Here is a 71,512-nt window from a genome sequence, read left to right on the forward strand (position 1 = left end):
AACTCCTTATGAGTTCTTACAGCTGCACTCTTGTGTTGATCTTGACCTTGAGGCCATATTTTACCTGTAATGCCCTAGATTCAGTCTTTCTTCTGAGGCCATTTCTTTTATTTATTTATTTGGCCGTGCTGGGTCTTAGTTGCGGCATGCGGGATCTTTAGCTGCGGCATGCCAACTCTTAGTTGCGGCATGTGGGATCTAGTTCCCTGACCAGGGATCGAACCCAGGCCCCCTACATTGGGAGCACGGAGTCTTAGCCACTGGACCACCAGGGAAGTCCCCCGCCATTTCTTATTTTGATGATATTTTGCTAGCTGGAGAGACTGTCCTGGACCCTTTATATTTTGTCTAATTTCTGCTTGAAAACAAAATCGTTCCTTCTTTAGCTTATTTCTCTTTTACAATACCTTATCACAGATGGTTAAAATAAATCGATAGGCACTTTTAGTATTCTTTCTGGAAATCCCCTAATCTAGGTCCACAAGTTCATTAAGTACATTTTCTGTCTTCTAAGTTAGTACAGGTGGCAGCACTGCCAAACATTTTGTCACTACATAACACTGGTTAGTCTTTTTCTAGCCTCCAATAACAATTTCTTGACTGCTCTTCCAGACTCCACTAACAGTTTCCTTGCTGTCTTTCCAGACCCCGCCTGCTGCCTGGTCCCAAAGCCAATGTTGTATGTTTTAGGTTTTAGTATTGGCAGTACTCCACTTCTAGATATTAATTGTGGAACAGATACCTATTGCTAAATAACAAAGCACCCCAAAATTTATTTACTTAAAACAAAAACCATTTATTTATTTGTGATTCTACAATTTGGGCTTAGTTAGGCAATTCTTCTGCCTGGGCTTGCTCATGAAGCTGCAGTCATCTAGCAACCTGGAGGATCTAAGATGGTTCCACTCACAAGTATGGGGCCTTGGTGCTGGCCATGGGGCCACTCTTTGCATGACTTTTCATCATTCAGTAGTTTAACCCATCTAACTTTGATATGTTGTAGGAATGTTCCAAGAAAGTAAAAGCAGAAGCTGTGGGACTTCCCTGGTGGCACAGTGATTAAGAATCCGCCTGCCAATGCAGGGGACACAGGTTTGAGCCCTGGTCCGGGAAGATCCCACATGCCGTGGAGCAACTAAATCCTTGTGCCACAACTACTGAGCCTGCGTTCTAGAGCCCACGAGCCACGACTACTGAGGCTGCGTGCCACAACTACTGAACCCGCGGGCCTAGAGCCTGTGCTCCACAACAAGAGAAGCCACCTCAATGAGAAGCCCGCACACCACAACAAAGAGTAGCTCCCACTTGCTGCAACTAGAGAAAGCTCATGTGCAGCAACAAAGACCCAACACAGCCAAAAAAAAAAAAAGCAGAAGCTGCAAGGACTATAAGGCCTATGCTTGAGAATTCACATGACATTGGTTCTGTAATATTCTATAAGTCAAGATAATTCACAAGGCCCAACCCAGAAACAAGGGGTAGGGAAATAGACTCCCTTCCTTGATGGGAAGAGTTGCAAACAATACAACATATTTAATCCCCCACAGGTGACTGCAAAAATTCTAAAGCAAATGTAGTATTTAATGATTTTATGTTGAAAGCAACATAGCAGGAAGAAGATACAGATGCCCAATGTCACTATTTCCATTTAACACATTGCTAGAGGTTTTAGCCAGCACAGTAAGGCAAGAAAATTAAATAAATAAAAGTCATCTGCTTGGAAAGGAAGAGATGATTTGTCATTATTCTCTACATAGTTGGAAAACTAAAAAAATTTTTTTAAATATATAGATAAACTGTTAGAATTAATAAATGAATTTAGCAACTGTGCTGGCTTCAAGACCAACATACAAAAGTCAATTGTAGTTCTACAATTGAAATGAACTATTAGAAAATGAAATTTTACCATTTAAAATGACATAAAATATCAAAGATCCAGAAAAAAATCTTAAAAGGATGTTAGCTCGCTATACTTAAAAACTATAAAACATTATTAAATTACAGGCATTTAAATAAATGGAGAGATATACCATTTTCATGGATTGGAGGAGTCAACCCTATATAATGCTGTCTTAGTTTCCTGGGCCTGCTGTCATAAAGTGCTACTAATAAAAATTTATTGTCTCATAGTTCGGGAGGCTTGAAGGCTAAAATCAAAGTTTCAGTAGGGCCATTCTCTCTTTGAAATCTGTATGGGAGGATCTTTCCTTACCTCTTCTAGCTTCTTGTGTTTAACACCAATCCTTGACATTCCTTGGCTTGCAGTTGCAGCACTTCAATCTCTGCCCCAATTGTCAACTGGTGTTCTCCCTTCATGTGTCTGTCTCTACATCTCCTCTTCTTATAAGGACACCAGTCATACTTGATTAAGGCCAACCCTACTCCAATATGACCTTGTCTTAAATAATTACATCTGCAACAACCGTATTCCCAAATAAGGTCACATTCTGAGGGTTAGGACTTCAACATATCTTTTTGGGGGAAACAATTCAACACAGTGTATAACAAATGGCAATTCTCCAAAACAGGTTTACAGCCTTAGTGTAATACTAAACAAAATCCTAGCTGATTCTAAAATTTATAAGGAAAATTTTGTCACATTTGGCAAGATGATTCTAAAATGTATATGAATATGCAAAGGACCAAGAAAAGCCAAGACAGTCTTGAAGAACATAATGGGACAAAGGACTTTTTCTACCAGATATCAAGATTTATTATAAAGCTACTACAGAAATAAAGACAGTGTGATATTTCCACAAAAAGAGACAAAAGGAATAGATTACATAGTCTTCAAACAAACCTGCATTTATAGACAACTTATATATATACAGGTGATGATAAAGAACAGTGGGGGAAAGCACAGACTTTTAAACAACAGCACTTAATCAGCTTAACATTCACATGGAAAAAATGAAACCTGACTTACTTCACACCATACAGAAGATACAACTTTAGATGGATTGTAGATCTAAATGAGAAAGACAACGCAATAACAATTCCATAAGTCAATCAGAACCTTTGGTAGGAAAATATTTCTTGACAGGACACAAGAAACACTAAGCATAAAGGTCTTTTATGTTCATCAAAGGACACCAGAATTTATATCCATAAGAAAATGGCAGACAATCCAATACAAAAATGAGTAAGAGACTTGAACAGGCACTTCATAAAATGGGCTATCCAGATATCAAAAAACATGAAAATGGGTTCAACCTCATTAGAAATCTGGGAAATCCAAATTAAAATCACAACAAGATACCACTATACCCCCACCAGAATGGTTAAAATTAAAAAGATGTACAGTAGTAATTACCGGCAAGGATGTGGGGTAAATGGAATTCTTATAAATGTCTGGTGGAAGTACAAACTGAAACAACCACTTTCTAAAGTTGTTTGAAATTATCCACTTAAGTTTCATATATACACAACAAGCAATTTCACTGCTAGGTATAAACCTAGCATATGTGTCACAAGAAGCAAGAATATTCACGGCACTATTATTCCTAATAGCCAAAAATTGGAAATAACTCAAATGTCCATCAGAAGTAGACAGTTAAACTGTAGCACATTCATAAAGTGGAATACTATACAGCAGTCAAAACAAATAAACGACAGCCTCACAGATCATAGATGTATCTCCAAAACAATGTTGAATGCAAACATCAAATTTTGACTTTGAACAAGTTAATGTCTTCATTTACAGCTCCCAGACAAAAATTTGTACCTCTTGGAGTTGTGGTGAGCATTAAGTGGAAAGATTCATATCAAGTGTTTACCAAACACTTGGCTTAATAAATATCAGCTATTATTTATTCATGTTCTCTTGGCAGGTCACCTTTCCAGACATGGGCAATAGAGAATGGTGCAGGGCACTGAACAGCGTCATCTTACGCCCCTTAGTTTCCTCCCAACCCCTTCCTCTATCTTCTCACCATTGGGTTCTGGTCTCTTTAAGAAGTCAACCATAACTGAGGAAAGAGGAATGCTGGGAAATCCACTCAGCTCAGGTCTGGAGCATAATGGGAAAGGGGGCGGAGACCAGGGTTGCGCACGCGCAGTTGTCTGGGTGTTGCGTTGCGATGGATGAGGCGGAAAAATTCCCGTAAGAGAAAATAATATTCGTCCCAGCGTGAGGGCCTTGGGTTCTACTCCCCCTTCCCCGGTCGGTGCTCCCCGGGAGCAGGGGAGCCACCAGAAGGTGAGCGCGGCCGGTAGCAGCGGGAGGGGCCGCGTGGGGCGGGGCGGCGGCCGCGCCACGTGACGAGGCGGGCGCTGGGCGGAAGCGGCGCCGTCGGGCGTTGCGGTTTCGCTGCAGGGATACGCTGACAGGCATTTGCGGGTCGCGTTCTCTCCAAAAGTTACAAAGTTGCAGCGTTTGTACCCTGTGACAGGCGTGGGAATTATTGGTGGGGACGAGATTTTGGGAGCGATTACGACACGAGAGGCCATAGGTTGTTGTAACTGTGGCCGGTGGTTCTAAGTTCTCATCGCTCGCACTGGTTATTAAGCCAGTTGTCCATTTCCATGTCTGGCTTGACTGGGTAAAGACAACTTTGGAGAGTTTCCTTTTTGCTTCAGGTGTATTACGTCCTGTTTAGGGGAAGGGAAGTCCGCTGAATGACTAATCTTGTTTACAAGAAGGCGTATTGGGAAGCGAATCTCAGAGGGGCTCGTTCCTGGGCATGGCTCCCCATGAGACCCTGCAGGTGGTCCACTTTAAGTAAGGGCATACCTGTTCATTTGTGGTGGCAACTTGCGCTTTCATCTATCTTTAAGCCGAGAGTTGGGGCCCTTATGGAGGCCTCTAGTGAAGGCTGAGTTAGAGGTGGGGGTGGGGAGCTTGGTGTGCCCCACTTTGAGAAATATAAGCTGAGGTGGGCCTCCAAGTACTAATTCTCATGGACTCAGAAACAGTATTTATGAGTCCTTTCTTCTAAGAGCTTGGTAACTTCCTCTCACGTGTTGGTCTGCCAGTCTAATTACCTCAGTAACTTTCAACATACAAAAGACCAGAGTATTTGTCTTTAAAGCTATCAGAGAAGTGGGAGCTATTGCTGTAAGACTTTTTTTATGTGAAGGCAGCTACTAAAGAAGCAGAAGGCAGGAAGAAAGGAGAAGAGTCATGGCCCCAGAAGAGTTGTTTTTTTCAAATGCTTAGCTCTAAAACCTTGTGCTCAACACAAAGCTTTTGATACAGATAAACATGGGAAAAAAAAAAAAAAAGCCTGAATACCAATCCTTTATGTTGTGTTTTAGGAATCCAGCTATCCATCACCAAGAAGAAATCTATTAGTTTTAGACCGGGGAATTCCTTTACCTAAAAAATTAGAATGAAAGAACCTTTGGATGGTGAATGTGGCAAAGCGATGGCACCGCAGCGGGGGCTTCTGGACAAAATTAAAGAAGAACCTGACAATGCTCAAGTAAGCATTTCATATTTATTAAAAAAATTTTTTTATTTCTTCTTTTCTACCTGGTGAATTCAAATTTTTAGTTTCTGACTTGTAAGGTAACCCAAACTGATTTTTTCCCCATTAGATGAGTAAATCACCTTTTCTGCTCTTTGAATGAAAAAAGATCTTGGTAACTCTATTATATTTCTTTTTGTGAGAAGAAAGTAATGTGTATTACCCTTTTTCCATTGGTACCTTTTTAAAAAATTCTCTTGTATCCGATAGTAGTTTCCGTTTATTCTGTAGGTATTTGTGGTCTACTGTATGCCAGGCTCTGGGGATCCAGGAGTGAGCAAAATCAGTTTAGTGCCTTCCCTCATAGAGCTTGCAGGTTAGTAGAGGAGATAGACATTACACAAGTAATTGATCACATGATATATATAATTACAAACTAAGACAAGTGCTGTGGAAGAAAAGCCTGAAATGGGGAATCTGACCTAGTTTTGATTGGGGGCAGGGGGCTAGAAAAGGATTTGTCAGCTGAATTATGAAGAATGAATTGACTAGGCGAAGGCATGGAGGAGAGTTCCAGGTAGAGTGATCTGCATACAGGAAAGCTCTAATTTGGGAAGATGCATGGTTCTTTTGAAGGACTGCGAGACCAGTGGGTCTGGAACAGAAGAGGTGCAAAAATGGTGATGACGATGATAGTGATGATCATAATAACAATACTAATAGTGGTATTAATATGTCAATATGTAGAGTATATTATATCATAATAACATGACCTTACAAATACTAACTTATTACTATTAATACTTATATGTACTTAGACTGTGCCAGGCACCATTCTCACAACCATATTATTATCCCCATTTTAGAGATGAGGAAACCAAGTACAAAGAGGTCACGCAGTTTACCACAGATCACAGCTCATAAATGGCAAAGATTGAATTCAAACCCAGGTATCAGACTTCAGAGCCTATGCTATCCTACTTCTAGGATGAGGCACTGTAGGTAGTTTGGGGCTACCAGATTATGCAGAACCTTGTGGACCTTGTTACGAATTTTGGTCTTCTCCTGAGAGCTTTGGGAAGCCATTGTAGGGTTTTACTTGGGAGAATAAGATAAACATGTTTGGAAAGATCATATGGCTACCTTTTAGGGACCCAGATTGGAAATCTGTGGAGATTAGTGTGGAGAGACCAGTTAGTTGTTTTGGCAAAAAACGATTTTTTTTTTCCTTCGTGGACAGTTCTTTTGCTTTATACTCTAGTTATTGGCTTCATTGCGTAAGCAAATCAATAATATTGAAAATATAAATAATAAAATAAGTAATAATGATAATACTCCATTTCTCATATTATCTCAAAGGCAGTGTCATTCCAGGACAGGGATGTCAAGTAGATGTTGTCTTGTTCATCCACTCCACGCCTTCCTAAAATGCTGTGCTGCGAAGGGTTCTGAGGTAGTGTCTCCAGGATGTGGGGTGGGGGATGGTGGTATCCATGACACTTATTTTCCCTCCATATGGTAAATTCTTTCTCTTCTTTTTGCCAGAAGTAACCATTTGTTTGTCAAGTTTTGTGGGTTCTACCTTTTAAGAATTTTTTTTACCCTGCTCTTTCCTCCCTGTTTTATTATTTCTCATCTGGACTTTTATAACAGTTTCCTATTCATCATCATGTCTTCAGTCACATATCTCACCAAAACTCTGTATAGTGATACTCTTTTTTTTTTTTTGAGGAACAAGAGCCAAGTTTTTAATTTGATCATTTCTTCTATTAGAAGTACTCCTTAATGACATCCTTGGCCTGAGACTCTTTGCTTAACCACCACACAACTGCAACCATCCGCTTTACAGGGTTTTTCCTCTCTGTCAGTTTTACAGAGGCCTACCCATTCCCCTAGTTTCTTGTTACCATCAACCTTAATTAGGTTGATTTGTCATTCAGCGCAAGGGCCTTTACCAACTTGACATAAGCTGATCAGAATTGGATGCAAGCACACAAAGATGGGCTTGGCACTTGTCTAAGGCTTTGGCAGCTTCGGAATCCCACATGCTAGACCGTCCTGGATGAGGGTGGTCTTCAGCACCTCTTGTAAAGCAGTATTAATGTCCATTACACCTCCAGTGGAAATGCTTTCCTCCACCAAGGCGGTGGGTTATGGCCACAGCAATGGGTTATGGGTGGAGCTGAATCTTGAATGCACCGGGGCCTCTACCTCCCACGCATTTCCCCAGCAACAGGGAAAGAGCACTATGGTACTCTTTATAGATCTGATGACACTGCTCTCTTTAAAGACCCTGTCTTCTCATGCGGGATAAAACAAAAACTTTTTAGTGTGACATCTGAACTATCCATGTTTAGGCCTTTGTTTTCCTCTTCAGTGTCATCACTCATCCTTCCCACCTTTTCTTTTCTTTCTTTTTTTTTTTAACACCTTTATTGGAGCATAATTGCTTTACAATGGTGTGTTAGTTTCTGCTGTATAACAAAGTGAATCAGCTATACATATACATATATCCCCATGTCTCCTCCCTCTTGCATCTCCATCCCACCCTCCCTAACCCACCCCTCTAGGTGGTCACAAAGCACCGAGCTGATCTCCCTGTGCTATGTGGCTGTTTCCCATTAGCTATCTGTTTTACATTTGGTAGTGTGTATATGTCAGTGCCACTCTCTCACTTCGTCCCAGCTTACCCTTCCCCCTCCCCATGTCCTCAAGTCCATTCTCTACGTCTGTGTCTTTATTCCTATCCTGCCCCTAGATTCTTCAGAACCTTTTTTTTTTAGATTCCATATATATGTGTTAGCATACTGTATTTGTTTTTCTCTTTCTGACTTCACTCTGTATGACGGACTCTAAGTCCATCCACCTCACTACAAATAACTCAATTTCGTTTCTTTTTATGGCTGAGTAATATTCCATTGTATATATGTGGCACATCTTCTTTATCCATTCATCTGTCGATGGACACTTAGGTAGCTTCCATGTCCTGGCTATTGTAAGTAGAGCTGCAATGAACATTGTGGTACATGACTCTTTGAATTATGGTTTTCTCAGGGTATATGCCCAGTAGTGCTTCCCACCTTTTCTAATCTATGCTCTTGCAAAGTATTTGCATTTCACAGAAAGGTATATTCTGTTGATTTTTATTTCCTTGCCTTTGCACATGCCATTTCTTCTGCCTGTGTATCCTAAACTGGGTAGCTTGGCAAAAAGTTCCTCCTCTTTTAAAATATAGTTTAACTGTCACTCAGGTAGAATTAGCCATTCTTTCTCTCTTTTTTTTTTTTTTTTTTAAATCGTGTAGTGCTTTTACATTTATTATGGCATCTGGAGGTCAATGAATTTTGTTTTCCCGGGTCTGGTTTTATTTGATCTCAATTCCTTGCACAATGACTGGCACATGCTCAATAATTAAAATAAAAGAGCCTGTGTTTCACAGATGAGGAAACTGAGCCTGACGGAATAAGTGACTTCACCAAGGTCTCATGGCACAGCTGGGATACAAAACCAGTTTTTTAAAATTCCAGATCCAATATTTCTTTCATCGTACCTTGCCTGTAGTATAAAAATTTAAGAAATATTGTACTGAGTTAATTGAGTATTCTTTCTGTATAAAAATTGTGATAATGAAAATCCCGTTAACAGCTTACATTAAGTGGATAGGGACCTACTTAGTTCCTTTTGGTTTATATTAATGCTTCAAGGTGAATAGGCTATAATTTTTCATGATTGAGAGTGTGGCCTATGATGGAAAAGCCAATTGAACAAATAGTGTGTGCAATTTTTCATGTCATATTTGAATATTGGAAAATAGGAGGCAAAAAATTGAAAAGTCGAGTATTTTATGATATACTAAGGGTCTGTTCTGGATATTAAAGCTATAGTTGAGCTGTCATTCAGTCGTTCCGTGACTTTTATTCCTGTTTATATAACCTAAAGCACTTGTTGAACACCATTGTAAGCAGTTTACACGTGACGCTTACAACCCTGCGAGTTAAGTACGTTATTATCCCCACTTTACATACAAGGAAACAGAGAGACAGATGGTAACTTGCTAAACTAAATGTAACACAACTAGTAAATGGGTGAGTTAGCATTTGAACCCAGGCAGTCTGGTTCAAGAGCCCAAATCCTTAACTAGGATGCTAAGCTTTGTTAGTTATTCTGTTTTCAGAGGAGCTACAAAGATGAAAAGATAGGGCCTCTGCTCTCAAGAGAATTGATAGTGTAAGGGGGAATAAAGGTATGGAAATGGGAGAGGTAATTATTTGCTGGGTGACTGCTCCCTGCCAGAAGGTATGCTAAGTATGTCTTACCTATTCTCATTTAAACTCTACAAACATAGGAGGGAAGTATCCTTACCTCATTTTACAAAGGAGGGAACTGAAGGAAGGACAGGTTAAGTAACTTACAAACTCAAAGGAAGCATCAGAGCTAAAGTAGGAACTTAGTTTTGACTGGCTTCAAACATATTCTTTCTGTTGCTTTGTGCCACTTCTGTACAGATATAAAATCACAGTATTATGTAATTACTGTAATTTTAAATATTGTGTAAGGTGCATTGGGAGCACAGGGAAAGGATCCCTTGTGTCTGTCTAGGGAGGAGAGGAAGGCTTCACAGGGTGGGTTGCGCTTGAGTTATAACAATTGATTAAGATCTTCAGACAGAGAGAAGAGCATGTGCCAAGTCATGGAGGGGTGAGAGAATGTGGTGTGTTTAGTGGTTGAGTATTTCAGTAGTAAAGTGGGAGAAGAGAATAGATTTTAGATGCTTAGGTAGAATTGATCCAACTTAGAGATAGCAAATGAAATATGAGGGTCAAGGAGGATCCAGGAATACTCAAGAGGTTTCTGGCTTCAGTAAGTTGAGTTTGTGATGATACCATTTACTGAGGGGCTAGGAACAGGATTCGGGGGGAAGTAATAAGTATTGGAATCTGTTGTGTTTAAGGGGCTTGTGGGACATTCAAGTGGTAATTTGCACTGGGAGGCATTTGCCCATATGGATGTGGTATTTAGAGATCAGAGAGTTATCTACCTGTAGGTATAGTGTTGCCAGATAAAAATGTAGAATGCTCAGTTAAATTTGATTACCAAATGAACAGTGAATATTTTTTTATATAAATATGTTGCATGCAGTGTTTAGGACTTACTTATACTAAAGAACTATTTGTTGTTTATATGAAATTCAGATTTAACTGGTCATTTTATATTTTTATTTGCTATATCTGATAACCCTATATAGGTGATAGTTGAAGTCATGAAAGTGGATGAGATTGTTCAGGGAACAAAAGTAGAGAAAAGAGAGTAGAGCTCAGGATAGAAAGCTGGGAACTAGATTAATTCAGTGCTTCAAAATGGCTTCAAAGTAGTCCCCCAAGCAGCAGCCTCATCATTACCTGGGAACTTGTTAGAAACGTATATTCTTGGGCCCTGCTCCAGACCTGCTGAATCAGAAATTCTGAGCCTGAAACCCAACACTCTATGTCTTAATAAGACTTCTGGGGCTTCTGATGCCACTGAATTTGGAACCATTGACTTCAGGGGTGAATATAAGATCAATGAAGGATACTAAGAAATAGTAATGATGAATAGAAGTAATAACATAATCTGAAGACAACCAGTGGAATCATTGGCAGTGTCAGATGTATCTGAGAAGCCAAGTAAGATAAAACCTAAAATTGTTTGTTGAATTACGCAATAGTGAGATGATTGGTTATCTTAAAACACCTTCAGTTGAAGCAGTAGCCTGATTGCATTGTGTTCAGGAGGGAATCAAAGTGAGGAAGTAGAGAAAGAATGGAATACTTTTTCTCTAAGTTCGGTTGTAAAGGGAGAGAGAAGAGAGGGCAGTAGTTCCTTAGGGAATAAGTTCCTTGTAAGCTGAAGGGAAGAAACCTATATGGAGGTTGTGAAAGGAACAAAGGCAAGAATGACTGAGACTGTCTTGAGGATCTCCACATTTGCTGTCCATGCTGAACTTTTGCTGAACTCTCTAACGTAAAACTGCTGAATAGTTGCTGAGTTGCCAAAAGGAAAGAACAATGCTGAGAACTGGACTCTTTCTGGACTCAGGAAGCCATACCTTTCCCTAGTAATGGATGAGACGTGCTTGATAACCCAATCGTATGAACAGAACAGATTTATCGTCCAATCCACATTCTTGGTAAACAGCTTGTGTAAGCCTTCGTGAACTTCCTCCTTTTCCCCACAGAAACCTCTACCCATTTTCCTCCAATGGGACACTATTCTGGCTTCTTCCAGAATCTGTGATCCCTGAATTACAATTCTAAGAGCCCAAATAAACTACCTTTTTGCCTCTTTACGGTTCCTGCTGCTTTTAGTTGACAAAGTGGAGAGAGGCTGAGGATACACAAAGACAGTATGAAGTGCTGTAAGAAGGGAGAGGGAAAGGGATCCTGAACATAAGCACTGTTTTAGTCATGGCTGAGAAGGTTGCCTTTTCCTGTAAGGTTCAAGGACAGTTTGCTGATCAATTTGTAGGCATGGTGGAGGGGGGGAATCAGGATGTTACAGGAATTCTTACTTAGCTGCTTCTATTTTCTTGGTGAAATAGAAACATTATTGAGCAGGAAGTATGTGGGGTTGGAACTTATGAGTGATGGAGGTGTGGAACAGTTACTTTATGAAGTAAAAGAAACTGACTAGGGAAATGTAACAGGCATATTAGAAAAATACTAGAGATTGAGTTGATGGTAAGATGATAATTTTTTATTGAGTCTTAAGTGTTCTTTTTGGTAAGTTGAAGGAGGTGTATATAGGTACTTTTAACTTCCTCCTTTTTTTGCAAGTGCCAATAAATAAATACTGTTATTTAAGTATAATGTTTAAGAACATTTGAATTGAATGAACTTGAATGTCCACTTTGAATTGAATGAACTTAGATTCATTCATTCAACAAATATTTATTCGATGTCATAATTATGAAAATAGTAAGAGCTAGCATTTTTGTTCCTAAATCATGTTTAACTTCTGGCTAACTGTAAGGCATCACACTACATACTTTATTTGTATTAAATCACTTATCCCCCATAAATCTAGTCCAGTGGGTTAGATAATATTATCTTTATAGATAAGGAAATTGAAACTGAGAAAGATTAAATAACTTGTTTAAGAACCGGGATCGCTAGTGTTCTGGCATTCCTGCGGCATACCCCTTTCCTTTTCTTCCCTTCTTGGGGCCTTGGGGTCATGGGCAGCATTCTGTATTCTGGCTGGTTGGCGCAACGCTTGAGTGGCCTGGCAGGGGAGTGGGCCACATGCGCGTGGAGGGCACTGTGGACCGGAGGGAGGCACACAGCATGGCTGAAAACCGAGAGCCCCGCGGGGCCGTCGAGGCTGAGCTGGACCCGGTTTAGTACACCCTGTGGATGCGGCCTCCCCACTGCCTGCGCCGGAAGCCCAATGACATTTCTGTCAACATGAAGACTGATGTTAAGGCCCAGCTGGCCCACTGCCAGAAACTGCTGGACGGACGGGCATGGGGTCAGAACTCATGCACTGAGATCTACATCCACGGCTTGGACCTGGCCATCAACTGCACCATCAACATTGCCCTACAGTTTCAGGCTGGCAGCTTCGGGTCCCTGCAGGTGGTGCCACTACCTCCACTGTGGAGCTTGTCGATGAGCTGGAACCAGAGACTTACACGTGAGAGCTGCTGACCCAGATCTACAACAGCTCAGCCATCCACATCTGTGTCTTCAGGGTCGCACCGAAGTAATTGAAATGAGGCTGGCCCGTCTTATCCACCCACCGCATACAACTAGGCTCAGATATGGCTCTACTGAGTACTGTCATGGATCTTCTACCAGAGGCATGTAGGAAAAAGCCTGTCCTCCTTGCAGCCCCGAGGACTATGAATTCAGAGGGCGAATATTGTCTATTGTTGGGCCCAAGCAGTGGGTCTTTCTGAATCTTTGTGTTCTGTAACCATTGTCCTATACAGTCAAACGTATCAAGTTGTGTCGGTGCCCGGCCACCCCACTGCAAAAAAAAAAAAAAAAAAAAGAACCAGGATCACACCTGTTTCTGTCTGCTCTCGGAACCCATAGTCTTCTTTGTTATGTTGACTGTGCTGGGTGTTGAATGTACAGAGGTGGAAAAACAGATATGGTCCCTGTCCCTAGTGGACATGGTCCTTTTGGTCTAGTGTATGTGTGGGGGAGGAGGAGGGGTGTTAGACATTAAACAGATTATCACCCAAATAAATATGATATGTTGTATTATGACAAGTGCTATGAGTGAAAGGAGATGGGAGAATCTACAACAGGGGAACTTAATTTCAATTGGGGACCTGGGTTGAATTCATTATAGTAATTATGTTATACTGTATTTGTACATTTAGGAGGGAGACAGCATGGGTTTTGAAACAGAGAGACCTGGGTTTGATTCCCATCTGTGCACTTAGTATCTTTGTGACCTTGGACAAGTTGATGAACATCTCTAAGCCTCACTTTCCTCATCCATAAAGAAGGTTCAATAACTCTTACCTTATAGGCAGCAGTTTGTTTGGTGCCATAACGTACATCGTGGGAAGTGATAAATTAATGCAGTGGTTCTTAATCTTTAGCATTTAATATTCCAAAGAAATTACAGAGTAACTTTGGGAACTGATACATTTGTCATTTATTTTGCTAAGTACAGGGAGATTAAAAATACAACTACCATTTATTATCACCATTGTTTCAAAAAAGTAAGACTATTTTTAAAAACTTTGAGGGCTTCCCTGGTGGCGCAGTGGTTAAGAATCTGCCTGCCAGTGCAGAGGACACGGGTTCGAGCCCTGGTCCGGGAAGATCCCACATGCCACGAAGCAACTAAGCCTGTGCACAACTACTGAGCCTGCGCTCTAGAGCCCGCGAGCCACAACTACTGAAGCCCGCGTGCCACAACTACTGAACCCATGCACCACAACTACTGAGCCCGCGAGCCACAACTACTGAAGCCCACGCGCCTAGAGCCCGTGCTCCGCAACAAGAGAAGCCACCGCAATGAGAAGCCCACGCACCGCAATGAAGAGTAGCCTCCACTCGCCACAACTAGAGAAAGCCTGCGCACAGCAACGAAGACCCAACGCAGTCACAAATAAAATAAAATACTATAACTAAAAAAAAAGAACACTGTCATTTAAAAAAATAAATAAACTTCATTTGAAGTAAGGCTGTTTTAACAACCCCCCCGCCCCCCGCCGCTCCAAAATGTAGGGTAGTTCTGATCTCAGAATAAAGGGCACTCTTTTTCAAGTTAGGTATATGTATTTTAATTTCTTTCATGATTACGTGTTATTTTAAAGCATTTTGAAGAATATATTAAAGATAAACCTGATTTAGGCTGTGTTGATTTTTTGTATAATGAGCAGATTGCATTGAAACTTGTGTCTTTTCTGACATTAAGAGATATGCCACTTGCACATCTGTTGGCTAAAATTACTAATTTGATCCAAACTCTAAATCATTCAGATTTAATTTCATTTATTGCTCCCTTATAAACACAGCCTATAAAAGGGGTAGTGCTCAGCATTGAAACAGCTGTGTATTACTCCCATATATCGAGATTACATTTGAGAAGTAGATATAGCTATCATAAAAGATTCTTCAATTCTGAAGATCCTTTTTGTAAAGATTAAATCTAGGGCTTCCCTGGTGGTGCAGTGGTTAAGAATCTGCCTGCCAATGCAGGGGACACAGGTTCGAGCCCTGGTCTGGGAAGATCCCACGTGCTGCGGAGCAACTAAGCCTGTGTGCCACAACTACTGAGCCTGCGCTCTACAGCCCGTGAGCCACAGCTACTGAGCCTGTGTACTACAACTACTGAAGCCTGTGCACCTAGAGCCTGTGCTCCACAACAAGAGAAGCCATCTCAATGAGAAGCCTGCCCACCGCAACGAAGAGTAGCCCCCACTCGCCGCAACTAGAAAAAGCCCGCACGTAGCAACGAAGACCCAACGCTGCCAAAAAAAAAAGAAAAAAAAAGATTAAATCTAGTCTAATAACTTGTAAATTTTGACTTTTGAGGTATTTGAAGGCGATTACGACTATAATGTAGAAGAGATGAATATGACAGTTATTTTTTGTTTGAATTTCTAGTTTCCTCAGTACTAACACTGTATTCATTTCTCTCTCTCTTCTTTTTTTCTTTAAGGAATATGTACATGCTTCAAAGCCGAAAACTCAAGAAAGTGAACTGAAAATTAGTGCTGTCTTTTCAGTCAGTGACAGTCCTCTTGGTAAGAAACAGAACTGTAAGTTAGTTAGAATCAGTATTTGTTATATTCTGACCAGTAGAATTGAGGGAAAGTACCTCATGTAAGTCTTTTTCTTCCTTTAGACAAAGCAGTGCTTTTCAAACTGGCTAGCTGGTCTTGACCAGTATTTTAAAAAGTGGAATATAATTACAGTTGATCCTTGAACAACATGGGTTTGAACTGCGCAGGTCCACTTACAGATGATTTTTTGCAATAAATATAGTACCTGTATTTTTATTCTACAGATCTGTAAATTAAGTGTGGGGACATTTTTATGTTCTATTGGAGATCACAGTATGTGGAATCAGAAGAACTAGCGTTTGAGTCCTGATTCTATCCAGACTGTTTGAGCTTCCTGCCCTTGGATGAGTCATTTCTTTTTTTCAGTTCTTTTGTTTTTGAGACAGAGATAGCAGGACACGGATTTTTGACTGTGTGGGGTCGGCGCCCCTAACCTCTGAGTTGTTTAAGGGTCAACTGTATATCAGAGTGTGGTGCATATAGTAAGGAAACAGTATTTCATGAAACTACTGTTTCAGTTATTAAATTTTATATACATATACACACACATGCATGCACACACATGCACATACAGATGTATGTGTGTGTCTCTTGGGTTATAATGTGAAATGTAGTTCTAACTATGTGTCATGGTTAAAAAGTTTGAAGCTGCCTGTTTTAGAGTGGTTATTGCCTCAATATTGGATTTCAAGACTGAGGGAATTTGTCCTAAAAAATAGAGAATGTATATATGTTCATGTTGATGTGAAAACAGTTTTTGTTGTTGTTGTTTTTTTTTCTTATTTTGTTTTTATAGCCCAACAGTTGACCCCAGGCTTTCAGCTTTCTCTTGCATCATCTGGCCCAAATATATCGCTTCCTTCAGTTCCAGCCGTAGCTATTCAGGTTTTTTGTTCTGGTTGCAAAAAAATGCTTTATAAGGGGCAAACTGCATTTCATAAGACAGGATCTACTCAGCTCTTTTGCTCCACAAGGTGCATCATCGGATATTCTTCACCTGTCTGCCTACCACCTCCTCCCAAGAAAACCTGTGCAAACTGCTCAAAGTATGAAATTCTTAATTATATCCCTTACTTAAGTGTTTTTAGTTCAAATATGCTATTGCTATTTTAAATCTCTTTAGCTCATTTCCCTGGAAATACTTTTTAGCTAATTGAGAAGTTTGCAAATTCTAAAGTTTTGTAAAGTTAAATAAGTGACTTGATGTAAAAAAGTATTGCTTAGACCAGTTTTCCTGTCTCTTTCAATTAGAAAGAAAGAAATTATTTGTGAGAAACTATAGGACCACTCATATATTGTGTGTCTACTGTAATTGTAGACAACAACTGTTCAAAATTATGTTATCTTGAAAGTTATTGAAGTATAGAATGAAATAATATCACCCTTATAATAGTATATGAAAGTTATTTAATTCTTTAGAAGGTAAATGGCCACAAAAATAATGCATTTATTCCTGAAAAGTCCTTGTGAGCTTTTGTTGGGGGTCATTGTTACTTTATAATAATGCATAGATGCAGAGAGAGGAAGAAATAGCAACGAAGTTACATAAACTTCTTTCTCTAGCTCAGTAAGTTTGAAGAATTTGGCACGTTTTACCTATTTGTGTGGTAGTGCAATTCTAGGAATACAGTGTGTTGTCAGTAGTCACTAATGTAGAGCAAGGAAAGTTAAGAGCTTGGTTTTAGATTGTAGCTCTATCACTTACTAGCTATATGACCTTGGGCCAGATATTTAACCTTTCTAAGCCTTAGTTTCTTCATTGGTAAATAGTATGTACTTCCTCAGGTTTTAATGAGACAGTGTTGGCACAGGACCTAGCACATAGCAAATGCTTAATAAGTGGGATCCTATTATTTTTAATAAGAAATTTGGTATTATGTATATTTAACATATAATTTATAGGCCTCTATTTTGTCTTTGGCGATATATGATAGTTTCTTTATCTGCTTGGTGTGTTGGCCTTAGGTATCTAAAAGTAGATCCTGTTAAAATGGAAATCCCCAACTAAAAGGAAAGAGGAATTTTAAAACATTTTACTTAAATATTCAAGTTTAGTTTTGTTCCAAAATGCCCTTCTAATACCTTACTTTAACTCTTTTATGTCATTCTCATGAAACTGATCTGGAAGAGTAAATTTAGTTTTTTGTTTTTAGATATTCAATCTCAACATATCAAATATCAAAAGGAAATTAATTAAATTTTAAAGAGCATAACACCGCCTGTACATCCAAATACATATTCTCTTAAAAGTAGTCACTCTTGTCCTTGGCTTTTTACCACAATGCTGTTGTTATTCAAAATTTTTTTTTGTCTCTTGATTTTGCATTGCCTTCAGAGGCTGTGAAACATTCCTTTAGACTAAGTTAGGTGATAAATCTACCTTTCAAGCTGGGGTTTGATTTTTGCACATTGCCAAAAGTTACTTGATGTCTTACCAGCTGACTACTGTAGATGATTAAACTGAGTCATACTGTTAAACATGGTCTCTGACTATAAAATTTAAAAGTTGTGCTTAGAGTTCTTATAAACTAAAAGAGAAATTAGAAAAAATGTTTGAGCCATGTTGTTGGGAGAGGTATGGTTTCTCTAAGATAAACGTTAAGATGTAACATATATTTGGATGTGTAAGGTTTAGAATGCATTTATATTTTTGTGCACAGATTTTCATTAAAAAGTCATTCTCATTGGTTTACTTATATATACATAGCACTGGCAGATTTACATTATTAAATAAAATTCTTAATTGCTTTGATTTTAGTAGAAAAATTACTTTTCAAAATTAATACTTCATCTGCATGTAGGCATATCCACTTGGTTTCCAAGATTCACTGTCGTATTATTAAGGCTTGGTGAGTTTTAGAACATTAAAGTAGTGCTCTGTTCCTGTTTTTTTATATTTTAAATTATTTTTTATTTTGGCCGTGTGGTGCGGCATGCAGGATCTTAGCATGCGGGATCTTAGTTCCCTGACCAGGGATCAAACCTGAGCCCCCTGCATTGGGAGCACGGAGTCTTAACCACTGGACCACCAGGGAAGTCCCTGTTGCTGTTGTTATTCTTTCGTAGTTTACCATGGAGTTCTGTATAATAAAGGTACAGGATGGAAGGCAGAATAGTGGAATGATGAAGTCCATGGACTATAGAATCAGACTGCCTCGATTTGTATTCTGGCTTCACTGCTTACCAGCTGAATGACTTTGGCAAGTCATTATTTAACCTTTCTGATTTGGTGTCCTAATAATACTTACCTTACAGAGTTTTTTGATAATTAAATTGGATAATTTGAGTAAAGAGAACAATGTCTGGCACATAGAAATTACCCAGTACGTTATTGTAGTACATAATATTATTGCCATTAATTTTCTTTACTTTGTGGTCATTAATTAGAAACTAGTGTTTCTAATTAATGACTATTTCCTTCAGTTTTTATACTTGTCAGAAGAATGGCAATAACTTAGTCTCTGTTTTTACTGGCAGTGCTTATTGTAACAATTAGCTCTTACAGAATAACTCTACAAGTCTCATAGAACAACTCAGTTATTTGTATTCTTTTTGTTTCATTCTTGTTTCCATCTGTCCTCTGATACCAAGCCTTAATAGCGCTTTTGTCTGTCATTTGTTTCTTTGGTCTCTTCAGTTATAGTGAAGATTTATATATCATGCTAATTTTTAATGCTAATCTTTGGTAGTTCATCTGTTTCCCAAATCTTACATTTAAATAAAAAGTTTTTTCATCCCTTGTTTCATTCATGTTTCTACTCTTGGCAGCTACTGGCTAGTAAGAGGACAAGTGTTTTGTGGTCTGGAGTTGTGGGATGGTCACTTGTTCTATTGGCTCCAGCGGATGAAACTTGGTTGGAGCTGGAAGCCTCAATGTTTTTTTCATGAGCATCTGGCTAGATATATTTTAAATGTAGTTCTCCTTCAACACATCTATGAATTCAGTATTATAAACTCCGTTTTATACATGAGGAAATTGAGACAGTAATTGCCTCACTCATTGTCACTCAGATGATAAGTAATAGAACTAATCATCAAACCCAGTTTTCCAGATGCCTTTTCCAGGGCCACCCATTTACTACTATACAATAGCTGCCCGTAGTGAATGTAGTTATTTTAGCTCACAAAGAGGAAGAAATTACAATTACGAAGAACACATTTCATTTTGCCTTTGTTATTTATTTTTAGAGACATTTTAAATCCAAAGGATGTGATCACAACCCGATTTGAAAATTCCTCTCCTAGCAAAGATTTCTGCAGCCAATCATGCCTTTCTTCTTATGAGCTAAAGAAAAAACCTGTTGTTACCATATATACCAATAGCATTTCAACTAGGTGCAGTATGTGTCAGAAGAATGCTGATGTAAGTTACATTTCACCTTTATTGGGATTCTCTTCACAGATTAGAGGTTTTTAACCGGCTTTGCTTATTTTGTATCTGTATGTGTTTTTTTATTTCCTAGATTCGATTTGAAGTTAAATATCAAAATGTGGTACATGGTCTTTGTAGTGATGCCTGTTTTTCAAAATTTCATTCTACCAACAACCTCACCATGAACTGTTGTGAGAACTGTGGGAGCTATTGCTATAGTAGCTCTGGTCCTTGCCAGTCCCAGAAGGTTTTTAGTTCAACAAGTATCACAGCATATAAACAGGTATGAATATCAGTCTGTTGTGTACAGTTGGGCTTACCCCTTCTGAGATGGCTGCACAGGGATGAAGTGCAGAATAAAAGAGTGAGCTCTTCCCATCAGTTGATCTTGGTGTGTGATTTCCCCTTCTGAAAAATGGGATAGATTCTGATGCTGTAAGGGTTGATTTTGATAGTGAGATGATATAGGTGAACTAGGTCATTTTTTAGGGTTTCCTTCATGGCCAAGAATTCACAAATATAATTTCATGATTTGCTATGAGTCTGAAATATTCTGTGACATATTGATAGTGGAGAAAACCCCATATTATTGTGAATAAACTATGACCAAAGTTAAAAGATGATACAATCAGCAAATATAAAACATATCTTTTTCCTTTTAGAAAATATATATTTTAAATGTGTTGTTTTTTTTTTTTAAAGGAATTCCTTTATTTTTATTTTTTATTTACTTATTTATTTATTTATTTTTGGCTGTGTTGGGTCTTCGTTTCTGTGCGAGGGCTTTCTCTAGTTGCGGCAAGCGGGGGCCACTCTTCATCGCGGTGCGCGGGCCTCTCACTGTCGCGGCCTCTCCCGTTGCGGAGCACAGGCTCCAGAGGCGCAGGCTCAGTAGCTGTGGCTCACGGGCCTAGTTGCTCCGCGGCATGTGGGATCTTCCCAGACCAGGGCTTGAACCCATGTCCCCTGCATTGGCAGGCAGATTCTCAACCACTGCGCCACCAGGGAAGCCCTAAATGTGTTTTGGAATGAATTGTAATTATTCTGGCAACATTGCCTTATTAGAATACTGTAGCTTTTTTTTTTTTTCTTTTTTCTATTTTCCAACTGCCTTTTTTAAAATTTTAGCTAATTTTTATTTATTAGTTTCATTACTAAATATATTAATTTGTGTCAATTTAATTATTGCTGAATAATATGGGGTCTTTAAAAAGCTATTTTTTTAAAAAGGTATAAATGATAAATAAAAGTATTTTTCAGTTAAGATGTTTGGTTTATTTTTAATTCCTTTGAGCAGTTGGTAATAGATGTTCATCTTTGGAAAGTATCTCTTTTCTAGAAACTTAGCCACTTTTTGCAGTCTGGTTACTACTTTCACAAGAATAAAATCCATGTTTTATATATATGTGTGTGTGTATATATATACATATATATATGTATTCCAAAAATCAGTTCCATTCCTGATTTTGTTACTGGTATTATATACCCTATCAACTGCATGAATGATGTTCCTCTTTTACCAGGAAGATTATGTATTGTAACTTTGCAATTTATATTTTCCTTCCTTTTACTTCCCTATTTAATTCATTACTAAAAGACCTTATATTGTGTCAGTGACAGTATAGGGTAGCAGTTAGGAGCTTGGACTTTGGAGCCAGATGAAGTAAGTTTAGTCTCCTACTTTATTGTTTATTTGTTAATTTAAAGTTTGTTTAAATTTTTTAAAAAAAATATATAATTTTTTTAAGTATCTCACTATGTTATTGAAAAGATTTTATGGTACAGTGTATATAAATTGCTTAGTGTGGGGCCTGCTCATGGTAAGCGCTCAGTAAGTAATAACACTGGTGATTTATATAAATGGTACCCATTATTACTGTTGTTGTTTCTTAAAACATGAATAACCTTACAGGCAAATTTTATTATGAAACTCAGCTTGAACTACAGGTAGTACTGTAGAATCTCCTAATATACATTAAACATCTTTCCTATCTCCTGCTAAAGAGTCTTCCTAGTTAAGTAACCTTCAAGGTGGTAGACTCTATTCTAGATTGATGTCCAAGTCTGTCCTGAGGGTGGTCCTTTGGTTCATGGACTACTTGGTCCTCTCTGATTATTTGTGATGAGAGAAGTATGTTATGACTAATTAATGTGTTTTGTTGTTGCTAATATATATGAGTAGTTACTAATTTTTTTCAGTTTACATTTTACAGGCATACCTCAGAAATATTGTGGGTTTGGTTCTAGACCACTGCAATAAAGCAAGATTATATATATATCAATTCTTATATACACATTCACACGAATATAATTTATATATATACATATATATATAATTGATATATATTCTTGGTTGAAAGAGGTATGTTTCAGGTCTATGTGGGTCCTTTCAAAAAGTAAAGAGCTAATCCTTAAATAATTCTAAAATAGTGTTTATAGACATTTCATCAGTTAAGAGTTTTAGAGACATGTGGTTGAGTTCATCCAGTTTCTGTAGCTAGGAAAGCAGCTTACTAGATAACTAACTTAGATAGATTATGTCTTTTCTTCACCTTTAGAAAGAGAGGGCATTTATAGACATACCTCAGAGATACTGCATGTTCAGTTACAGACCACCACAATAAAGCAAATATTGCAATAAAGTGACACACAAATTTTTGGTTTCCCAGTGCATATAACAGTTACGTTTACACTATACTGTAGTCTGTGAAGTGTGCAATAACATTATGTCTTAAAAAAACAATGTGCATACCTTAATTTAAAAATGCTTTATTGCTTAAAAATGCTAACATTCATCTGAGCCTTCAGCGAGTTGTAATCTTTTTGCTGGTAGAGGGTCTTGCCTCGATGTTGATGGCTGCCAACTGCTCAGGGTGGTGATTACTGTAGGCCGGGGTGGCTGTGGCAGTTTCTTAAAATAAGACAACAATTAAGTTTGCTGCATGGATTGACTCTTCCTTTCATAAACGATTTCTCTGTGGTATGCAGTGCTGTTTGATAGCATTTGACCCTCAGTAGAACTTCTTTCAGAATGGGAATCAATCCTGTCAAACCCTGTTGCTGCTTTATCAACTAAATTTATGTAATATTCTAAATCCTTTGTTGTCATTTCAGCAGTCATCTTCACCAGGAGTAGATTCCATCTCAAGACACCGCTTTTTTGCTCATCCATAAGAAGCAACTCCTTGTTCATTAAAGTTTTGTCCTGAGATTGCAGAAATTGAGTCACATCTTTCGGGCTCCACCTCTAATTCTTGTCCTCTTGCTATTTCCACCAGTCTGCAGTTACTTTATTCACTGAAGTCTTAAACCCCTCAAAGTCATCCATGAAAGTTGGAGTCAACTTCTTCCAAACTCCTGTTAATGTAGATATTTTGACCTCTTCCCATGAATCACTTATGCTTTTAATGTCATCTAGAATGGTGAATCCTTTCCAGAAGGCTTTTAATTTACTTTATCCAGCTCTATCAGAAGAATCACTATCTATGGCAGCAATAGCGTTACGAAATGTATTTCTTAAATAATAAGACTTGAAAGTCAAAATTACTCTTTGATCCATGGGCTGCAGAATGGATGATTTGTTAGCAGGTGTGAAAACAACATTAATATCATTGTACATCTCCATCAGAGCTCTTGGGTGACCAGATGCATTGTCAACGAGCAATAATATTTTGAAAGGAATCTTTTCTTCTGAGGAGTAGGTCTCAACAGTGGGCTTAAAATATTCAGTAAACCGTGTTGTCAGCAGATGTGCTGTTATCTAGGCGTTGTTTTTCCATTTATAGAGCACAGGCAGAGTAGATTTAGCATAATTCTTAAGGGCCCTAGGATTTTTAGAATAATAAATGAGCATTGGCTTCAACTTAAAGTCACCAGGTGCAGTAGCCCCTAACAAGAGAGTCGGCCTGTCCTTGAAGCTTTGAAGCCAGGCATTGACTTCTCTCTAGCATGAAAGTCCTAGATGGAATCTTCTTCCAATGGAAGGCTATTTCATCTGCATTGAAAATCTGTTGTTTAATATAGCCATCTTCATTAATTATCTTAGCTAGATCTTCTGAATAACTTGTAGCTTCCGCATCAGCACTTGCTGCTTCACATTGTACTTTGATGTTTAGAGACGGCTTCTTTCCTTAAAACTCATGAACCAACCTCTGCCACCTTCAGACTTTTCTTCTGCAGCTTCCTCACCTGTCTCAGCCTTCATAGAATTGAAGAGAGGTAGGGCCTTGCTTTGGATTAGGCTTTGGCTTAAGGGAATATTGTGGCTGGTTTGATCTTCTGTCCAGACACTAAAACTTTATCCATATCAGCAGTAAGACTGTTTTGCTTTCTTATCATTTGTGTCCACTGGAGTAGCACTTTTAATTTCCTTCAAGAACTTCTCCTTTGCATTTACAACTTGGCTAACTGGCACAAGAGGCCTAGCTTTAGGCCTCTCTTAGCTTTCCACATGCCTTCCTCACTAAGTTTAATCATTTCTAGCTTTTGATTTGAAGTGAGAAACGTGTAACTGTTCCTTTCACTTGACTACCTAGAGACCATTGTAGGGTTATTAATTGGCCTAATTTCAATATTGTTGTGTCTCAGGGAATAGGGAGGCCTGAGGAGAGGGAGAGAGATGGGAAATAGCCGGTCAGTGGAGCAGTCAGAACACATACAACGTTTATCTATTTAGCTAGTCTTAAATGGGCGTGGTTTATGGCGCCCCAAAATAGTTACAATGGTAACATCAAAGATCACTGATTACAGATCACCATAACAAATACAATAATAATGAAAAATTTTGAAATATTGCGGGAATTACCAAAATGTGACACAGCAAATGCTGTTGGAAAAATGGCGCTGATAGACTTGCTTGACACAGGGTTGCCACAAATCTTCAATTTGTAAAAAATGCAGTATCTGCAAAGCATAATAAAGTGAAGCACAATAAAATGAGGTATGCCTGTATTATTGTCTGAAAGAACTTATTTTTCCTACATCCCAACTTTTAGGAAAGTCTGTACTTAGTGTAGCTGCTATCGTTGTCATGCTCAAATATTTTAGCCAAAGGCTTTGGTTGTAGGTAGCTTTTCTTTTTCTTTCCTTAAACCATATGTATATACGTGTGCTTGTACTAGGTATTTAAATGTTATTTCATTTTAATAGAATTCAGCCCAAACTCCTCCATATGCCTTGGGGAAATCATTGAGGCCCTCAGCTGAAATGATTGAGACTACGAACGACTCAGGAAAAACAGAGCTTTTCTGCTCTATTAATTGCTTATCTGCTTACAGAGTTAAGACAGTTATTTCTTCAGGTAATGTTTAAGTTTGATAAATTTATAGATTTCGTAACTATTAAAGAAGAATGTAACTGCTTTTCTTTCACTTCGTTACAAACTAAACTGAGCTATGTGGTTAGATAAAGACCCAAGGTTATTTTAGTTTCAAAGAGCTGATTTTTATTTTTATTTTTATTTTCTTTGAAGGATCCATGCAGTATTTTTTTAAAGTAATTAATTAATTTATTTTAGGCTGCTTCGGGTCTTAGTTGCGGCATGTGAGATATTTTGTGGTGGTGTGCGGGCTTCTCTCTAGTTGTGGCACACGGGCTCAGTAGTTGTGGTGCACGGGCTTAGTTGCCCCATGGCATGTGGGATCTTAGTTCCCCGACCAGGGACCAAACCCATGTCCCCTGCATTGGAAGGCGGATTCTTAACCACTGGCCCACCAGGGAAGTCCCACAAAGAGCTGATTTTTAAGTGACAAAGTTTTTCAGTGATTCTCTTGATTGAAGTATTTATTTTATAATTTCATATGTGAAAAGAGAGAAAAAACACGTATAAGTTCCAAGTTAATTTTTGCATAAGTGGGACTTAATTGAGGTTAGCTTTACATATTATTGTAAAGTTCCTTCATTTTTGTTTTGCGTATTACTGAATATTTGTTTTTTTACTCTTCTAATACATTTTTGGATCATTTGTTCATCTGTGTAACTTACTCATTGGTTTTTATTTTTTGCTACCAAGGTGTCCAGGTTTTGTGTCATAGTTGTAAAACCTCAGCAGTCCCTCAGTATCACCTAGCCATGTCCAATGGAACTATATACAGCTTCTGCAGCTCCAGTTGTGTGGTGGCTTTCCAGGTATGACCTAAGGTAGTATTTTACCCTTGCAGTTCTCTTAGGCGTTGGTCTATGGCAAATGTTAACTGCTGAAGGACCATGCTTATTAAGTTAGAAAGAAAAAAATTCTATTCAGCTGTGATCCAAGACGTCATTTCTGCAAAATGTCTGAGCCCAAGATTTGACCCTCAGTCCTTCTTTATTCAGAGTGTTCACCTAAACTACCTTTCTCTCCCACTTTCTCCCTTGGCTCTCTCCCTTTCAAAAGAATGGAAGCTAGGCTATGGTTTGGATAGGTGGCATGGTGATGTGCTCATGTGTCCCTTCCTTTCATCCTGGGTCAGATACATAATGACTCCTGGCGTGGAATTGGAAGCTTCCACTTACTTGTCCCATTCTCTCCTCTCTGATACACAGGGAAAGGGTAGAGTTTCCCATCCTCCTGGGTGGGAAGATGCCTGATGTAGTATCCCTGGCACCAGGGAGAAAGAGACTATTGGTGGCCACTGTGCTCTTAATAGCCGTGAGAGGCTGGTTGGTAATGGGAGTGCAGGTGAAGGGGTATCTTGGGGGAAAGGAGAGGCCTGCTCTAATTTATTAATTAGTCATGTACTAGAGATCTTTGTCTGGAAAGCCTGAATTTTAGTCCTCAATCTTTTAATGTTGTATTTCTCAGTCCTATTCTGGAAGTATGCCATTTCAACTCTTGCTGTGAACTACTCAATAAAATTTTCAAGAAACGTTTGGGGGGAGTTAATTTATTAAAATGAGAAAATGAAATTGATCAAGTTACCTTATTTCTCAGTTGGTAAAATCTTTGCCTTATTTGTATTCATTCAGAATGTATTTAACAAGCCAAAAGGAACAAACTCTTCAGCAGTGCCCTTGTCTCAGGGCCAAGTGGTTGTAAGTCCACCGTCTGGGTCAGCAGTGCCAGCAGGAGGAGGTGACAGCTCTGCCGTTTCCCCCAGCTCCGTCCGTGGCTCTGCCGCAGCCAATCTCCAGCCTCCTTCTGCTCAGTCCCAGCAAGTTGCTTTGACCCATGCAGTTGTTCAACTCAAGTGTCAGCACTGTAGCCATCTGTTTGCCACAAAACCAGAACTTCTTTTCTACAAGGTAAAGAGGCATGGTGGAAGGGATTGAATGTGAGTTTATCTAATGGAAGCATTTTTGTCTTTTCATCTTCGACAGTCACTTGGTTTGCTTTGAAATGAGAAAGAAAAGGATTTCTTAACAATAAAGCAACTGTTTAATTAGATATTAATGACTGTTCTTCCTCTGCAGGGTAAAATGTTTCTGTTTTGTGGCACGATTTGCTCTGATGAATACAAAAAGAGAAATAAAGTTATGGCAATGTGTGACTACTGTAAGCTGCAGAAAATTATAAAGGAGACTGTACGATTCTCAGGGGTTGATAAGCCATTCTGTAGTGAAGGTAAAGAAAAAAGCTCAGTTTTGGCCACAGCATATGATTGTTATGAAGTAATTCATGATGAGTTGAGCTGTTAATCCACAATTAATTTTCAAGTAATTTCTTTAATGAAATATAATTTGAAGCTTTTTTATTGAGTTTATACTTAATTCACTTTAAAGTCTATCCTTTTAAATGTTATAATAATCTCAATAAAGAAAAACTTTCAAAATATAATTAGGTCAATGGTATTAGTATATAGAAAATCTCTTCGTAAGTTTAGCTATGACTTCAGAGATCTTTTTGTTTTTGCACCCATTCATAAAGAGGGTACTTAGGCAATTACTGCTTCTTGGCTTAAGAAAGTTTTATATTGGGTTGGCCAAAAGGTTGGTTCGGTTTTTTCTGTAAGATGGCTCTAGTAGCACTTAGTTGTCTTTAACTTCATTTGAAACAATTTTGTTAGATTGTATGTGACAGCTGTCATATCAGCGTGCATTTAAAAAAAGACTTATCAAAATTGGTGAATTTTGGGGGACTTCCCTGGTAGTCTAGTAGTAAAGAATCTGCCTTTCAATGCAGGGGGCACGGGTTCGATTCCTGATCAGGGAACTAAGATCCCACATGCTGCGGGGCAACTAAGCCCATGCGCCACAACTACTGAGCTTGCGCACCTCAACTAGAGAGGCTGTGTGCCGCAAACTACAGAGCCCACGTGCCCTGGAGCCTGCGTGCCACAACTAGAGAAGAGAAAACCCGCACGCCACAACTAGAGAGAAGCCTGCGTGCTGCGACGAGAAGATCTGGCATGCCTCAACGAAGATTCTGTGTGCCACAACTAAGATCCGACACGGCCAAAAATTAAAAAAATTAAAAAATTGGTGAATTTTTATGTAGCCATTTTAATATTGAAGATGGAAGAAAAAAGCATTTTTGGCATACTATACTTTATTATTTCAAAGAAGGTAAAAATGCAACTGAAACACAAAGATTTGCGCAGTGTATGGAGAAGGTGCTGTGACTGATCGAACATGTCAAAAGTGGTTTGCGAAGTTTCGTGCTGGAGATTTCTCTCTGGACGATGCTCCATCGTTGGGTAGACCAGTTGAAGTTGATAGTGATCAAATTGAGACATTGAGAACAATCAATGTTATACCACGCGGGAGACAGGTGACATACTCAAAATATCCAAATCAAGCATTGAAAATCATTTGCACCAGGTTGCTTATGTTAATCGCTTTGATGTTTGGGTTCCACATAAGTTAAGCGAAAAAAACCTTCTTGACTGTATTTCCGCATGCAATTCTCTACTTAAATGTAAGGAAGACGTTCCTTTTTTTTTTGTTTTTTTGAACTTGGCGTTTTTCTCTCTTTTTTTTGAAATAAATTTATTTATTTACTTATTTTTGTCTGCGTTGGGTCTTTGTTGCTGTGCGCGGGCTTTCTCTAGTTGCGGCGAGCAGGGGCTACTCTTTGTTGCGGTACGTAGGCTTCTCATTGCACTGGCTTGTCTTTGCTGCGGAGCACGGGCTCTAGGCACGTGGGCTCTAGAGAGCAGGTTCAGTAGTTGTGACGCATGGGCTTAGTTGCTCCATGGTATGTGGGATCTTCCCGGACCAGGACTCGAACCTGTGTCCCCTGCATCGGCAGGCAGATTCTTAACCACTGCGCCACTAGGGAAGTCCCAGTGTTCCATTTTTAAAACAAATTGTGACAGGCGATGAAAAGTGGATACTGTACAATAATGTGGAATGGAAGAGACTGTGGGGCAAGCAAAATGAACCACCACCAACCACACCAAAGGCCAGTCTTCATCCAAAGAAGGTGATGTTGTGTATATGGTGACATTGGAAGGGAGTCCTCTATTATGAGCTCCTTCTGGAAAATCAAACGATTAATTCCAACAAGTACTGCTTCCAGTTAGACCAACTGAAAGCAGCACTTGATGAAAAGTGTCTAGAATTAGTCAACAGAAAACGCATAACCTTCCATCAGGATAACACAAGACCGCATGTTTCTTTGATGACCAGGCAAAAACTGTTACAACTTGGCTGGGAAATTTTGATTCATCCGCTGTATTCACCAGACATTGCACCTTCGGATTTCCTTTTATTTTGGTCTTTACAAAGTTCTTTTCATGGGAAAAATTTCAATTCCCTGGAAGCCTGTAAAAGGCACCTGAACAGTTCTTTGCTCAAAAAGATAAAAAAGTTTTGTGAAGATGGAATTGTGAAGTTGCCTGAAAAATGGCAGAAGGTAGTGGAACAAAAGGGTGAATACGTTGTTCAATAAAGTTCTTGGTGAAAATGAAAAATGTGTCTTTTATTTTTACTTAAAAACTGAAGATACTTTTTGGCCAACCCAATACCTCTGATGTTTCTGAATATAGACGACCTAATATTTAGAGTATATGTTTCAAAAGTGATATGTTTGTTTTGTGAATATAGATAAGACTGTCTTTTAACCTTGAGGCAAATAATTGTGTCAAGTATTTAGAAATTAGCTTAAAGTTGGTATCTAAGACTGTAGAAACTCACTTTACTGTCTTCAAGTTTATATAAACTTGATGTTTCTTGCTTTTATCCCTCTGGTTCTCAGTTTGCAAATTCCTCTCAGCCCGTGACTTTGGAGAACGATGGGGAAACTACTGTAAGATGTGCAGTTATTGTTCACAGACATCCCCTAATTTGGTAGAAAATCGATTGGAGGGCAAGTTAGAAGAGTTTTGTTGTGAAGACTGCATGACCAAATTTACTGTTCTGTTTTATCAGGTAAATGTAATATATCTCTTTGGCTTTCTGAAGTTAGTACAAATTATTTTCTCTTTGAAATATATTCAGATTATGTGAAGAAAAATTGGGTGTTTAGAATTGGGTAACTAAATTATGGGCTCCTAAAGCAAAATTCAATTGAATATAAACATGAAATCTTTGGGGTAAAGAGTATAGAATTTCGGGAGACTTTGTTGTTGTTTGAAGATGTGTTCCTTTAATTTTTGCTTTCTTACGAGGCACACGGACCTTATTTATAACTTTGGGTTTTTTTTAGTTAGAACTTTACATAGTTATGTTGCCTTAAGTTGCTCTCTCATTCAGAAGGTTACTCTGAGAAATTTGAAGTCAGACCTTGTTCTCACTTCATAGGTCAAATGACTCTGACTTCCTTACCCCTCACCTGCCTTCTTTAAAAAAAATTTTTTTTGAAAGGCTAACAACGAAAGCTACAATTAATTGAACCACTAATACATGTCCAGTGCTTCATAAGTGTTATTTCATTTACTCCTCACCACAATCCTAAGAGGTAGGTATAGTATTTCCTGTTTATAAATAAGGAAATAAAGTAAGGTCCAGGGAGGTTAAGTAATGTGCCCCTGAAGAAGCTGGTAGGTGATGGACAGCACCTGTAACATTCCAGTGAAATCACCTGTTTACTTGTCTACCTACCTAACACATAACTTTCTTTGGGGGTCTTTTTCATAATTATATGACCAAGACCTATCTCAATGCTCAAGATGAAGGGTATCTAGTTAGATATTTGTTGAATGAGTCAAAGTCTTTATGACTCCAAAGCCCATATTCTTTATACTGCAGTAGGCTACCTCTTAACGTTTAAAAAAAAAAAAAGCCTATCTTTAGATTCCTTCATCAGTAATTTTGAAAACAGGAGATAACTTTTATATCCTCTCAATTGAGGGCATCTATATGAAACAAATAGTGTATATATTTTTACGTACAGTGTCTTAAGGTAGGAACCTTACATTTTGCGGTCTCAACTGACACATGGATCCTGTTTTCATATTTCCTCTGATTTTATGATTAGTGTTATATTTTTATTATTTTATAGTTTTAAGCCTATCCTGTTCTACATTTCTTTCTCAGATGGCCAAGTGTGATGGTTGTAAACGACAGGGTAAGCTAAGTGAGTCCATAAAATGGCGAGGAAACATCAAACATTTCTGTAACCTATTTTGTGTCATGGAGTTTTGTCATCGTCAGCAAACTATGAATGACCCTCTGTCACAAAATAAAGGTAAAGTTAAACTTGGCTAAGGGGGTCTTTATGTCAGTGCTAAGTTACTATCAGCACACACAGTTGTAAATAATATAATAAAACAAATTTCACTGGAGTCAAATAGCCTGAATTTCCTTAAATTTTCCTGTAAGAATTCTTAAGGATTGCTCTTGAGGGAAAATTAATCCTAATGCCTTTTGCTATCAAAATCAAACACACCAAGGAATCAATAAATATATAAGCACTAATTTTGTAGGAAAATTAGATTTGATTGCTTTTGATTGAATTTATCTGTACATAAATAACTTACACTAAGGGATATATGCTATTCAGTTAATAAACCAGAAATAAAAACAGAACATCAGGGCAAACAAAGGAAGAGGATATAAGTATGTTAATATGGTTGCTGTGACTGGTGTCAGATTTGATCCAGAGCTTGCTTGTAGCCAAGGAAAAAAGAACAACACATTAATTATATCAGAAAAAATAAAGTAGACCAGTTCTTCACAGGTAGCAAAGTTTTTCCTGGCTAAGAATAAAATAATTTTGCAAGTAGGACAGCTAATGTGGTCAAAATATCCAGATGAATAGATATGTGGCATGTTCTGAAAGTTGCTCTCTGAAGTAGCACTTCTCTGAGTTAGACTAAAAACATCTGATGTTATGTTCTCTCATCAAAGCCTGGTGTGCTGCTGAATTGACAGAATTCATGTGCTTTGACTTTAAAGTCTGGCCTTTGTCTACCTTTGCAATCTTATTAATCATCACCTTAATCACATATGCCTTGTGCTGATCTTTTGTGTTATCATTCATTCCCTAAGACCAGTCAGGGTGGTGGTAGAATTTTCATTCTATAATGTGGGTTAACAAAGTCACTGTTTTTATGTGGATGGACAGCTATGTCACCAACTTACTTACAAAAATTAGCATGTTAAATTTTTATTTGAATCAAGCTTAGGTGTAGGAATTTTAATATTCACTAATGGAAAAGTCCGGTTAATTCTGAAGCTGATACCTGTATTTTCACCTATTAAGTATCATTTGAAGTTTATAATTTTAGAGAATCAGGTACTCTTTAAGTCCTAATGAACACTAATCTGAACAGAATCACCCAGCCCAACATTATACAGAGTTTATACAGATGTTTGCATTGTACCTTGAAACTTAGCTGTTAACAGGGTTTTTTTAATGTGTGTGTGTGATCCTTTTGTTTATACTAGGTCTTACCTTTTTGTCTATTTTAATCAGTAAATATTTCTAAGGCGCAAACTGCTTCAGTGGAGCTCCCTTCTGCAAGGACAAATACAATACCAGTTATAACCAATGTGGTGTCATTGGCAAAAATATCTCCTGCCCAGCTCACAGAGAATGTTGTTTTAAAAGGTATGACTTGATGTAAAGGCATTTGGGTAGACTGTAGAGGTGAGCATTGTCTAGGGTAAATAGCTCTTATTGGTAATGTTTACATATATGTTTATATGAGGAAACATGCCCCTCTGTCTCTGAGGGAAGTGGGTAGCAAGCAGGGTGGCATGTATAGGGAAGGAAGTGGTATGTATAGTTTATTTTTTTAAGAACCCAATTGATTTTATTTATTGATTGATTGAATTTTTGAATTTTATTTTATTTATTTTTTTATACAGCAGGTTCTTATTAGTTATCCATTTTATACATATTAGTGTATATATGTCAGTCCCAATCTCCCAATTGATTTTAATATTGCTGCCTTTACCTTCGGAGATTCTAATACAGTAGGATGGGATTAGGCCTAGGAATCCCTACCTTTACCAAGCACCCCAGGTAGTATTGATGCCAAGTTTCCTTGTACCATTTTTTGAGAAATTCTGGACTAGGCTCCAGACAACCTTAGCAAGAGGAAAGTAACCTCTTGGTTTCAGTGTTTACTTCTGTATATTCTAGGGATAATGTTATTCTAGGGATAATGTATGTTTTAATTTATAACAGGTGCAGTTAATACTAAAGAGGCAGCAAAGATCATTGAAGATGTAAGTTTTATTAATTATTTTCCTGATTAATGCCCCTTGGGTTTAGTTTCATTTTGGATATAGCCTTCTAATGTATGTCTGAGTTCATGTCTATTTGCTGCTTAGTCTTTTTAAAAAGTAGAGTAATATATTATGCACTGATTTTTGTTTTTGAATCTTAAAGTTAGATGATTAATAAGACTGCATTCCTGATTTTATTGTTTGTGTTCTGGTTCCTTAGTTTCTTTAAATACTTGTTAATTCCATCTGGTTGCTTATTTTTCTCTTTTACTACATTCAAGTATTTTTCTTTTAGACTAAAAGGTCTCTTGAAAAAGTTCAGTATATTGTTGGTTTATGCATCTTTGAATTATGTGAGGCTGAAAATAGTGCAAAATAAAAATATATTTAAATTCCCACTGTATTGTGAAACTTCCCAAGATTAAAAAAAAATTTAAAGAAATACATAATTTCAAATCTGGCAGGCTGAAAGAATTGCAGACTATTTCATTGTTGTCCTATGTCAGCATCACTTTAACAGGAAAACAAAATTCCTATCATCCTTTATCAATATCACACAAACCTAATGTGTCAGATCTTGAGTTAATGTTTTCAGTGACTGTTGTGTTGCTCTCTTAACATTTGCTCTTGATACAATTAAAATCTTTTTTAAAATATTGATATCATATAACAGTGTCATTCAGGTTCATTAAGTGGTGATCCGATACTAAAAAGTGTGCCCCAAATTCTAAATTTGGAGCAGAAGTTAGATGTGATAAAACTTTGTGAAGAAGGCCAGACCATTGCTATGATATCTCATGCTGTTAATTTAGGAGAGTGCACCCTGCAGAGTATTAGAGATAATGCTCAAAAAACCCCAAAGCAGTATTAAAGCAGGTACATTCTTTAGTTCACAAAATTATCTTGTAACCAGGCAAGGATAATGGAATAAATGGAAGAAATCCTGGCAACACAGCTGCAAGATCAGTGCTGCCATAATGCATCCCTAAGGCCAAGCTATCATCTGTGCTAAGGCATGAAGTATTTTTGATGATTTGAAAGGAGGCGACAGTGAGACAAAAAGGTTTACTGCAAGTCATGGCTGGCTTTCCAATTTTAAAGCCCACCAAGGTTTTAAGAATATAAAAATGAGCAGGCCAGCTATATCTGCTAACACTGAAGCTATCAAAACATTTCGGCTTTACCAGAATTTCAAGAGGCTTTAACTTGGAAGACACCATAACATCTGCTAATAAAGAAACTAGGGACTTCCCTGGTGGCGCAGTGGTTAAGAATCCGCCTGCCAGTGCAGGGGACATTTGTTCAATCCCTGGTCTGGGAAGATCCCACATGCTGCGGAGCAGCTAAGCCCCTGAGCCACAACTACTGAGCCTGCGCTCTGGAGCCCATGAGCCACAACTACTGAAGCCCTTGCGCCTAGAGCCCATGCTCTGCAACAAGAGTAGCCACTGCAATGAGAAGCCTGCGCACCGCAACAAAGTAGCCCCCGCTCGCCACAACTAGAGAAAGCCCGCGTGCAGCAACGAGGACCCAACACGGCCAAAAATAAATGAATTAATTTAAAAAAAAAAGCTATGAAAATGGTAAAGAAGGTAAATTTGTGCAAGGTTGTTGAAAGGAATGTTGAAATTTTGCTTGGGTTGTTGCCCAGGGATTAATAAAGGAAGACTTGCTAGAATTAGAAAAACAAAGGTAGCAGGAAGAGGGCCCCAGCAATTAGCCTGGGCCTTTAACACATCAACTAGCAGTGAAGTGACTGGCATAGACTTTTGACCATATTTCAGCAACCAGTTGCTATATTTGAAGATGATCCAAATGTGGATTGCGGTTGCATGGTGGCAAGGCGAAAGACGGACAGTGTGTCTGCATATCAAGAAATCCTCAGTGAAAAAAGAAAAAATGAGAAAAAAAACCAAACCACGTTAGATTCATTAGATTCATTCTTTAGCAAAAGTCTTCCAGGGAATCAGACCAGTCTTCACCATAATGTGGAGAGATAGTTTATCCTACTTAGTTCGATATCTCTTAACTCTCCCATTATTAGTGTTGTTGGAAGATGGTGATAACTCTACTTCATTATTTTCAGGCAGTATACCACATTAGTTAATGAACTATCATTAAGTTAATTTTGTATCTATATGTATGCTATGTATTGTACATTAAATTATATCTTAAAATTACATTATTAATAGATCACTGTGTTGTAGAATTAATAATTTTGTTATTAACTGCCTAATTGTATAATGAATCATTGTTAATGTACCTTATATTAATAAGTATTATTAATATGTATTATAAAAATATTCTATATTGGTTATAGGCTTATGACTCTGATAATGCATCCCTCCTCTACTTTATATGTATGGGACAATTAGTCTTGAATTATGTTGGTTTTGAATTTTTCAGGAACATATCCCTCATATTAAATGTGACTGCCCTATATATGTTTTCCCTATATGGAGTATTTCTGTAATTCACCAATCATTTAAACTATGTTACAGAATAGTTCTGATTAATATTTTCAGTTTAGTCTATAAAAAGTATAATAATAAATAATGTAGTATTTTTATGATTTAAAAAAAAAAACCTGGCAGTTTTAGAATCTTTTCTTTGTTTCTCTGGGACTTTGGTCTGAATCTCCTTCAGGTTATTTAAGTGGTCTTAAATTTGGGGGAAAGGTGAGATACAGGGAAGTGCAAAGAAGAGAATATACTGCAAATGTCAGCGAACTTTTTCTATAAAGGTCTAGAGAGTAAATATTTAGACTTTGCAGGGCATACAATCTCTGTTACAACGCCTCACCTCTGCCATTGTAGTGCAGAAGTAGCCATAGACAATACATGAGTGAGTAAAACACTGGAACAGTAAAACTTTATTTACAAACACAGGTGGTGGGCCCATGAACCATATTTTGCCAACTCCCTGTTCTACTGTATTCCCTCCATCCAGAATTAACCATTGATAGATTTGGCTTATTAGCTCACAGTTTTTTTTTTTCTTCTACCCTCCCTTTTTTCTCCTTTTTAAAAAATGGATCACTACCTTCAGTCCTTTTTCACAACCCTAGATGCAACTACTGTTCTGAGTTTGGTGTGTTTCCTTTCAGACCATTTTTAATCTTTCACATTCATATATACACATCCATGGAAAATAATTAATGTTATTTTTTAAAATATCCATGTGATATTTAATAGATTTGGTACATTCCTATTGCTGCTGTATAATATTGTATATAGGTACCATCTTTTATTTATCTATTGCCTATTGATAAACATTAGGTTGCTTCACTATCAAAAATCTCTGCTACAGTGGACATTCTGTGTCTCCTTGTGCACGTGTGCAGGTGTTTGTCTAGTGTAGACATGGAATTATGGAATTTTGGGGACAAAGTGCATTTGCATTTTTAGTTTTCAAATTGCCCTATAGAGTGGCTGTTCCAGTTTTTATTCCCACCAGCAGTTTATTTTTGTACTCATTTCCCACAGCCTTATTGTTATTTTATGTTGTCAGATTTAAACTTTTTTTTTGCCTATCTGTTTAGTAATATCTTGTTTTATTTTACATGTCACTGATTACTAGGTGTGTTTGCTTATATTTCTGTTTTTGAACATTTGAATTTTCTTTGAATTTCCTGTTTTTAATTTTTCCGTATATTTGTGTTTGTCTTTTTCTTATGGATTTCTTTTTTTTTTTAATATAAATTTATCTTTATTTATTTAGTTTTTGCTGCATTGGGTTTTCATTGCTGCACGCAGGCTTTCTCTAGTTGCAGCGAGCACGGGCTACTCTTCGTTGTGGTGTGTGGGCTTCTCATTGTGGTGGCTTCTCTTATTGGAAAGCACAGGCTCTAGGCACGTGAGCTTCAGTAGTTGTGGCACGCGGGCTCAGTAGTTGTGGCTTGTGGGCTCAGTAGTTGTGACGCACGGGCTTAGTTGCTCCGCGGCATGTGGGATCTTCCCGGACCAGGGCTTGAACCCGTGTCCCCTGCAATGGCAGGCAGATTCTTAACCACTGCACCAGGGAAGTCCTGGGTTTCTTTATATATTCTGGATTTGCCTTCCTTTCTACTTATCATTTTTACCAACACAAAAACATGCAGTAATATTTCCTACCTGAAAAAAATCCTTCTTTAACACCATGACCTTTCAGCTACTGTCCCATTTCTCTGCTCTCCATTTTGGAAAAACTCCTCTAAGTGTGGCCTCTACTTGCTGCCACCATTTCCTTATCTGTTATCTTCCCTTAGCTCACTCTAGTCAGGCTTTTGTCTGCACCACTCCACTGAAACTGTTCTTGTCAAGATCTCCATCAGTGTTTATTTTGCCAAATCCACTGGTCAATTTTCAGTTCCTATTCTACTCATCCTTTCAGTAACATTTGATACAGTTGATCTCTCCTTCATTCCTTGAAATACCTTCTTCAACTTCTAGGTCAATCATTTGTTCCTTTTGTCAATCTACATTTCTTTGTAGGGGACTCATTATAGTCCTGTGGTTTTAAACCACCTAGATGGTGGCTGGTTACCAGATTTATTTCTCTTGCCTTGACCTCTGAGCTCTAGATTCACGTATCCATCCCACTGCTTGCTTGACATTTACTCTTAGATTGTGAATAGCCATCTCAAATAAAGCAGAACTGTTTTATATCGCCCACACTTCCTCTCCAGTGTTCCTTCTTATCACTCCTGTTGCTGTCTTCTTAGTCTGAGCCACCATCATCTTTCTTCTGCATTACTGCAGTGACCTCCTACTTGTCTTCCTCCTTCCATTTTTGCCCTTTGCAGTTTTTTTTTCCACACTGTTGCCAGAATGATCATCTTAAAAATCAGATTGTCACTCCAGTGCTTTAAAAACCTTCAATGAAATTCTGAAAAAAGAAGAATAGAGAAGGGGAAGAGCTAGTTCCCAAAATTATAGGATAACTACAAATTAAGAAAAAAATTTTTTAAATTTTTATTGGCATATAGTTGATTTATAAGGTTGTGTTAGTTTCAGGTGTACAGCAAAGTGAATCAGTTATACAACAAATTTTATAAGGCTACATAGTTGAAACAACAAGAAGCCATGGATAGACAGCTCAATAGAAAAGAAGTCTAGAAATAGACCTAAAAAAAAAAAAAAATATATATATATATATATATATATATATATACATGTGCGAATTTAGAAACAATAAAGGCAGTTCAGATCAGTAGGAGAGATCTAGATTATTCAGTAAATAGTGTTGTGACAACTGAGTAGACATATGGAAGAAAATACAGTTGGATTTCTACTAAGTTAAACCAAAATGATGTCTAGATGGAGAAAAGTTTTAAGTTTTAAAAAATAATGAAAGTACTAGGAAAAAGTATAGGAAAGAATTTTAGTGCAGAAGTGGGGAAAGTCTTTCTAAATATGTCACAGAACCCAAAAGCCATAAAAAATTTGTAAGGAAAATTCAACTACATTTCAAAGCCAAAGACACATGAAAAAAGCAAGGTTGCAATTTATGCCATAAAAGGCTATTTTTTTCCATATGTAGAGAGTTTCTGTGAGTCAGTAAGAAGACCCAACACCCATTAGGAACATGGGCAAAAATATGATCCATCAGTTTACAGACCAGGAAATAATAGTTCTTAAACATATGCAAACATAATTCAACTTCAAGATTAGAGAACTGCCATTTAGAACTACAGTTTCATCAGATGGCAAAGATAAAAATGATGAATAACACTGTTAAGGCATTTTTACATATTGCCAATAGCAGTTGGTAAAACTGCTACAGAGGGCAATTTAGTAAAACCTATTAAAATTTAAAACGTAAATACCGTTTTACCCAGGAACTCCAATTTTAAGAATTTATCCTTCAGGTATATTTTGCACATTTATGAATGATGTACAAGGATAACAATTGCAGTACTGTTTGTAGGAGGAAAATCCTGTAAACATCCTAACTGTTTCATCAGTGGTCAAGGCCATTGTGAGTTCATTCTGAGGTATTGTGCAAATTAGAAAAAAATAGCCCTACTTAGAGAGTCTGAAATGCACCCTCTCCAATCCCACACTTAGTCACATGGCCTGGCAAGTGGAGTTTCTTGTATGCATACAAAGTGGCTCTGTTGGGACTGTAGTTAAATATACTGTATCCCATGCAGTGGAATATCATGCAGTTAAAAAGAACGTGACAGCTCTTTCTTTACAGACATAGAGCAGTCTTATATATAATAAGTGAAAAAACACAAAACACACAAAACACATGCCTCTACATTTGTATAGAATATCTCTGGGAGGCAGCCAATAAATAGATAGTAGTGATTACCTCTGAGGAGAACTGAAAGACGGGGGGAGAATTTTAAGAGGGAGAATTACTTTTTTCATTGTTTACTATTTGAATCTTTGAATTTTGTCACGTTATATTACCCATTCAAAAAACAAGCGTAGAATTAAAAGATAAAGGAAGGCAGGGAAAAGGATATGAATAGACAGTTCACAGAAGAGAAAATATAAATAATGCTTAAACATGAAAAATATGTAACCTGAATACTGTTATATAATTTCTCACTGAGAAATAGCAAAAAAGTTTGATAATGTTTAGAGTATTGGGAACTAGGTCCCATACGTTGTAATATACAGATTTTCATATACTTTGACCCACCAAGCAGCACTTATAAACACCTTATTCCAGTCAGTGTGCCTGGTGGTCCTGCGGGCATGTCTCTTGCTTCAGTAGTGTCTGGCTGGAATAGACCCTGGGACGCCCCTTCCTCCAGCCTCTGACTACCCTCCAGCCTTTTTTCCAGTCCCAACCTTCAGAACCATCCTCTCAGCCATCCGCTGTCTCTGAGACCAGCCAACATCGTCCTTACTGCCAGTCAACCAAGAACTCCCAGACTGGTCAGAATTATTCCACCAAGGTGGAGGCCTCCGTCAATCGCCTGGTCAGCCTGCCTCTGCGGGCCTCCTACACATACCACTCTCTGAGCGTCCATCTCCACCGTGGTCCTGTGGCTCTGGAGAGTGTGGGCCACTTCTTCCGAGTCTCCTGAAGATGCAAAACCAGCGCAGTGGCTGTATCCTCTTCCAGGGTGTGCAGAAACTGTCCCAAGATGAGTGGGGTAAAACCCTGGATGCCATGGAAGCCACCAGGGTTGTGGAGAAGAGCCTGAACCAGGCCCTTTTGGATCTTCATACCCTGGTTCTGCCTGTGCAGACCCCCATCTCTGTGACGTCCTGAAGAATCACTTCATAGATGAGGAGGTGAAACTCATCAAGAAGATGGGCCACCACCTGACAGACCGGCTGGTGTTAGGCTGGGCTGGGCGAGTATATCTTTGAGGGGGTCACCCTCAACTCAAGAAGGGCTAGGAGCCTCCAGCCCAGCTGCCTTTTAGGGGCCCCTCTGTTATCCCCCGGTGTCAGGGCTTCTGCCTGAGCCTCTCCCTGCAGCCACTAGGCAGCTTTTTAACCACGCTGGAGCCCTCTCCCAAGCCATGGACCCAATGGAAACAATAAAGCTTTTGCAGGAAAAAAGAAAGACCTTGGTCTATAGATATACTAGCACATGTAGAATCAATTTGTGTGTAAGGATATTTATTGTAGCATTGTTTATAATAGCAAAAGATTTGTAACATTTAAATGTTTAGCAGCAGGGACTCTTCAAATTACATATAGTACATTCAGTGTATAAAGCTGTTACTAGGCAGCTTTGTATAAAGTTTTATGAAAATACCTCCAAGATAGTTCGCTAAGTGGCAAAGCAAGGTGCTGAGCCTTGCTAATAATATGCTACCATGTGTAGTCAAAAGCAACATATTTAATTACATAGCCCATCTCTAGAAGGATGTATACGAAACTGGGAACACTGTTCAAGACTGAGTCTGGATAGATGGCAGACAGGTGTGGAAAACTTACTTTTCATGTATACACTTTTATACCTTTTGAATTGTTACATCATTCAAAATTACTGCATCTATCACCTATTTAAAAAGTAAATTTAAATAACAGTAGTCCTCCCTTATCCATGGGGGATACGTTCCAAGACCCCCAGTGGATGCCTGAAACCATGGGCAGTACCGAACCCTATATATACTATGTTTTTCCTATACATACATATCTATGATAAAGTTTAATTTATAAATTAGGCACAGTAAGAGATTAACAACAATAACAAAATAGAACAATTATAATAGTATACTATAATAAAAGTTATATGAATGTGATCTCTGTCTCAAAATACCTTATTGTACTGTATTCACCTTTGTCGTAGTGATATGAGGTGATGAAGTGAGGTGAAAAACGTAGGCGTTGTGATGAAGTGTTAAGCTTTTCCCTTTGCACTTGAAGGACATACTTAAGGGCTTTTCTTCGGCATATCTGAATTGCCAGCATCACTGCTCTTGCACTTTGGGGCCATTATGAAATAAAATAAGGGTTACTTGACTAGAAGCACTGTGATACCACGGCAATCAAGCTGACAACCAAGATGGCTACTAAATGACTAATGGGCAGGATACGCTGGACAAAGGGATGGTTCACTTCCTGGGCAGGACAGAATGGGACAGCAAGAGATTCCATAGTGCTACTCAGAATGGTGTACAATTTAAAACTTATGAATTGTTTATTTCTGGAGTTTTCCATTTAATATTTTCAGACTGCACTTGACCATGGGTAACTGAAATGAAAGAAAGCAAAACTGCAGATGAGGGAGGCTACTGTGTACCGTTTGGTGGTTTCCCATCACACTTAAAGTACAATCCTAATTTTCTGTTGTTGTTTTTTTTACTAAGACCTTCCAGGTCCTATACAAGTTGGCTTCTGCTGACCTTTCCAAACGTATCATTTTAGTCCTGGCTTAACTTTATTTCAGTCTTGTTCTTGTTGATGTTCCTAAAGCACGTCACGCTCTTTCCCACTTCAGGTCTTTTGCACCTCAGTACCTCTGCCTGGAATCCTCTGACCTCAGGCATTGCGTGGCATGCTCTTTTGAATATTCATAAGGTCTTTGCTCAAATGTTTACTCCAGAATTACCTCTCCTCCACGCTGTCACTCTCCATTCCCTATCCTGCTTTATTTCTTTCATAGCAGTTATCACGACCTGGAATTATGTATTTGTTTTACTTGTTTATATTCTGTGTCTCCCTCTAGAAGGTAAGGCCCATAAGCGCAGGACTTTGTCTTGTTTTCTGCTGTATGCCCAGGTCTAAGGACAGTGCCTGGCTTGTAGTAAACGTTCAGTAAATGTTTACTGAATGAAAGAACATGTTTTAAATACATTCTCCCACGCTGTTGTTTATCCTTCAACCTTAAAGACCTTTGTTTGCAAAAGTTAAAATTTCAAGGTAGTCAGTTGTATCAACCTTTTCTACTTTATTTTTAACTCTTTTGTGTTTTATTTAAGAATACTTCCTCTGAGTTCTGGTTATTTGAAAATTCTCCATTGATTTTAAAGTTTTATTTTTTTCATATTGAGGTCTTTAATCGATATGGAATATTTTTTCGCATATGGTCTGAAGTTGGATCTAAGTTTTCTGAATAGCCAATTGTCCTAATCAGCAGATTGTTTTCTTTGTTTTGATTGTACTTATTATCGGCAGAGTATTTTTTTAAATCAATAAATGGTACTGATACTGATTGAAGAATTAGGAATTAGTATATATTTTCCAAAGCAACTTTCTTGTACCATTCTTTTAGAGAATTATATTTCTCTTGATATATATCACCTTTCAACTGATAGCAATTGTAGTCAGTGAGAAGGTACTAAAAAAAATCTCTCTGGTTTCTGGATTTTTTTAACTAGGGAAGTACACAGACAGATGCCATGAAACTTCTGTCTTCCCAGTGTTTGAAGCTTTTAAAGAACAAAGCATTATTGTGCAAACCCGTCACACAGACCAAGGCCACCTCTTGCAAACCACATACACAACACAAGGAATGTCAGACAGGTATGTGTTGTTGTGCTTTCCACATGTAGTAAGTTTGTTTTCTGTTTTGTGTGCTTGTTTTTGATTTTTTAAGAAAGGAAAAGAAAGTCATTGACAATTTCTTAAATGTGAAAACAATTCTTGGATCACATACTTTGAACATCTAATTTATTCCTTTTGTATTGTCATTAACACTAATAACTACTAAATTGAATCCATATGCACGCAAAGCGTTATGTGTAGAGTGGACAAGCATCTTCTGTACATGTGCACTGCTTTTCAAATGTACAGACAGGCTATTATAATAATTACCAAGATACGAATTTAGTTAAAAGTATTAGTGATTTAACCTTGGTTCTTTTTTTAAACACTGAATTGACTTACTAAGAGTATAACTATATGTCTGAGGTGTTGGTGATTAGGAATATTATTTGAATTCATACTTGAAAATATTGTACACTCTTGCCCCAATCCATGTTAACTGCTTTTAATCCCACTACCCTTATGTTTTCAGTTACTTTTATAGCCTACTCTGCCCAAAACATTTTTTGATTTTTGTTTTTAATGATACTTTTACTTCACAGAATATATTTAAAAGCTTAGTCTGGGGACTTCCCTGGTGGTTCAGTGGTTAAGACTCTGCGCTTCTAGTGCACGGGGTGCGGGTTCATTCCCTGGTTGGGGAACTGAGATCCCACATGCTGTGCGGCACAGCCGAAAAATGAAAGTAAAAGCTTAGTCTGTCAACAGCTGACCGTGAGTTTTTATGTAGGATGCCTTTCTTTTAGTAGGAGTCAAGGAGAATTCTGTTTTCCTTCCTCAGTAAATTTGATTGTTTTATATATTCCTGTTAAAATGATACACTCTTTGTTTACATGAATTATTAAATACACATTCACATGTGGAGAGTAGTAAGGGATCTTTGGACAGCTATATATGTGGGTATGTGTGTGCTTATACATTTTTGAATTTCTAGATTAAGTATTAGGATGTTTTCTGTATACTGTTGTAAACTACTTTTTCACTTGACATTGCACGAAAACATCATTCCACATCAACATAAATTTAAATATATGTTGAGATTCTTAATGGATGCATAGATTCCAATGTATATAACGTATGGATGTATATAATGTATATCCATCCTCCTAAGGTTGACATTAGATTGCTTCTAGTTTTTTAATATTATAAACAGTATTGAGTTAAGCTGTGTAAATGGATCTTTCTCCACTTGTTTAATTATGTCCTTAGGATAAATCCTAAGTAGTGGAATTACTGATTCAAAACCTCTCATAGAATTTTAAGGCTTAGATTTTGATATGTATTGCAAAATTGCCCTCCTGAAAAGTTATATGAATTTATGATCCAATCAACAATGTTTGAGAGCATCCATTTCTCTACACCTTCACTGACACTGGGTATTAAAACTAATAATTAACCCCCTTCCCCTCAACTTTAATTTTGAAAAATTCAAAATTCAGAAATATTGAAAATACAGCACAATGAACACCCTTAGATGAATATACATAATGAATATACCCTTCATCTAGATTCACCAAACGTTAACTTTTTGGCAAATTTTTTTCTCCTCTCACTTTTTTTCCCCATCTTTTAAAAAGTAAAATAGTATATTCTTTTTTTGGTGTTAATTAATTAATTAATTTTTGGCTGCGTTGGGTCTTTGTTGCTGCACACAAGCTTTCTCTAGTTGCGGTGAGTGTGGGCTACTGTTCATTGTGGTGTGTGGGCTTCTTATTGCGGTGGCTTCTCTTGTTGCGGAGCACGGGCTCTAGGCGCGCGGGCTTAAGTAGTTGTGGCACGCAGGCTTAGTAGTTGTGGCTTGGGGGCTCTAGAGTGCAGGCTCAGTAGTTGTGGCTCACGGGCTTAGTTGCTCCGCAGCATGTGGGATCCTCCCGGACCAGGGCTTAAACCTATGTCCCCTGCATTGGCAGGCGGATTCTTAACCACTGAGCCACCAGGGAAGTCCCTAAAATAGTTTACTCTTAACTTGGTGTATTCTGTGTACATCAGCCCTAATTCCACTAATCTACTGAATACATGGCACTGCTAGGACACATACCACTGCCTACAGTTTTACTACAGTCAGTGACCAAGCTTTGGGCAAAGAGAAATTCAGTTTTTTGTTTTTTTGTTTTTTAAAAATATTTATTTATTTATTTAGGCTGCACCGGGTCTTAGTCTTCGTTGTGGTATGCGGGATCTTTTAGTTGCGGCATGTGGGCTCATAGTTGTGGCATGCGGGCTTCTTAGTTGCGACACGCGGACTCTTAGTTGTTGCCTGCAGCCTTCTTAGTTGCCTCATGTGGACTCTTAATTGCGGCATGCATGCGGGATCTAGTTCCCTGACCAGGGATCGAACCCTGGCCCCCTGCATTGGGAGTGTGGAGTCTTACCCACTGGAGCACTAGGGAAGTCCCGAGAAATTCAGTTTTTAATGGCATCATGGAAGTATTATGGTTTGTGTTTAAACCTTAATTAGTGTATGCTTTTGACAAATATAAATAGTAACAAAATATAAATTTTAAACACGTGGGGGAAAAACATAAAGAACATTGCTTATTTGTTCTTGAAAATAACAGTGATTCAAATATTTCATTCAGATTTATCTATGCCTAACGAGAAAAATGATGCGGAACTTGATTCTCCACCTGCAAAGAAAAAAAGAATAGGTTTTTTCCAGACTTATGATGTGGAATATTTAAAAGTTGGTTTTATTATCTGTCCGGGATCAAAAGAAAGTTCACCAAGGCCACAGTGTGTCATCTGTGGAGAAATTTTATCCAGTGAAAACATGAAGCCAGCAAATCTTTCTCATCATTTGAAGACAAAGCATTCAGAATTAGAAAACAAACCAGTAGATTTTTTTGAAGAAAAATCTCTTGAAATGGAATGTCAAAACAGTGCTTTAAAAAAGTGTTTACTAGTTGAAAAGTCACTTGTGAAAGCTTCTTATTTAATTGCTTTCCAAATTGCTGCCAGCAAAAAGCCATTTTCCATTGCTGAAGAAGTAATTAAACCATATTTAGTAGAAATGTGTTCAGAAGTTTTGGGTTCCAGTGCTGGAGACAAAATGAAAACCATTCCTCTTTCTAATAGTACAATTGGACACAGGATTGATGAACTATCTGCAGACATCGAAGATCAGCTGATTCAAAAAGTCCGAGAGTCAAAGTGGTTCGCCCTTCAGATAGATGAGTCATCAGAAATCTCAAATACCACCCTTCTTTTGTGCTATATTCGTTTCATTGATTATGGTTGTAGTGATATAAAAGAAGAATTATTATGTTGCATTGAAATGCCTTCTCAAATGACTGGTTTTGAAATATTTGAACTAATAAATAAATATATTGATAGTAAATCTCTGAACTGGAAGCATTGTGTTGGTCTCTGTACAGATGGGGCTGCAAGCATGACTGGTAGGTGTTCTGGTTTAAGGGCAAAAATTCAAGAAGTTGCCATGAATACAGTGGCATTTACACATTGTTTTATTCACCGTGAACATTTAGCAGCAGAAAAGTTGTCTCCGTGCTTACATGAAATTCTTTTGCAGTCAGCACAAATTTTAAGTTTTATAAAGAGCAATGCGTTGAATTCACGAATGTTAACAATTTTGTGTGAAGAGATGGGGTCTGAGCACATGAATTTACCACTTCATGCTGAAGTACGTTGGATATCAAGAGGGAGAATTTTAACAAGATTATTTGAATTACGACATGAAATTGAAATATTTTTAAATCAAAACCATTCAGATTTGGCCAAGTATTTTTTTGATGAGGAATGGGTTGCAAAGCTGGCCTACTTATCAGATATTTTTTCACTTATAAATGAACTAAATTTAAGTCTCCAAGGATCTATGACTACTCTCTTCAATTTGTATAATAAAATCGATATGCTTAAGAAAAAGTTAAAAATGTGGTTGAAGCGCATGCAAGAGAATGATTATGACATGTTCCCTTCATTTTCTGAATTCTCAAACTCATCAGGCTTAAATATGAGCAGTATTGCAAGCATTATTTTTGAGCACCTGGAAGGACTTTCTCAAATGCTCAATGACTGTTACCCACCAGAAGAAGACTTGTGTTCAGGAAATTTGTGGATAATAAATCCTTTTATGAATCACCAAAATAGTAATCTCACGGACTTCGAAGAAGAAAAACTAGCACAGTTATCGTCAGATTTAGGATTACAATCAGTATTTAAATCAATGTCTGTAACTCAGTTTTGGATAAATGCAAAGGCAAGTTACCCAGAACTCCATGAAAAGGCACTGAAATTTTTATTGCCTTTTTCAACTATTTATTTATGTGATGCTACATTTTCAGCTCTGACTGAGTCAAAACAAAGAAATCTGTTGGTTTCTGGCCCTGCCCTACGACTTGCAGTCACATCTTTAATTCCGAGGATAGAAAAATTAGTAAAGGAGAAAGAATAGTAATGTGCATATTGCTTATTATCAAAGTCTATAATTTTGTGTTAAATTTTGTATGAGATAAGTATCCTAAAATATAAATTCCTAATGTGGATGTGTGTTCTCGGTGATTAAATAAGTGTTTTAATAATTTTTCTCTTTTCATTGAGGAATTTAATAATTACGCATTTATACATAATTATATATAATTTTAATAGTCCAAGGTAGAGAACTTAGCTATTTTATTGACTGATCAGATAATTTGGATTAGTGACAAAGATGTAGGTAATGAAAGGCCCAGTTTATAATGTAATAGCTAGCACACCTGGATGTTGAAACTGCTTGGTCTTTAGAAGCACATAGGACATTTCAGTCTTCAGCCTGCTGGCTATCTACCCAGCAGGTTGTGGGTAGGTAGAAAACAAAGATCCAAGCAGCTCGGCTATCAGGAAGTGGAAGCAGCAGGAGAGTTTTAGACCCCTGTTAGGGGCCTCTCTGGCTCTCTAGACCAGGGCTTGGCAAACCTTTTTCATAAAAGGCCAGGGCTTGGCAAACCTTTTTCGTAAAGGCTGGGTAATGAATATTTTAGGCTTCGCAGGCTGTAAGGTGGGAACTACTCAATTCTGCTGTTGCAGCACAAAAGCGGTAGACAATACGCAAAGTGTGGTTCAATAAACCACAGTTTATGAACTTATTTATGAACACTGAAACATGAATTTCATATAATTTTCATGTGTCATGAAAGCTGCCTTAAAAAATTTTATTAAAAAATGTAAACAAACAAACATTGTTAGCTGAGGGAGGGGAAGGGAGTAAAACCAGAGCGCTTTCTGAATTTGTCATAGTTTTCTCATCCAGGTCTAGATAGATTTCCAGGTAAAAGCAGATGGGCCAGGAGTGGCTGTAGGGTGTTTGTTCAGTGAAAGCCTCTCTATCCATGGCTGTAAGAATCTGAATTTTCAAACACCTTTCACATTTTAATTTCAGCTGAGAGATATTAGAGGGAAAATATATTTCAGGCAATGATAGAAAAGAACAATTTATTTAAAAATTACTAGTTATTGATTTATTCTTAATAATTTCATAAATTTACTAATTTACAAATAATTCTGAGTTCTTACATGTGCCAGGCGTTGTGCTAGGCCTCCTATAGGCTCAGAACTGATACGGGATTATCCCCATTTACAGATGCAGACGCTACTGAGGCCCGCAGAGGTTAGGTGACAGCTCAGATCGCCAAGCTAGTGTGGCAAGGGCAGGAGCGACTCCCTCCTCCCCTACCCCCCCTACCCGTCCCCCCACCGCGCAACGTCTTTTGACCATAACAGAGCTCTTCTGCACGTCACGTCTATATACCCATGTTTGATTCTACTCTGTCCATATTAGCTGGGAGACTCCCTGAATTCGGAGGGGCCCGTTTAGTTAAGAGCAAGTGGGCCTCAGTGTCCCCATCTGTGAGATGGGGCTGCCCTATCCAAGCGCCGTCTCCTCCCTCAGCCCGTGCTGGCCCAAAAGAGGGCGGCAACCCCCTAGGGGGCGAGGAGCGGCGGCTCTGGCGCAGGTCTTCCGGCCGCCCCGGGAGGGAGGAAACGGACGGGCGGTAGGGGGCGGGTTTTCGGCGGGGCCTACCCTGGGGCGGGCGCGTCCCGGAGGCCTGCGCGGCCATGGCGCTCCCGCTCGCCTCTCTGCGCGTCCTGTTGGGCGGCTTCTTCGTGCTCACGGGGGCGGCCAAGCTCTCGGAGCAGATCTCGGCTCCGGTGTCTGAGCAGATGGTGAGCGGAGCGGGGTGGGCGGCGGGCGGTTGAGCGGGGGACTAGCCGCACGGCGGCGGGGGCTGCGACCCCGGCCGTTACCCAGGTGCCCGGCCGGCCCCCGCCCCGCCCCGCCCGCCCGCCCGCGCCCCACGGACCCGCCCGCGCCCCACGGACCCGCCTGTCTTCGGGCCAGACGGCGCTAGAGCCGGGGGGAGCACCTGGACAGCTATTTAGACGTGGGCCCCTGCCTGGGGAGTTCCTCCGAGTTCCCTGGATTTTCCCTGGAAGGGGACGGTCACATTCCCTTCCATTCGGGCATTTTTGGCCCCAGGCAAATCTAGAGCCGAGGAGGAATGCTCTGGGACCCTTGGGGAGGGAGAGGGACCGAGCTCCCTTTCTGCCCTCCTTCCTTTGCTTGAGTTCTTGGGGGGTTCTTGGGGGGTTCATGAGGCAGGGGTTTATTAATCCCCGCTTGTCAGGGTAGGAAACCTGCCCTGAAGGTGAAGTGTATCTGCTAAAGGTTACACAGCTAGTCAAGAAGCAGGACCCAAACTTTAGACACTCTCCTAACTTAGAATCCAGAGAGCCCTTCCCGGAGCCTGAGAGGGAGGCCTAGAAGTCGCCCTTCGACTTCCTGTCTAGTTCCAGACTCTCTGGAAAGTTGTCATGTCCTTCTGGACACCAATCTGCCCAGTCCCTCAAATAAGCCAGACTTCTAGATCTCTGCCAGTTTCCTTCTCCCAGGCCTGGCTTAGGGTGGTGGGTTGTTTGGGGAAGTACATCCTCAGAACCAGACAGCTTAGAGTTTCTTCCTTAGAGCACTGAGTAGGGGAGGTAGAGCTGAGGTGGGAGAGCCAGCAAAGGTAGCCAACCTAAGGGTCCAGGTGAAGTTGTCATGTGGCCCAGGACAGAGCTTGACTTAGCGAGCGAGCTGAGTCACTCACTTTGACCCCCTCAACTCCCCTTCTGAGATCCAGGTCCCAGCATACGATATTGAGTAGAATCTGTTTAATGAACAAGAATCTCCCCTTCCATTCCCTTCCTCCTCACCAAATATTCCCTGCATAGTAGCCTGAAGAGAAACCAGGCCAAACAGAAAGAAAGAGAAGCGGCAGGGTTCCCAAGGCCTTGGCACTAGATGAGAAAGCCCAAGCCTAGCTTCCTCTTCCCGGAATTTGGGGCTGGGTTGTAATCTGGTGAGAAAATCAGTCCATCTCTGTACCACCATCCCACCCTTCTTGGAGCGTAAAGCCTGTTTTCTGATTCCAAAGCTCAGCCCCCCCAGGGAGGCCCTCTCCTTTCCAGGCAGGCTGACCTTAGCCCTGTACCTGGCCTAGAGTAGTATCTTCTTTGCTGGGGGAGTTGAGGGCACTGGCATAGAATGCCCCTGTGGAGCATCTGGGCAGTGGATCCTTGGTGACTATGGCTGACAGGCATTCCCTGCCACCCCTAGAAAGCCCTGTTCGTGCAGTTCGCTGAGGTGTTTCCGCTGAAGGTGTTCGGCTACCAGCCAGATCCCATGAGCTACCAAGTGGCTGTGGGCTGGCTGGAACTGCTAGCTGGGTTGCTGCTGGTCCTGGGCCCACCGATGCTGCAAGAGATCAGCAACTTGCTTTTGACACTGCTCATGATGGGTAAGGGGGGTGCAACTGGGCTGGTGAAATGGGGACTTATAGGTGAGGGTGATAGCAAAAAATCTGGCTGTTCTCGTTACTTTTGCCACTCTTTTCCTCTGGAACCAGAAGCATTTCCTGCTCTTTTGCAGTTTCCATGGTCTTCAGACTAGGATAGGTGCTTTTTAAACTTAATATACTATAACACTCTTCTGTGTCAGGTATACCTTCTATGTCATTAATTCTATTGGCTGCATGGTATCTCCATTATAAGGATATATTGTAACCTAAAAGCCCCTACCCCTTTCTCATCACCCCTACCCTGAGATGAGGGGATGGAGTAGCAGCCGCCACTGGACCCATGTGTCTGGCAGGTGGAAAGAGAGAGGAAGGAAGCCGGGCCCCCTGACCAGAAAGGCAGAGGATTTCCCTGTGGCAGGCATTCCTAGAGGGCCCCCTCTTAGTGGCTCTGCCCACAGGAACTGCTGATGTACAAAGACAGCTGCTGCTTCAAAGGCCAGACATCTTCAGGCTCTTCTATATCCCCTGGCTGTGTGTCACCATTGCTGCTGCCACTACCACCCTTCTTCCAGGCTTGCTTTCCATTTCCACAGCTTCCTTCATTTTCAGATCTTTCCCACTACCTCCACCACCAATCCCTGGGCCTTCTTCCCTCCACTAGGATTGAGAAAGGAGAAGGATCAGGGAGACTCTTCCAAAATGCCCACCTACTCACCTTGCCCTGTTTGGTTGGATCGTTCCTGTTTCTTGTCATCTGAGAGGGTCTACGTTAGTTCAAGAAACTTCTGATTTCTGGTTCTGCTCTCTCTGGGAGGTCAGAGAGATGAGTGCAGCTAGTTTAGGGTGTGTGTGTTGGTGGGGGGCAGTGTTCAAGAGAGGGCTTAAGGTGGAGTGGGTCAGCCTTGGCTGGAGGGCCCTGAGCTCCTGGATCTCCTGAGCATTCCCAGGGAGCCTCAGGGACCTCATTTTCCATTCCAGGGGCTATCTTCACTTTGGTGTCTCTGAAAGAATCACTGAACACCTGCATCCCAGCCATCGTCTGCCTGGGGCTCCTGCTGCTGCTGGATATCTGCTAGCTCTTAGTCCAAACTAAAAAGATGTTCAGACACCCTAGGAAGAAGTCTCCAAGTGCATTCAAGGAATCCTGGGAGTAGAGTCTGTCTTGCCTCTTCATACCATGTCACTGCCAAAGCAGGAACATGGTGGAACACAGAGTGTCACCTTGTTACCAGTACACCCAAGGTTGGCCAGTGTTGAAGTAGACATCTGGTCTACCTGGCCCTGCTTTCTCTCCTGGACATTTACTGCTCTTTTTTGAGGGGTACATGTTACACATTCTAGCATTCCTCATGTGAAAATAGAAAATAAATTTAAATCACCCAAACTTTTAATGCCCCCAAATAACTACTTTCAATTCCTTTGTATAACTGTACCTCCCAGTTTTTTTCTGTGCCTTTATACAGATTTTTTTTTAATGAAAATGAGACCACATATACGACTTTATTACCCGCTTTTTAAACCTAATACACTGTAATACCATTCTCTGTCTGTTTTACCTCATTGACGTTAATGGGTGCGTAGTATTCCATTGTAAGGATGTACTGTAATGTATCTATACAAGCCCCCAATGAGAAACATTTGGATTATTCCCAATTTTTTAACTATTGTAAACCTCACAGTTAATCATCTCTGCATATTTATTTTCTTTCCCTAGAAGTGAGGGTGCTGATTCAAAAGGCATGCACGTTTTTAAGGTTTTTATTATATGCTTAGAATTTACACATCGAGTATGGCAGAGTATTGAGTATACCTGCTTCTGCCTGCTGAGTCACATGAGGTACTCCCCATTCTGTTTTTTCTTTTAAATTTTATTTGTTTTTGGCTGCGGTGGGTCTTTGTTGCTGCGCGCGGGCTTTCTCTAGTTGTGGTGACCGGAAGCTACTCTCTGTTGCGGTGCACGGGCTTCTCATTGCGGTGGCTTCTCGTTGCGGAGCACGGGCTCTAGGCGCGCGGGCTTCAGTAGTTGGAGCACACAGGCTCAGTAGTTGCGGCATGTGGGCCCTAGAGTGCGCAGGCTCTAGGGCACGTGGGCTTCAGTAGTTGTGGCATGGGGGCTCCGTAGTTGTGTCTCACAGGCTTAGTTGCTCCGCAGCATGTGGGATCTTCCTGGACCAGGGATTGAACCCGTGTCCCCTGCATTGGCAGGCAGATTCAGTGGTAACCACTGAGCCACCAGGGAAGTCCCTCCCATTCCTTTTTATCTCGTGCACTTTAGAGTTGTAAAGCTAACAAAGATGGGCATTAAGTCATCATTTTACAGGACCTGAAACTGCCAGGGCAGTGCTCCTTGGACACCTAGATGGAGGCAGGGGACAGCCAACTCTAAGGCATGCTGCATGTGAAAGCAGTGCCAGAACCTGTGATGAATCCCAGAGGTCCTAGGGAGTCAGAAGGGTGTGTGTGAGAGACAATTCTCGAGGGCAAGTGACCATGTTAGGGTACCTACTATCACATCACCAACCATCTTCACCTCAGTGGGGGTCTTTTGGGAAGTGATGTACCTCCATAAGGGAAAATAGTGAAGAAAAAGAAATCATTTATTTATGCAAATACTCTAGCCACCAGCCTACAAATTGCTTTGGGGGTTAGGGAATGGCTTTTGGGAGCCCACAGGAGTGAAAGAAGTCTATGTATATTACTCCATTTCATCTTCACTATAGAAGGGTAATTTCTGCTCTGACACTGACAAGCTGGGAACCTCAGGTAAGCTGGCACTCTTAGTTAGGTCTTCTTGTGTCTGAAAGCACAGTGATGCAATCTCTCTATAGTTAAGTGTGTGTGTGTGTATACATATATATGTATATTAATACATATATATGTAGTAGTATATGTATACTACATGTACAGCATGTCAAAACAATAAGAAAACTTTCTGTCACATAATAGGTCCAGAGATAACATAGTTTCAGTTTCTTTTTTTTTTAAATAAATTTATTTATTTTTCTCTGCGTTGGGTCTTCGTTGCTGTGCGCGGGCTTTCTCTAGTTGCAGCGAGCGGGGGCTACTCTTCGTTGCGGTGCGCGGACTTCTTATTGTGGTGGCTTCTCTTGTTGCGGAGCACGGGCTCTAGGCAAGTGGGCTTCAGTAGTTGTGGCTCGCGGGCTCTAGAGCGCAGGCTCAGTAGTTGTGCTGCTTTCAATTTATTGACTTTTGCCCTCAGGGTTACAAAATAGCTGAAGCAGCTCCAGACAACACATTTGCACATAATATCCAAAGGTGAAAAGAAAGAGGAAAGCTATCTTAGAACACCCCTAGGTTTCCCCTTGCATCCCACTGTACAGAATTATGTCACATTTCCATTCTTAGACCAATCACTGGCAAGGAGAATGGAATTTCCAAGTTGGACTTAGACTAGTTAAGATTTACCCACACTGGTCAAGTGGTCAGCAAAGAAGGGAGAGAGTAGATAGTGCCACTTATTAGCTTATTTGCAAATATGGATAATGCAAATATTTTCATAGAGTTGCTGTGAAGATTTAGTGAGTTAAAGTGCTTACAGTAGTGCCTGGTGCACGATAAGTGCTCAGTAAATGCTATTATTAACTAGCGTTTGTTATTAAATAGCAGTTCTACAGATGAGAAAATGGATTCAGAAAGCTTAAGTGCCTATGTGTCAGACCTGAGACTAGAATTAAGACCTGGTTGACTCCAGAACCCACACTTTCCACTGCACCAGCTGCCAAAGTCGGAAGTGGGCAGGTGTGGCACCCCTGCTCTTCAGCTTGAAGGTAGATGGGATGATCGGTCCAATGTAATTAAATCTCCATTGCTTCCCAGAATTGCCCCTCTGCATGAAAATTTTGAAGCCCTTGAAAGTAGAGCCTGGAAACCCTGGGATCCTGGCCTCTTACCATCTCCACCCCTTCCAGGATTCCACAGCCAGCTTGTCTCCAACCAGGACTTCGAGTAAAACCTCACACAGCTGGCATTAGATTGAAGGCTCCTATTTACCAAGGCTTGGCCTGTAAGCTGATTTAGCAGCTACAGGGCCCTTCAAGCTTGGCTGTAGGGCCCACCCAGCAGCTGCAGGAAAGGCATGGTGCTGGAAGAGTAGGCTGGCCAGCTGGTATGGAGGAGCAGTTGGGATTGACAGCAGCAGGAGTATCTTCAGCTTTAGCTGTGCTGCCTCACCCCAAGGAGAAGCCAGGCCTTAGGAAATGGGCCCCCCAAACCACAGCCTAAGCCTTGGTCAGGTCGGCACAATGACATTCAGCTGCGAGGCCTTCCTTATACTTTGCTATCTCCCTCCCTGTGCCCCCTTGCCTTGCAATGACATTCCCTTCCCTTGGGGCCCTGGCTGCACCCCACAAACCCTGCTCACAGCTGCCACAGGTGGACTCCAGCCCTTCCAGCTGTTGAGCCCATTCTTCATGTCGTGTCCTGGGATTAGTCAGTTGATGGGAGGGCCTAGGATATGTGGGTGGCAGTGGATTCTGATCTGTCTCAGGCCCCCAGGCCCCCAGGAACCCAGAGAGATCTGCAGCAGCCAGAGCAGCAAGAGGTAAGAGAGGAGTGATCTGGTGGGAAGGCAGGGAGAGGTTCAGGGTGGGATAGTTAGGGGCCAGAGCCATGGTAGACAGAGCTGAGAGCGAGGGGCAGAAGGGAATACACTCACTCAGGGTCCCAGAAAGAATTGGAGCCTGAGAGATTCAAAGGTAGAAGTACAAATTTTGGTATTGGAGGAACCACGTTTTGGAACACCCTAGGAGTGTGACTATGTGCCACAAATAGGAACAGGACATTGGCTTGTGCACTTATCCCCCTTGGGGAGAGGGGGAATATGCCCAGATGTGTTTGTGCTGTTGTGTTTGACTGGGGTGTCCGTGTCTCTAACGCTGTGTGTGTGCCTGTGTGAGTGTACACATTTATCTGTGTGCTGCCTAGAGGGGAAGGGAGCGTATCTCCCCAGTGTCAGCCAGTGCTCAGAGTTTTACTTATGTTTTCTCATAATCCCCCCAACAACACTGTGAGGTAGGTATTTTAATCTCCATTTTACAGCAGAGAAGACAGGCTCAGTGAAGCTGAGTAATCTGCCCGAGGTCATATGGCAGATAAATGTGTGTATCTAGGATCTGCCTGATTCCCGGGCCTGTGCTCTTTTTGCTTTGCTGTCCAAAGTTTTAAATCAGACCCAGGACTTCTTTGTGGTCAAAAGGCAAGGGGGAAGGAAACAAGACTGGAAGGCCTGCGAGATGTGAAACCTTTTCAGCTCTGCCCAGGGTGCTCCAGGCAAGCCCCAGGAGAGGACCTTCACCAAGGTAAGTCCAAGGTCACTGTGCATGGGCCTGCCTCTGGGTCACTGCATCCTAAGACCATAACTCCATCCACGCCTCACTCTCCCCGCTACTGATCTGGATGGCCCTGGAGCAGGGAGGCTTGGGTTTTTTTCTGGGAAGGACCCTATATTCCAGCCTGGTTTCTCCGTAACTCCCTGTTGGCTCAGCCTTGTTTGGGCTTAATGCACATACCTGGGCCCCACAAATCAGAACCGTACACCATCTGTGAGGGGCACCTTCACCCTCCCAGTCACCAAGGTTGGAAATTTCCAAACTACCTGGAATTCCTGTCTCTTCCTCATTTCCCACATCTTGTCACCAAGCCCATTCTACTTGAGATAACTCCGGAGCCCATCCCCTCCTCTCCATCCCCAGCTGGTGCTGGCTGAGCTCAGGCCTCAGCCCCTCGCCGGGCTTCCCACCACCACCGACTGAGGAAAAGAGGACAGGGGTCGGGTGGGGGAGGGCGGGATGGAGGGCTGCTTGTGTGGCTAACCTCCATGGTGACCTCTCTTCCTCTCGCTAGTCCCAGGTCCGAGATGAACAGCAGCGCTGGGGAGCTGGGTGTTGGTGTTGGTGCTGGCGGCCGCAGCCCCTGGGACGACCCTGCTGGCTTCATCGTGGTGCCCGCAGCCTACGCCTTGGCGCCGGGCCTGGGGCTGCCGGCCAACGTGGCGGCCATGGCAGTGTTCGTCCGCCGCGGCAGGCGCCTGGGCTAGACCCTGCGTCTCCACCTGCTCAACCTGGCCCTGGCCGACGTGCTCTTCACGCTCACGCTGCCGCTGTGGCTCACCTACTACCTAGGCCCGACCCCCTGGCCCTTCCCGGAGGCTGCCTGCCGCGCGGCCGGGGCCACCTACTGCGTGTCCACCTACGCGGCCGTGGCCTTCGCGGCGCTCACCAGCGTGTGCCGCTGCGGCTCGGTGCGCCCGCCCGGCCCTGCGCCGCTGGGGCCCCGCCCGTGCCACGTGCGCCGCACCCTCGCTGGCCGCCCCGCATGCGCTGCGCCCCAGGCCGGGCGGTGCCGCTCGCTGCCTGGAGCGCGGCTGGGCTAGCGCGGGCCTGGCCTACGCCACCGTGGCCTTCTTCCCCGCCGCCTTCCTGCTGGTGCTCGCGGCCTGTGCGAGCTTGGCGCGGGCGCTCGCGGCGCCCTCGGGCCCGGGCCCGGCCCTGGCCCCAGCCGGTCCAAACCGGCGCGCGGCCAGGACCATGGTGCTCGGGCACCTGTTGGTCTTTGCCCTCTTCCTGGCGCCCTACCACCTGCTGCTGGCGCCCTGGGTGGCCGGGCAGGAGGGCACTGTGGGCCACCTCCACGCTTGACGTCCTGCACACCCTCAGCCTGGCGCTGCTGAGTCTCAACAGCTGCCTGGACCCGCTCATCTACTGCTTCTCTGTGCGCCGCTTCAGGACTGCTGGGCGCTGAGCTGCCTCCCGGGGGTGGGGAGGTCCGGGGCGCATTTGGCCTCCTTGGCCTCCTCCCAGAGAGCCCCCTGGCCTGCTGCCTGCTTCACCCCTGCCACCCTCCCAGTGGCGTCCTGGGTGGTGAAAGCTCTTTGCAAGGACGTAGACTCCAATCCTGACGCAGCCACATACTAGCCGCCTGTAGTTGTAGACCTCCGGGCTCTGTCAAAAGGGGAAAGAACATTCTTTGTAACCCGAATGTTTCCTAGATTTTGCCAGTGTTTGGATACAGATAATACAGATACAGATAATATGCCATTGCTTTCAAAATCTCTGGGGATAACCCCCAAAGTCCTAAAAAGGGCCTACAAGGGCTGAGTGGCTCCTGCGTCTCTCTCAGCATCCTCTCATCCTCATTTTTCCTCTTCTCCTCTACCACATCTGCCCGTCTCCGTGGGTTGAGTCACCTTATCAGTCCCTGGAACAGACCAGTTTCCTCCTCTTCAAGGCCTTTGTAACTGACTGCCAGGAATGATGTCCCTCTGTCTCCTTTGCTAAGTTAATTCCTTTTCATTCTCACTTCCTCAAACGTACCTGCAGGGAAGCCTTTCTTGACCAGCACCACATACACCATTCCCTAGACTGGGTTAGATCCGGTTGCTCCTTTATAGCTCTTTCCACAATTGCAATCGGGCAATTAACTGGTTAGTTCTTTTTTTTTTTTTCTGTTCTTTCTCTCTGTATTTATGTCGATCCATAAGAAAGTGCCATTTTTGTAGACCCAAAAGGGTTGAATAGTGGCAGTTTTATTTTCATCCAGTTCAACTTAATAAATTCCATGTTTGTCTTATTTACTGCTTGCTACTGTGCCTTGCACGTAGTAAGACCTCAGTATGTCAGATGAATGCATGAAACCTGAATATCATTAGCTTAAAATGCTCAAGGACTCACTCAGACATTCTAGTCTCTGGTAGATTTTCCTCAGGTGTTTCTGGGATTCTCCAAGCTTGTATTACCAGATGCATTCTTGAACCAGTCCTGATGATTGCTTCCTTCTGCTGTTGCTGGTTACCTGCGACTCTGCCATCACCTCCACTGTCCCAAGAGTCCTGTGCCAAGACTTGGTGATAACCAAGCTGGAGATCCATCCTGCCATTAGCTGGGACAGGGATCGGCCAGACTCACTGCCTTCCGCTTCAGCTGAGCCAGGACTCTGTCACTGGGTGCAAATCCCTGGCAATGGTTCTGGCCACCAGTGCTTTCCCTCCTCGTGCCTTGATGACTTAGCAGTTGGCTTCAAGTGGGGGAATGGAACCACTCCCTCTCCTCGGCCATGTTATTGGAGGCCCCATAGCAAGACTGCTTGGGTCTCAAGGAGTTAAGCTTAATGAGTGAGGGCAGCATGTTCATGTTGCCAAGTCAGCTGGGTCAGGAAGGGTTCACCAGTCAGCTACCATGTCTTACTGACCTCAGGTCCTATTGCTGAATTTGCCTTCTTATGGTAAATTTGAGAAATTTCTTCTTTAATTTTTGATACGTTACCTTTCATTGGTCCCTTATTCCTTCTTTAAATGTTTTCTTTTACGTTTAAAAAATAATACATGTTCATGAAAAGAAATTCAAAGCAGTAGAGAAAAATGCAAAATAAAAAATAAAGCTTCCCCCAGTGGTAACCACCATTCACAGTTTCTTGTTGTGTATATCTTTCCAGAGATTTTCTATTACAGTACAGATATAGGTATAGTCAATTTCCTTCAAAAATCCACAAATGGGATAGTGTTACAAGGCTCTTCTGCACTTTTCCTCATTTAATGTATCTTGTACATCTTTTTATATCAGCACGTATAGATGTACCTCATTCTTTTTAATAGATGCAGAGTATTGATTTTACTCAATTGGTCCCCCTGTTGATGGGCATTTTTTTTTTAACATCTTTATTGGAGTATAATTGCTTTACAATGGTGTATTAGTTTCTGCTGTATAACAAAGTGAATCAGCTATACATACACATATATTCCCATTTCTCCTCCCTCTTGCATCTCCCTCCCACCCTCCCTATCCCACCCCTTGGGCATTTGTTTTACTGTGATAAATAATGATGCAATGAGTGTCCCTGGCCATAAATCTTTGCATACTTGTAAATCTGTAGAATAAATTCCTGGCAGTGAAATTGCTGTGTCAAGGAGTATGTGTGTGCACTTAAATGGTTTAATTAAATCACCAAATTGCCTCCAAAAAGTGCAGCACCAATTACACACCCATCAACAGCTCGTAATAGTCCCTGTTTTATCACACCCTCACTAGGACTGGATATTGTCACCTGCCTCCTTCTTGAATCTGGACTCCTGTCTGCATTTCAACTGTGAGCATGGTTAATTTGTTTCTTTTTCCTAGAAGGCTTCTCAGTCTCCTCCATATCTGAAACCTGCGGGGGGGGGGGGGGTTGGTGGTGGTGCAGAAATGGGAAGGGAAAGGGTATCACCTGAGACCTCATACCAGCCAAACCTTAGCCTGTCTTGCTTGCTAGAGGAATTAAACGAAAGCCCAAAAACACATCGGTAGGTCCGCAGTAATTGTCATCTCTCCTTCCTTGGGAATTAGGTTGGCTCATTCCATGCAACACTGACCATCATCTCAGGCCAAGGCCAGGAGGCAGCCTGACGTCCTGGGCCCACGTCATGAATTCACTTGCTCTGATGGAATGAATTGCTTGGCCCCAGGGGCTCTGCAAAGCTGGGTCTCTGAGAAATGATCTCGTGTCCACACTAGAGCCAGCTGAATCTCCTGAGGCCAAATTTGATTCTGTTCAAATAAAAAAATGATTCCCTGTGGCATCATCCATCCCCGTGGTCTCGTACTATCTTGCTTTTGATGTGACTTTTCCCTTAGTAGTCAGTTTCCTTTGGGAAATGTCTAACTTAGTCTTCTGTGTCTGACCTGAGGAAAAAGAACTTGAGAGTCGATTGCCTCTGGGAGCTCAGACACAGTGGAAGGAAGGCCTCTGTTTGGAGTTAGTGCGTTTGGGAATCACCCTCCCCTCTCCCTGGTGATTCAGGAGAGTAGGAACCTGGGGTGAGGACCCAGAGGCAAAGAGCCTGTGGGATGAGAGAGAACAGACGGCTTTGTACCGTCAATCCTTTTGGATTCTTTTTGCCTTGTTTATTCTAAACTTTCAAGAATTTGACCCAAGACCCTCCCTCAGTCCAGGATGGAGAAGAGGGAGCCCAGGTTGGTTCTTGATTAGATGCTGGACACCCTCTTTCTCCAGGATCCAGGAAAAACTCATCTGCCAACTGTTCCCAGCAGCTGGGGGAGTCTAGGGTGTGTTTTCAATATACCCTAGACCCCGCTACCTCTTGTGGGGCCAGGAACGCCCAATTCCTGCCCCTACCCACCCAGGCCACACCCTGTAGCTGTGGGGTCCAAACGTGGTGCAGAGAAGATGCTCCTGACACAGAAGGAAGAACGCTTCCCTTCCTACTGGACCCCGCTCTCTCCTTCAGCTCAATTACTGTCCAGGTCTCTGAACCCAGCCCAACCCCGTTCCTGCCTTTGGCTAGGGCTGGTCCAGGTCCTTGGCTCTGCACCCACCTGCCTAGGGTCCCTCAGCCGGCCATGCTTCCTCAGTGACCCTGCTTGCTCTTCCTGAGCCCTCCCCTCCAGACCAGGCCCCGCCTGTTCCCTCAGCCCCTGCAGGAAGCCTGTCAGACCTCAGCTTGATTTCTCTATTGTGTTAAGGCCCTGGCCCCAGGCGCTCTCTCTGCAGCTGATTCTTTGCCTTGACATCTATTTCCGTCTCCTCTAGCCTTAGAAGGAGGATAGTGTTTTCCCTCTGGGTTCTGCAGATACCCCTGTGGCTGCAGCTGTCCTTCACTGGCCCTGAAACCAGCTCCGTGGACTACATTCCAGCTTCAGGGACTGGGACCTCTTCCCCAGACCAATCACTCCAGGGATCTCCCAGGCCTGCCCTTTCCCTCTGCTGGTATGGCACATGCCCACCATCTGGCACTAATGCTATCGTTAAATCATGCTTCTTTGCCCCTAATTCTCCATGAGCACCAGTCTAGCTCTGAAATGTACTTGTGGTTGGGGTGCTGGGCTCACGCTAGCCCCTAGCATTTGTGGGGTTCTGGGTGAGTGTGCAGAAGGAGGCCCAGATACTATATGTCTAAATATTTACAAGTTATAAATTAAGCAAACACATTGTTAAATGATATGCATTCCATCCATCTTCCTTGAAAAATATACCTTCGTAATGACAGAATAGAAAAATACGTTTAAAGTTGTGGTTTTCAAGACTGAAGGTCAGCAAATTATCAAAGATGAGAGAATTTAATTTTACACATTATGTTCAAACATTGTATTTGGGTGGTGTATGATAAATTATTATTACATAAAATATTAATTATTTTAATTTCATCATATAAATCACCATTATTCATAATATAAATATTTTTTACCATTTCTTCAAGCCATTTCTATACTCATACAGAAATTCTTAAGTTCTTTTTTCAAAAATTTCAATAATTTACTGTTATTTTATTTTATTTATTTTTTAAATAAATTTTATTTATTTATTTATTTATTTATTTATGGCTGGGTTGGGTCTTCGTTGCTGCACGTGGGCCTTCTCTAGTTGCGGCGAGCGGGGGCTACTCTTCGTTGCGGTGCACGGGCTTCTCATTGCGGTGGCTTCTCTTGTTGCAGAGCATGGGCTCTAGGCAGGCGGGCTTCAGTAGTTGTGGCACTCGGGCTCAGTAGTTGTGGCTCATGGGCTCTAGAAGGCAGGCTCAGTAGTTGTGGTGCTCGGGCTTAGTTGCTCCGTGGCATGTGGGATCTTCCCGGACCAGGGCTCAAACCCGTGTCCACCGCATTGGCAGGTGGACTCCCAACCACTGCGCCACCAGGGAAGCCCCTATTTCACTTTTAAAACTAAAACATAGGGGCTTCCCTGGTGGGGCAGTGGTTGAGAATCTGCCTGCTAATGCAGGGGACACGGGTTCGAGCCCTGGTCTGGGAAGATCCCACATACCGCGGAGCAACTAGGCCCGTGAGCCACAACTACTGAGCCTGCGCGTCTGGAGCCTGTGCTCCGCAGCAAGAGAGGCCGCGACAATGAGAGGCCCGCGCACCGCGATGAAGAGTGGCCCCCGCTGGCCACAACTAGAGAAAGCCCTCGCACAGAAACGAAGACCCAACACAGCCAAAGATAAATGAATAAATAAATAAAAATTAAAAAAAAAAAAAAAGATAATTTAAAAAAAAAAAAACTAAAACATATATCTATACATATCAGAAAATGTTTTTTTGAAATTGAGAAACACTGCATGTGAAATATACAACCAAAGTGAGATTTCAATAAAATATGAGGCAATTAGAACAATGAAAGGAAAATGTTTGTCTGACAATGAATAAGATTCACAGACATAAAATCTCAAAACTAATTTTTATACAGACTACTTTTTGGGTACTATAGATTGAGGTATAATCTTGATTGAAGAGAGATCTGAACAAATTTACCAATGAGTTGTCATTTTCTGTTATTTTAAAATAACAGTCCAGGGACTTCCCTGGTGGCACAGTGGTTAAGAATCTGCCTGCCTATGCAGGGGACACGGGTTCGAGCCCTGGTCCGGGAAGATCCCACATGCCGCAGAGCAACTAAGTCCGTGTGCCACAGCTACTGAGTCTGCACTCTAGAGCCCGTGAGCCACAGCTACGGAGCCCTCGTGCTGAAGCCCGCTCGCCGCAACTACTGAAGCCAGCGCGCTTAGAGCACGTGCTCCGCAACAAGGGAAGCCACAGCAATGAGAAGCCTGGGCGCTGCAACAAAGAGTAGCCCCTGCTCACCACAACTAGAGAAAGCCTGCGCGCAGCAACAAAGACCCGACGCAGCCAATAAATAAATAAATAAAAGTGAAATAGTTAACTCTTATGTTTCTATAAACTTTTACTAACATTTTCAGTATGAAGCAATAATACAAATCAAGTAACTTGGTAATATCTATTTAATATATTTTTCCACCAATGAACATGGTTTGTTCTTTATTGGAGAATTTTATTTGTTTCATTTAACTTTTCTGATACATATCATATCTTAAGTAAATTAAATGTAATTGATTTAATGGCATTTAGTTGAGATTTCCACCATGTGTCTGAGAGTGGTTCTGAGGTCATATTTGATGTGTTTCATCAATATATTCTATCTTTGGGCATGTCCAGAAAATATTGCGTATAATGTTTGAATTATTCCAAAAAATGTCATTGCTATCAGCACAATTGAAACTATGTCTTTTAGTAAATCCAAACTATGTACAATACATGGCCAAAGAATATTTCTGGATTTTTGGCCCAACTTTTGCCTTGTATACCTTTCTTTGTTAATCACATTAGCACCATGACCATAGATTTATCCTTGGCAATCTTTTAAATCAATGTTCTAAATTGAAAGCTGTTTTTTCATTCTTCATTCAAATCAGACTTGTATTTTGGAATTCTGATTTGCATAGGGTATAGCACCCTAATACATACTCTGGTTGCAATAACTGGAAAAAGCCAAATAAATTACAAATACCATATTTTAAAGATACTGAAGAGCTGTGGAAGCAACAATGACTAGAAGAATTAGAATTCAGACAGGGAGCATCCCTTCTAAGTTGAGTTGATAGTCACTGGATGTTTTCTTCCCTGGGAACATTTGCTCATTCTGTGCATGAGTTGAGTATTGAGCTTGACCCATGCAGAGACCTTATATTGGTAGAAAAAGGAACCACATGTCTTTTGGCAGTTAAGTGGGGCTGTTGTGAAAAACTGGGGACTCTAAAACACAGCTGTTTGTAACCACAGGACATTTTCTGAGTTCTGAGTCTGAGTGTGAAAGGCTGGGAAGCTAAGCTGAGGGCTTCCAAAAGGCCAAGTGAAATCTCTCATAATCTTGAGATGCTTAGGACACAAAGTCCAGTTAGAGGAATGAGGCCTGATGCAAAAACATAGCTGATATTCCCCTCAAGAAAATGTCTAGACTTTGAAGCTGTGGGGGTAAAGAGGAGGTAGGAAAAAAAGCTAAAGTGCCAGGTGCAGAGCCTCTAAAGGGCAGAACTGAATCTCCAGTGAGTCTTTCAGGATTGGGGAGACAGAGAGCCATTAGACTCTTAGTCAAAAGCCCAGGAAAGCCCAACCTGAAAGCAAGAATGAGTCGGAGGTGGACTGAATCATACTGAAACTGTCACCCAGCTCTGTCATAGTTAACTTGTAACTGGATTGAGGTGACCAGTCCCTTATCCTGTCAGCCTAACAGAGGAAAGATGGAACTTTCTGTGATAGGAGATATCATACAGACCTTCTACATGTCTTTAACAATGTCTGGCACACAATAAAAAGTCACTAGACATGCAAAGAGGTAGGAAAATGAGACTGATCATTAAGAGAATAAACAGACAATAAAAACTGATCAATAAATGATCCAGATGTTGGAATATAAGACAAAGACTTTATTTATTTTTAATTAATTAATTTATTTTGGGCTGCATTGGGTCTTTGTTGCTGCATGCGGGCTTTATGTAGTTGCAGTGAGCGGGGGCTACTCTTCATTGCAGTGCACGGGCTTCTCATTGCAGTGGCTTCTCTTGTAGAAGAGCACAGGCTCTAGGTGCGTGGGCTTCAATAGTTGTGGCACATGGGCTCAGTAGTAGTGGCTCATGGGCTCTAGAGTGCAGACTCAGTAGTTGTGGTGCCTGGGCTTAATTGCTCCGTGGCATGTGGGATCTTCCCGGACCAGGGATTGAACCTGTGTCCCCTGCACTGGCAGGTAGATTCTTAACCACTGCGCCACCAGGGAAGTCCCCAAGACAAAGACTTTAAATAATTATAATTAATTAAAATGATTAAAGAAAATAGAGGAAAATATGGACAAAATGAATTAAAAATAGACATTTTCAATGGAGAATTGAAATTCCCAAAAAGGAATCAAGTGATTGATTCAACAATAGAGAGAAGGTAATATTGGCAAAACTTGGGATTCTTTTATTAACAGAATAACAGTTAACAAGCAGAATTCACACACATAATTTCACCCAGTCAAAAAACTATATATAAAAGTAAAGCAAATTAATCAAGCTCTTGCTAGAAGCAAATCTACCAATAAACATGAGTAATTAATGTTACATGGTAAATTTTTACCATGGTAATTTTTCTGGGAAGAAAGAGTTATTAGCATTTCAACACTGATGGAAACAACATAAGAAAAGTCTGTCATCAAATACTTTATTGGCCTCAGGCACTTAAGACAATGAGGGGTCAAATAACCTTTTTAGTTGCAGCCTGCCAGGGCTTCTGTCCTGGGGCATTAGAGGGAATCAGAGATAGGGTAGGTTACCCTTGAAAATTCAAAAACAGCAGCAATTTTCATGCGGAAGGGGTCACTTGTATGAGCAAACTGTCTTTGTAAAAATGTCAACTGAGAAAAAAAATGATGTATTACTGTGATTTGAAAGAAAATGAAAGATCTAATATTCCAGTTCAAGTTATTTTGCTTGAATTGTTAAATTTTTCTTGGAAATTAAGGCATGACAGAAGCATGGGATACAGAGGGGGAAAAGCATGGGATCTGGAGTTTGAGAGACCTAGGATGAAATCCCGGCCCCCACCATGTTCCAGATATAGGACGTTGGCAAAGTACTGCCCCCTCACATGCTCAGTTTTACCCAGATGTAAAGGATGAGACAGTATCCGTAAGGTGTCTCATATAATACTTGGATATAAAAAGGTGTCAATGGCTGGTGGTGCTAATTCTTACTATTGTGGTGGAACTAATATTTGAAGATTAAATGCTCATTTTGAAGATTTTGTTTTTAATTTGGACTTCTTTGAGTAGATTTGCTTCTACAATGCTGTAGGAATAAAGTGCAATATAATGGAATATAAAATGTGGCATCTAAGCACTGGTCACACACTCAGGACAGACACAAAACTATACATATACTTCTGAATATTGAATAGGAAATTTAGACATGTAAAAATGAATTTACATCTATATATTTTTCAAAATAAAACAGAGAAGCTGGAATGTAACAACAGAAATAAACTAGTGGTACAATGTCAGAAGTGGAGATGTTTGAGATTTTGTGTTATAACTAATCTTCTGCATTATGAATTTCAACTAAAACAAGAGGATGTGCTGAAAAAATGGGTTCCTCTGGCCAACCGAGGGGATTGACAATTCCGAAAATGCTGCTGTTATTAAGAGATGGGACAGGCTTAAACAAACAGGGACAATAGCTTATATCCTCTGTTAAAAGAAGTGCTCACAGATTTCCGTTGCAAATGGAACAAATGTTGTTTGAAGGGAGAGTTCCTTCTGGAACTACCTCCTGATGAGGACTGATGGAAAATGACTGGTTGGAGCTGGGGCTTCCAAGTTGAGCCTGTAGCTCATTTTTGTGTAAAACCCCCAAGCATCACCATTTACCAAGAAAATGAAAAATAAACTTGAGTTTCCTTTCTTTGCTTGAAAAAAAAGAAGAAAGAAAAGGAATCAAATAAACATTCTAGGACTGAAAAATACAGTGCCTGAAATTAGGAACTCATTGGATAGATTTAACAGCAGATTGGACATAGATTATAAAATTAGCAAAATTCAAGAAAAGTCAATAGAAAATATCTAAATAGAAATACAAGTAAGAGAATAAAGAACAAAAAAAATTAAGAACAGAACACAAATGATGAGATCAATCAAAACTCCAATATGCTTGTAATGGAGAGCCAGAGAGGAGAGAGAAGATGGAGGTAGAGGGCATATCTGAAGAAATTAGAGCCAAGAATTTTTCAAAATTGATGGAATACATTGACGCACAGATTCGAGAACTTCAGTGAACTCCAAGTAGGATAAATAAGAACAAACAAACCAAACCAACGAAGCAAAAATATCATAGGCATATTCTAGTCAAAGAACTTAAATCCAAAGACAGTAGAAAATCTTAAAATCATACAGAAGATACATTACAATTGAAGAAGCAATAATAAGATTAATATGTAATTTTCCAAAGAAAATATGAAAGGTAGAAGACAATGGAATGACATCTTCAAAGTGTTGGGGGAAAAAGCTGACAACCTAAAAAAAACAATCCTTCAAAAATAAAAGTGAAATAAAGACAAAAGCTGAACACATCCAAAGGAGGGCTTCTGGAGTATGGAGTTCTGGAGTTTGGAGTTTTCCTAAGATTGGTTCAAGATGGCGGAGTAGAAGGACATGCACTCACTGCCTCTTGTGAGAGCACCAGAATCGCAACTAACTGCTGAACAATCATTGACAGGAAGACACTGGAACCCACCAGAAAAGATACCCCACATCCAAAGACAAAGGAGAAGCCACAATGAGATAGTAGGAGGGGTGCAATCACAATAAAATCAAATCCCATAACCACTGGGTGGGTGTCTCACAAACAAGAGAACACTTATACCACAGAAGTCCACCCACTGGAGTGAAGGTTCTGAACCCCACATCAGGTTTACCAACCTGGGGGTCCAGCAACAGGAGGAGGAATTCCTAGAGAATCAGACTTTGAAGCCTAGTGGGATTTGATTGCAGGACTTCGACAGGACTGGGGGAAACAGAGACTCCACTCTTGGAGGGCACACACAAAGTAGAGTGTGCATCAGGACCCAGGGGAAGGAGCAGTGACCCCCATAGGAGACTGAACCAGACCTACCTGCTAGTGTTGGAGGGTCACCTGCAGAGGCGGGGGGTGGCTGTGGCTCACCGTGGGGACAAGGACACTGACAGCAGAAGTTCTGGGAAGTACTCCTTGGCATGAGCCCTCCCAGAGTCTACCATTAGCCCCACCAAAGAGCCGGGTAGTCTCCAGTGCTGGGTAGCCTCAGGCCAAACAACCAACAGGGAGGGAACCGAGTCCCACCCATCAGCAGACAAGCAGATTAAAGTCTTACTGAGCTCTGCCCACCAGAGCAACACCCAGCTGTACCCACCACCAGTCCCTCCCATCAGGAACCTTGCACAAGCCTCTTAGATACCCTCATCCACCAGAGGACAGACAGCAGAAGCAAGAAGAACTACAATTCTGCAGCCTGTGGAATGAAAACCATATTCACAAAAATAGACAAAATGAAAAGGCAGAGGACTGTGCACCAGATGAAGGAACAAGTTAAAACCCCAGAAAAACAACTAAATGAAGTGGAGATAGGCAACCTTCCAGAAAAAGAATTCAGAATAATGATAGTGAAGATGATCCAGGACCTCGGAAAAAGAATGGAAGCAAAGGTCAAGAAGATGCAAGAAATGTTTAACAAAGACCTAGAAGAATTAAAGAACAAACACCTAGAAGAATTAAAGAACAAACAAACAGAGATGAACAATACAATAACTGAAATGAAAAATACACTAGAAGGAATCAACAGCAGAATAACTGAGGCAGAAGAACGGATAAGTGACCTGGAAGACAGAATGGTGGAATTCACTGCCATGGAACAGAATAAAGAAAAAAGAATTAAAAGAAATGAAGACAGCCCAAGAGACCTCTGGGACAACATTAAACACACCAACATTCGCATTATAGGGGTCCCAGAAGGAGAAGTGAGAGAGAAAGGACCTGAGACAATATTTGAAGAGATTACAGTCAAAAACTTCCTGAACATAGGAAAGGAAATAGCCACCCAAGTCCAGAAAGCACAGAGAGTCCCAGGCAGGATAAACCCAAGGAGAAACATACTGAGACACATGGTAATCAAGTTGACAGAAATTAAAGACCAAGAAAAATTATTGAAAGCAACCAGGGAAAAATGACAAATAACATACAAGGGAACTCTCATAAGGTTAACAGCTGATTTCTCAGCAGAAAGTCTACAAGCCAGAAGGCAGTGGCACGATATATTTAAAGTGATGAAAGGGAAGAACCTACAACCAAGATTACTCTATCTGGCAAGGATCTCATTCAGATTCGATGGAGAAATCAAAAGTTTTACAGACAAGCAAAAGCTAAGAGAATTTAACACCAACAAACCAGCTCTACAATAAATGCTAAAGGAACTTCTCTAAGTGGGAAATACAAGAGAAGAAAAGGACCTACAAAAACAAACCCAAAACAATTAAGAAAATGGTAATAGGAACATACATATCAATAATTACCTTAAATGTGAATGGAATAAATTCTCCAACCAAAAGACACAGACTGGCTGAATGTATACAAAAACAAGACCCATACATATGCTGTCTACAAGAGAACCACTTCAGACCTAGGGACACATACAGACTGAAAGTGAGAGGATGGAAAAAGATATTCCATGTAAAGGGAAATCAAAAGAAAGCTGGAGTAGCAATATTCATATCAGATAAAATAGACTTTAAAATAAAGAATGTTACAAGAGACAAGAAAGGACACTACATAATTATCAAGCGATCAATCCAAGAATAAGATTTAACAGTTATAAACATATATGCACCCAACATAGGAGCATCTCAATACATAAGGCAACTGCTAACAGCTATAAAGGAGGAAATCGACAGTAACACAATAATAGTGGGGGACATCAACACCTCACTTACACCAATGGACAGATCATCCAGACAGAAAATTAATAAGGAAACACAAGCTTTAAATGACACAATAGACCAGATAGATTTAATTGATATTTATAGGACATTCCATCCAAAAACAGCAGATTACACTTTCTTCTCAAGTGCACACGGAACATTCTCCAGGATAGATCACATCTTGGGTCACAAATCAAGCCTTGGTAAATTTTAGAAAACTGAAATCATATCAAGCATCTTTTCTGACCACAACGCTATGAGATTAGAAAACAATTACAGGGGGAAAAAACGTAAAAAACACAAACACATGGAGGCTAAACAATACGTTACTAAATAACCAAGAAATCACTGATGAAATCAAAGAGGAAATCATAAAATACCTAGAGACAAATGACAATGAATATACGACAATCCAAAACCTATGGGATGCAGCAAAAGCAGTTCTAAGAGAAGTTTATAGCAATACAATCCTACCTCAAGAAACAAGAAAAATCTCAAGTAAACAATCTAACCTTTCACCTAAAGGAACTAGAGAAAGAAGAACAAACAAAACCCAAAGTTAGTAGAAGGAAAGAAATCATAAAAATCAGAGCAGAAATAAATGAAATAGAAACAAAGAAAACAATAGCAAAGATCAATAAAACTAAATGCTGGTTCTTTGAGAAGATAAACAAAATTGATAAACTTCTAGACAGACTCATCAAGAAAAAGAGGGAGAGGACTCAAATCAATAAAATTAGAATTGAAAAAGGAGAAGTTACAGTGGACACCACAGAAATACAAAGCGTCATAAGAGAGTACTACAAGCAACTCTATGCCAATAAAATGGACAACCTGGAAGAAACGGACAAATTCGTAGAAAGGTATAAGCTTCCAAGACTGAACCAGGAAGAAATAGAAAATATGAACAGATC

At 40.6% G+C, this 71,512-nt stretch overlaps 3 protein-coding genes and 2 pseudogenes across 6 annotated transcripts; 4 read left to right on the forward strand and 1 right to left on the reverse strand.

The window, feature by feature from the left end:
* The first annotated feature begins 4,087 nt into the window (after nt 1-4,087).
* ZMYM6 (zinc finger MYM-type containing 6) lies at nt 4,088-48,006 on the forward strand. 4 transcript variants are annotated; one of them, XM_061186814.1, is made up of 16 exons: nt 4,088-4,198; nt 5,257-5,423; nt 15,573-15,657; nt 16,493-16,742; nt 19,885-20,059; nt 20,160-20,351; nt 25,217-25,367; nt 26,079-26,194; nt 27,014-27,289; nt 27,458-27,608; nt 30,183-30,355; nt 31,463-31,613; nt 32,844-32,978; nt 33,561-33,601; nt 43,377-43,521; nt 46,122-48,006. In XM_061186814.1, the coding sequence occupies exons 2-16, from the start codon at nt 5,331-5,333 to the stop codon at nt 47,951-47,953; spliced, it is 3,966 nt and encodes a 1,321-aa protein (XP_061042797.1). In that variant the 5' UTR covers nt 4,088-4,198; nt 5,257-5,330; the 3' UTR covers nt 47,954-48,006. The 4 variants fall into 4 exon arrangements, with proteins under 4 accessions (XP_061042797.1, XP_061042800.1, XP_061042799.1 ...); XM_061186816.1 differs by lacking the exon at nt 4,088-4,198 and adding an exon at nt 4,311-4,541; XM_061186815.1 differs by lacking the exon at nt 4,088-4,198 and adding an exon at nt 4,567-4,720.
* LOC133089062 (small ribosomal subunit protein eS12-like) lies at nt 7,178-7,559 on the reverse strand (annotated as a pseudogene).
* Nucleotides 12,731-13,152, forward strand: LOC133088756 (ribonuclease P protein subunit p20-like; annotated as a pseudogene).
* Nucleotides 48,007-49,593: 1,587 nt separating the features above from the next.
* Nucleotides 49,594-52,825, forward strand: TMEM35B (transmembrane protein 35B). Its single transcript, XM_061186818.1, has 3 exons — nt 49,594-49,701; nt 51,137-51,317; nt 52,296-52,825. Exons 1-3 carry the CDS (start codon nt 49,594-49,596, stop codon nt 52,391-52,393), a joined length of 387 nt encoding a protein of 128 aa, XP_061042801.1. The 3' UTR covers nt 52,394-52,825.
* A 4,328-nt stretch (nt 52,826-57,153) lies between these two features.
* LOC133087219 (transmembrane protein-like) lies at nt 57,154-57,708 on the forward strand. Its single transcript, XM_061184022.1, is given in 1 exon segment — nt 57,154-57,708. A coding segment is annotated over 1 exon segment (555 nt).
* Nucleotides 57,709-71,512: the final 13,804 nt, after the last annotated feature.

The sequence above is a fragment of the Eubalaena glacialis genome, chromosome 3 (genome assembly GCF_028564815.1).
Source record: "Eubalaena glacialis isolate mEubGla1 chromosome 3, mEubGla1.1.hap2.+ XY, whole genome shotgun sequence".
Lineage (NCBI taxonomy): Eukaryota > Metazoa > Chordata > Mammalia > Artiodactyla > Balaenidae > Eubalaena > Eubalaena glacialis.

What these genes read in the sequence shown, in the direction of transcription:
- ZMYM6 (XM_061186814.1), top strand. Translation starts at nt 5,331, where the DNA reads ATGAAAGAACCTTTGGATGGTGAATGTGGCAAAGCGATGGCACCGCAG. An exon ending in GTATCACAGCATATAAACAG is followed by an intron (nt 20,352 to 25,216) that starts GTATGAATATCA and finishes TCATTTTAATAG; the next exon opens with AATTCAGCCCAAACTCCTCC. An exon ending in ACACAAGGAATGTCAGACAG is followed by an intron (nt 43,522 to 46,121) that starts GTATGTGTTGTT and finishes TATTTCATTCAG; the next exon opens with ATTTATCTATGCCTAACGAG.
- TMEM35B (XM_061186818.1), top strand. Translation starts at nt 49,594, where the DNA reads ATGGCGCTCCCGCTCGCCTCTCTGCGCGTCCTGTTGGGCGGCTTCTTC. An exon ending in CTCCGGTGTCTGAGCAGATG is followed by an intron (nt 49,702 to 51,136) that starts GTGAGCGGAGCG and finishes TGCCACCCCTAG; the next exon opens with AAAGCCCTGTTCGTGCAGTT. An exon ending in TTTGACACTGCTCATGATGG is followed by an intron (nt 51,318 to 52,295) that starts GTAAGGGGGGTG and finishes TTTCCATTCCAG; the next exon opens with GGGCTATCTTCACTTTGGTG.